This window comes from Megascapheus bottae, chromosome 18 (genome assembly GCF_031878675.1).
Source record: "Megascapheus bottae isolate mThoBot1 chromosome 18, mThoBot2.hap1, whole genome shotgun sequence".
Lineage (NCBI taxonomy): Eukaryota > Metazoa > Chordata > Mammalia > Rodentia > Geomyidae > Megascapheus > Megascapheus bottae.
Window position 1 is genome coordinate 27,420,225 of NC_143526.1, and position 71,676 is coordinate 27,491,900.

A 71,676-nucleotide genomic window follows, 5' to 3' on the forward strand; every position below is an offset into this window, starting at 1 on the left:
CCTATTTTCCCAGCAGTGCCTAATCTTCAAACTCTGGCAAATATAAACATCCTTTTTTTTTTTTTTTTTTTTGGCCAGTCCTGGGGCTGAACTCAGGTTTCCTTGGGCTTTCTCAAGGCCTAGTGCTCTACCACTTGAGCCACAGCACCACTCTGCCTTTTTCTATGTATGTGGTGCCAAGGAATGGAACCCGGATCTTCGTGCATGCTAGGCAAGTACTTTTATCACTAGGCCAAAGCCTGGCCCCTCATCCTCACTTTTACATAAATAGAAACTGAGTCTTCAAGCAGCAGAACCATTTGATGTGAATGCAGGCAGAACCTACATACAAAACCACTAGCTACAGGTGTCACTTAGGCACTGAGCCCAGAGTCAACATTAATGTAGGAGGGCAGTGAGGCCCTGCCATGGCAGGAGCCAGGAATGTAAGGGTTTTGGCATTATCCTTGGCCTTGCTGGCTCAGGGTAAGTGTTCACTGTGTTCTGACTACATCCAGGTCTGTGCCTAGGCCCTGCAGCAAGCTGGCCAGAAACCTGGAATGTGGTTATTAAATTCCTCTGACTCTGGTCTGCCCTCAAGGAACTGGTAGTCCAGGGAGAGACAATTATTGCAATAGGGAAGCAGTTATCATATTATGTGGAACAGGAGGGAGAGAATTGGGCCTGGAGAGCAGCAGTGGTGACCTGAAGTGGGCTCGAAAGGCACTGTTCCCGCAGCCCAGCAGCAGGGGACTGCAGCCCTTGGTGTCCGTATCACACTTAGCCCGGGACTTCTCAGAGCTTCGAGCACACACAGAGGCATGGAAGACAAACGTGAAAAACAGGAACTTGGAAGCCAGGAACAGGATGCTTTTCTGTGAGAATATTATGAGTAGATATATAGGAACAGTTGACTGCCTGCCAGGTCCTTTGATGAGAATTATATATGCACTGTCTCATGAATGTTCAGAAAAGTCTATAAAGTTCTCCTTGGCATTGTAGTGTCTGTGTGCTTGAACTCAGGGGCTAAGCACTGTCCCTGAGCTTTTTTTTGCACCCTTCTAGTGCTTTACTACTTGAGCCATGACTACTTGCAGCGGTTTTGTGGTTCACTAGAGATAAGAGTGTAGGGAAAATCCATCACTTCCACCTGTGATCCTCAGAGCTCAGCCTCCTTAAGCCATAAGCAGGAGATTACAGGTGTGAGCCACTGGTACACCTGGCTTTTGTCATTTTATAAATCATGAAACAGAAGTTCCAAGTTAAAACATCCCATGCCCAGAGACTGTAGGAAGTAGAAATGCTCATCTACACTCTGTGGCTCCCAGAATCAGTATACTACATGGCTAAGCCCTACAACAACAGCTTGCTGGGGCTGGGAGTTTGGCCTAATGGTAGAGTGCTTGCCTAGCATGCACAAAGACCCGGGTTCCAATACTCGGTACCACATGCATAGAAAAAAGCTGGAAGTGGTGCTGAGGCTCAAGTGGTAGAGCTCTAGCCTTGAGAAAGTCCAAGGACAGTGCTCAGGCCCTGAGCCCAAGCCCTGAACTGCTAAAAAAAACAAAAAACCGTCAGCAATGTCACTCAGCAAATCCAAGGAAATTAAACACTGAAATCTACATAAAAGTTTGTATATTGGTAGCAAATCATAACAGCCAAAAAGTAAAAAAGTGGGCCACCAATATACTAGAAATCCACTGCATTGTACACTTGTGGAAGGGTGATTTACCTCAATAATATTATTAACCCAAACTAAACTATATTGGTCATCTTCAAGCTTTAGCTCACTGGCCAGCTGGGCACAGAAATATCTTCTGCAGAAAGCCTTGTCCACAGCAGCCACAGGTCCCCAAGCCCTGGGTCTGGAATGTAGCTGTTCACTCCCAGAATGGGCAAGAAGCTGGATGCATCTTTTCCTCTAGTACATGCCAATGTCCTGACTCTTATTCTTTTTCCTGGGCTCACAAGTTTCTTTGGGAAAGGTCCGGAATGATGAGCTTCATTAAACCAGCATGATTCCAGTAGAACACAATCTCTTTGGGAAACGAGACTACAGGAACATTTACTGAAAGCCTGTAGGATACTGAGCTCACCCAGTCTAGTCTTCAGCCTCTTTGAAGGCATGACCACATCACACCTGGAGATGGAGGTGCTGTGAGGCTGTCCTCTGCATTCCAGAGGCAATGGCAGAAGTCCCTCTCCATCGAGTACTCCCTCAGCCATCCTGATTTCTCCAGACTTTCCTCTTATCAGCAAATGGGTGCACATCACACCACCAAGCTGTGTGCCGGAGCAGCGGAAAGTACCTGGCTCTGTGAATTCCAGCAGAACCTGGATTTCATTGGCTCAGCCACTATGCAGGGTAGAGCACTCTTTTATCTTTTCTGAACATGGGCACTGCCCTCCTCTCACACAGCCCAAGCTTCTCCCATTCCTGGCTCTGTTGCTGTGGTGGGCATCTCATTTCCAGTGTGGCCCATCCCCAGGCTCCTGAGAGGAGCACGGCAGGCTGTCGGCATCCAGGTTCCCAGGAATTCAGACCGCGCCCGGACCTTCTGGACTGGGAAGACCTATTGAGGGTCACAGGGCAAGTTTGTGCAGCATGGAAGCAGAGGCAGGGAGGGTCATTTCTCTCAGGTGACCCACCAAATGTAATGGTGATACTGTGTGCTCAGGCTGGCTTCTCACCCTCCCAAGCAGGTGCCAACAAAATCACAAAACACAGGTTTCCAATCACATATGGCTTCTTTGACCCCATCAAATAACTTTATTCACACAAACGTCCCTTAATTTACAAAGCCTCAGTCATTCATACATTAGGGGATCCACAGTGTTCAAGGAACTTAAATATAATGCATTATATCAACCCAAGTAAACCAAGTACAAAAAATATTCATATAAAGTTGTTCACACGTAGGTCCTAGATTACCAGCTTCTGTGCAAAAAAGAAAATAGAAAATAGATTAACTAGTATTTGAAACTAACCTGTGCCTGGCTTAAAACCTCCCTCACAACAAATCTGCCCTCACACAAGCCAGGAGGCCACTGAAATGCCCTCCCCAGCTGAGGATAAGCTCTAGGGGCACAAGATTTCTTTAAAATGCCCCCAAATCAGCTTCTTTCCTCCTGTGGTCTTGCCTGGGAAAAACAAGTTTCTGTGGGGGCGTGCAACTTTTGGTACCCTGTGCAACCCTAGGAGAGGGGGGTGGGGTCCTCAGGCAACTGAGGGCACGGGGTTCATACCTAAGTGTGTGGGGGGGAGGCTGTGGATCCTGCATTAACTTGCCCCCCCCCAACAGAAAAAGCCAGGGTGTGTAGGTCAGGGTCCGAGGCAGTAGCTCTGGGCCTCAGCCTCCCAAATCTGCTGGCCTGGAGAGCTGAATAATGAAGCTGACCGTCTTGAGGCTGCTGGGCCTCCCACTTCCAGCAGCTAAGTCTAGGACTAGCCACACAGATTTGGGGAGGTGAGGGGAAGAGATGGTCAGAGGGAGGAATAACCAAGAGATCCACCTAGAACAAGAGCTAGCCGCCCTGGAGGAGAGGAGAGGCTGGAGGTGCTCTTGGGGAAGAGGGCACGGGTAGTTAGGGTCCCCTCCTGAGCAGGCAGAGCCTGGCTCTTGCTTTTCAAGTTCCCTAAATACCCCAGAGGCTAAAACCCAGCTATCTATCCTTTTAAGTTGTCTTCTAAAAGAGTAAACAGTACTAACGAAGATCCCACACCACCAGCTCTTTTCCTTTTCTTAGAAATTCAAGCAAAAATGATCTTATTGCTCCAAACACTGGTTTTCTAGGATAGGAGACAAGTGATATGTTGAGTAGCTGAGAACCCTGGAAGGGAATGGTGGAGGTGGGAGAGGTCCTAGCACCACAGGGTAGGGAGCAGAGGGGATGAAGGGCCCCCACCTTCTCTGCCTACATTCACTCCGTGCCTACCACTGGCAGTGCCATAAAGGAGGCCAGGCCCAGTCCAGAGTGAAATCTCCCCCCTAGGGTGGGCGCATTTCTCCTCCAGCTGTAAACAGGGTTATTTCTTAAGTAAACATTTAACACACTCCCTCTGAAAGGCAGACATGGGAGCAAACCCCCAGAAGGGTGGGAGGATTCGAGTTTCCATTACCTGTCCCACTGCCTCTCGCTGGTGTGAGATGAGGCTAAGGACAGAACCTTAGTCCCCTTACCCAGAGTGGGGTGAGATGGAGCCAGTCTGGAAGAAGCAGATGTGACCTTCTGGCTAGAGGTAAGCGCAGGAAGGGACCTGCTGGGGTCACCAGACAGCATGCACCTGCGGGCAGCACCTCTCCTGTCCTGGGCTAACGCTACCCAGAGTGCCCTGGAGGCAGCTGGGCAATGCTGGGGTTGTAAGAGGGTTGGGGGTGAAGACCTTCTTTCCCCTCTGGCAATCCGCAGGTGAAAAAGTGTGAGTGCAAATGACAAGTAGACACAGGGGATTAGATGGCCATGTGCTGCTGGTTGAGGCAGGAGTCTGGCCAAGGACTACAAAGGAGTAAGGCACTAAGATCTGTCCTGCTGACTCCTCTCCCAGGAGGCTAAGGCCAGGACAGTCTCTCAACAGTCTACCCTTTTCACACATCCAGGAAGAGGACTACTGTTGTAAGGTGTCTAACAAACTTGGGGTGCTGAGATGATGTCCCATGGAGGCTGGCAGGCCTGAGACCCAGGTAGAGGCAGAAAGAATCAGCAGGTGGTGTGCAGTCGGGAAGGGCAGTTCTGGGAAGACTGAAGGAGCCACCCAGAGTAGACTCACTGACCATGACAGAGCAGGGCGGGGAGGGGAAGAGGCAGGGACAGGCACTTGGGACTCAAGAGCTGGTGCTCATTTGAGCTAGGGAAGGAGGTCCCACCAAGCCAGAGCTGACTCAAGTCCTGGAAGAAAAGGTGCAGGAAAATAGTCTGCCCCTGCCAGGCCACCCACCTGTGACCTCCAGTGACTACTGACATTTAGAGTCGAGAGCCTGGGCTGAGCAGAACAAAAGGACAAGCAGGTCACCTGGTGGCCCACATCTGCTCCATATTTGGGGACTGCTTTTCCCGCCTGTTCATACATGGAGAGATGACAGCTCCCAAGGAAGGCAGGAAGGCGGAGCAGAGGAGCATGCTCTAAAGTCAGAGGGGGCTGCTGCCACTCCCAATATACTCAGGAGCCTGCCTGAGAAAATCAGAGGAGAGGAAACAAGGGCCAGGCAATCACAACAGCCTGCAAAGGGAAGCAAAGAGCCTTGTTGCCTCCTGTAGCCCATGGGATTCCAATAACAGCAGCCAGCCTTCTGCTGAGAGGAAGAAGAAATGTCATGGTGCAGCCGATGGGCTCAGACAAGGCTGGAGGAATTGAACAGATGCATGGCGGGGCTGGGTGTGCTGTCATTTGGGCGCTGCAGGGCCATAAGGACCGCTGCTTATGGGGCAAGTCCCTCTTGGTCACACACCAACTGAAATGCCCTCCAATCAGCTCCCCATCGGTCCTAGTCTAGTGTGCGTGTGTGGGGGGGGGGAGGGGGAACAAAAATGAACACAAATGAGCCCTTTCCCCTTCCCTAGAAACCCTATATCCCATTTGGCCATAAATAATAGGTGAAAAACCTGGAAGAGCTTTGGAGCAGCCAAAGGCATCCAGCTAGAGAAAAGGGGAATGGCAGTGGGCTCCCAGCAGCAGCCTGGAAGGAGGGGCCTACCAGGAGTATGGGCACCCACTGAGTCAGTCCAAGGGATCAGGGAGATGGCGCTTGATGTGTCACTGGGATGTAACACAGTGGACCCTGGCAGCAGGGTACACCTTCACAGAGACAACCAAAGTGGCAGCCAGTACAGGACACTGTTACCATGGCAATCAATGGTCACCAGAGCTTAGGGTCCAGGCAGTCTGTGGCACACCTGGGAAGACGATGGTCTGGAGGCAGCTGGTGAGGGGTGCTGAGCTAACCATGTTGATGGCATCTGAGGACTCAGGAAGAGGCTTGGCACAACAGTCATAGCCAGACAGTAGGCTTACGGAACTAGCTGCTCACTGCAGCAGTGGGCATGGGTTGCCCTTAACCTCTGGGGCTCCCAGTTATAAAGGGCAGAGGAGGAACCCATGTCCTACCACCGAGTCCTGGTGTGGCCTGGACTCCCAACAGCTTAAAGAGAACCAAACCTGCAGGCTGGGCTCCTTTCTGGAGTCCTCCTGGCTGAGCCCTGGCCTTTGCCTTCCTTATCCAGGCAGCTCTTCACCTCTGTCCCGTGTGAGGTCTGAGGGCTGGCCAGAGTCCAGCAGGCCTGTGTCTGGGAGAAGGCTGGCCCAGAAGCCTCCCATGTCTTCACATCCTATTCCAAAAGAATCCCCAACACTCTCTGGGGAGATGATCTTCTCCAGGGAGTGAGATGCTACAAGCAGAACTGAGACGCACAGAGAAATCAGAAGGAAAATGACACAACTCAAATCGCTCCCTAACCTTTTACAGAAATGAACAGTAAAATTTACACGTGCTTTGTCCACATTGACTTTCTTTAAATGACGCCTGTCCACAGCGTAACTTTCTGCTGTTCTGAAATATCGATGACTTAAATGAAAAGAAAATAAAAGGACAGGAAAAAATAACAACAAAAACCCAAAATGCAACTAACAGGAGGGGAATCCCAAACAAAAGCTTCACATTGCTGGAGGTCCAAGCTGTTAGCCGATCACCACCAGCCAAGCCACCACCTAGACCTTCTGCTGTCCTGTCCACGGCATGAGACTGTGGGTCCCGAGGATCGACCTGGAAGACAGAAGGCAGGCACAGCTGAAATGTGATCAGAGCCTGGGGCACCAGCACCCAACCCAGAGTGGCTCTGAAGCTGTGTGTGCATGGAGGGGTGGGAGTGGCGCGTAGGTTCCTCTAAATACTTGAGTTACCTGGGCATCACAATTACACTGACAATACAGACATGTTCTCAGGTCACAACCAATGCAGGCACTAAAAGTAAACACAGAATCTAGCTCCAGCTATCACTCTGCTTCCTTCCAGCCATCTGGAAACAGAGCCCATACTTCACCCCCATGGCAGTACTGTGCCTTCCAATAACCCTCTGAAGCTTTCATTGACCTGTTTTAAACATGAGAAACTAAACTGAAGCTGCAGTCTCACCCAGCAAGGTCAGAGGTTAGATCAGAGCCACGTTTCTCACTGCTTGCTCTAATTCTGTCATGTTACTGGAGTTAAGGCTAGGGTATCTGGAGCCAGAACTGAGTTACGTAGGCTCTAACACTTGAACAAGAGTTAACTTAAATCCTCTGTTCCTACACTAAACATTTTTATAAAGATTACTGCACACAGTCATAGGAGGCCAGTATAATAACAGACATGGTTTAAACAAACTAAGAAGGCTAGATGTTAGCACACAGCCCACCACTGCCTGGAACATCATTATGTGGTCTGTGACTGACTGGGTATCTACAATTTAGAGAGAATACTTTTGCTGTTATTTACAAATTGCCTTTGTGTCAGGCTTCAGGAATAGGACAAGAAGTGGCCCTGCAGGGACATGGGAAAATGGAAACCTAAAACATAAAAGCCTATAGAAATTAGATGTGAGCCGTTCTCATACGCTGAGCCACCTAATCAGAGCTAAGTATAGCCTTGCCCTACTATCTAGGTGGTAATTCCCATCGCGCTTGTACTTGGAATTACCAAACTTTTTGAAGTGTCTGGCTGCACTCTGATTTCTGAGTTAGACACGTCTTCTGGCTGGGGACATCATGGGAAGGACCCTACCCATAGTACTGGAGGACCGTGACAATCTCTGGAAGAAGACTGGCAATGCGCTTTTCCATGTACTTGGACCTGGAGCCTAACAGCTCACACTCCCAGGAGATCAGCATCTCTGAAAGCCCCAAATATGGAAAAGACATGAAAAAGGATGTTTATTGTCCTAAATTATGAGGCAATAATAACTTACAAGGCCAAAATAAAGGATGACTGAGCGAATGATCCATCAACTCAATGATATACTCTGCGGAGGAAATGAGAGATGTGTGGCATCTGAACACTGATCAGAGCCCGCATGTGTGGGTCAAGTGGAAATAAGTTACAAAGCTATGTGCCAGAAGCACAGGAGCATAATCTCTCTCAGTTCTGGCTGCAGTTTAACCCATTATAAAGAATTTAGGGAGTGAAATCAATCTGACCAGTTGTGGCCCATGGCTGCTGACACCCAGTGAGGGGAGGAGGCAGGGGAAGGCAATGAGATCGGAAGTGATCATCAGGCAGCCTTGTAGGAAGCAAAGCTGACATTTTCCATCAGCTTTGGTGCTCTCTGGGTAGGATGGTGTCAGTCTGGCTCTTCCTGGGTAGACAGAGGAAGAGTTTGGACGGCTGTCCCCAAGACAGAACCTTGGTTTCCTGCTCCTCTTTCATCTGATCAGGAAGTATACACCATCCCCCCAGAGCAAAGTTTAGGGGCTGAGGAAAACATGCCTGTAATTCCACCTACTTAGGAGGCAATGGTATGGAAATTCTGACAAACATGAAATAAAAATCCAACAGTCAGCTTTGCCCGTTTTAATCGAGGCACTATTCACAACAGCCAAGCAGTGGAATCAGCCTAGGGGCCTACCAATAGTATGTATACATGATGAGTGGAGCTTTACTCAACCATTAAAAATGAAATTTTATTATTTCCTAGGAAATAGATATAAATGGAGAGCAAGAAGTTAAATAAAATTATCCAGTCTCAGCAAAGACAACCATTGCATCTCTTCTCTCGTTTGAGAGAGACAAGGCAAGAGTAATGGAGGGATGTACGTGGTAAGAGCACACTGTACCGATGAGATGCATTACTAAACACATACACAAGTGAACGGGATAGCTCTTCAGTCGCCCCCTGTATTCAATCCCCAGTACAGCAAAACAAAACAGGATGAAACAAAAACAAAACCTCATAGAAAAAGTTCCTTTCTACAGCCTGAAAAAGGAAGGAGCAGCCAGAACCACATGGGTGACGCACAGGTCTCTCTGACACTGGCTGGTGACAAAAATGGTGCTGGTCCTAGCCTTGGTGGGCCCTCCCAGGCTGTTCCATCCTAGTAAGATGCCATTATCAGGGCTCCTAGATGCCTGGACTGTGACCCGAGTCCCTGATTTCTACCCTCAGCCATGACTTGCTTGTCTCTCTTGGTAGATCCTCATCCCCACTGACCACACAGCCTTCCTAGAAGGCAAAAGCACAACTGCCAAACTTGCTGGAAGATGGTGCTAATCCGCAGTGTGAGGAGGGGTCTGGTCCTTCTCTTACAGAGAGGAAACTGAAGCTCAGGGTAAGACTGCCCAGGCAGTAAGTGGCAGAAGAATTTTAACCCAGGCCAGCCTCAGCCCTGCTCATACTTAACATGTAACTATGGAAGATAAAATCTCTTCCTAGAGACATGAGAGTTTAAACCCCATTTAATACATTTATAAATAGAACCACTCAGAAAAGGATTCAGGGCTTAGGTGCCTCTGAACAGGTCTGATACCCAAGACCCAAGGTGAGATGTAGTGAAACTAGACAGTGAGCAGCCTTCCAGAGAGTTCCTTGGCCACCTGAGGAACTGTCTGGTCTTCCCAAAGAGTCAGAGGAACCAAACTCTTCCTATTAAGCCATAAACAGCTTGGCACATAAGGCTAGAAAGAGCCAAGACGCAGGCAACGTAAGGATGGCGCCAGGGATAGCAGAGGCTCCTATCTATCTCCTGCCACATTACTCAACCTGCAAACAGAGAGCATCTCAGGAAATAAAGGACCATCCTTATTCTCAAGATATGCTCTGCCTCCCTTCATATCCAAGTGTCATTTCTTTGGCTAGACAAGTTCAGTAGGGATTGTTCCATCTCTGACCTCTGGGTTTACACTCTACCGTTGTACAGAATGTATCAAGTTTCTGGGAGTCACAACTACTTTGGGGATGCAGCATCCTCATTCTGGCCCTCGGAGGGCAAGAGCACAGGCTTGATGGCAGACAAAGGTTCAAATTCAGGTCCTAACTATTTATAATTTGAGTCTCCTCTTTCTAGAAAATGCAGACAGTGCCCTTTGACACTGAGTAAATTGCTTGTTTCAGAATTTTGCACAGAATGGCCCTCAATCAGAGCTCACTCACTCTAATCCTTGTCAGTGTTCATTCTGGCTCTGACAGTGTTAACAGACTGGACTGTCCTGAACTTATGCTGGGTCAAAGTTTAATTAAAAAACTATCCTACATTCCCTATGTGGTGGGGGAATAAAGGCAGGGTAGTTGGTGGAGGGCAGCCCTCTGGTCCTCACTGTGTGTGACAAGGATGTAAATGTCTGCTATCCATTACTGTAATGGCTTCAAGGGCAACCTGAAGGTAGAATATTCCCAGAGCCTTCTGACTGCTCACACCTGAGGACAGGTTTTTGAAGTCAACCAGAGTCCAGGACCTCAATGTCTGCACTTTTACAAGGAGGCAACGGCTGGTATTTGTCTGAAGGTGGCTTCAGTGTGGCGCAGCAGTCCCACCGACTGGCAAAAGACAGAGACACCAAGCACCTGGACACAGGTGTAGGCTCTAGCATGTACTCTATATGCATTTATCTGTGAAAGAAAATTCTCTTCACAGATGAGAAATTCCAGTCATGAGAGTGGTTAGCTTACATAGGCTGGCAAGTACATCAAGAGCAGAGTACATAGCTAGTAAATGGTTGTCTGGGACTTGAACCTGAAGCCTAGTTTCTACTCTGCCTCTCATTTAATCAGAAAGTCATTTGGTTGGCACCTCACAGATTAGGCACTGCATGGACACAGTGTGTAGTATTACCAAATGGGCAGTCAAAAATACACTTAAACACACCCCAGTCTTCAGAGGTATGCAGTGCTTCTTTTGTCTATTTAGGAATTATCTGTTTCACAGATGAGCAAACTGAGGCTGTGTTATTAAGTCAAAGCCTATCATTCTGCAGAACAAGCTGGCATAGGAGGCATGTGAAAGCCAAGTCACCTGTCAAGACAGAGGACAATCATCTCCTAAGTAGGAGACTGAATTGTTCATTAATGTAGTACGCAAACACTTGTGGCTGCTTGTAGTCAGACATCACACACTGGCACACCGGACTTCAGGAGTCCAGCACTATGGTCTGCTCTGATCAGCTAAGGGACTCAGGCCAGGGAGCCCAGTTCTCTGAAGCTCCATTACTGAGGCTGAGCCAGAGGCCATGGGTCTTCCAGGAGGGCAAAGCTGTGGATTACCATGCTAAAAGCAGCCCATGGTACAACCTGTGGGTCTCTTGTGGTCAGCATGGGAGAATGCTGTCTTCAAGAAGAGAAATGGTGTCAGGACAGAGGGGAGGGGGAAATCAGCAATCACAAACATGCGCAGATTCAAGTCCACAGCAGTTTACAACAATCTGAAAGACCTGACCAGGATGCCAGAGCAAGGCAGCTGCACCACACCTGACTGGTCCATAAGGGAAAGGCTAGTGAAAGAATGGCAAAAGGTGAGTTGTCAAGAATATGGGCAAAATTTACATTACAGTCCTTCCACCTACTAGCTCTGACCTTTCCAAGAATCTATTGAGCATCCGTCTTCTCAACTTATGTGAGAAAATGCCTACTCTTCCAGGTATGAAGCATTGGCAGCATCTGTAACAAACAGGTGTCACGTAGCAAGCAGGACTAAAGAGAGATGGCAGCTTTAAATCTAATTCAAAAAGCACGCGAGACCCACAGACACCTCACAGTAAGTCCTTTACATGGCGAAGGCACAAATTCCAACCCTCTTGAGATAATAGCCTTCTTTCTGCTTTGGGCCTCAGCTCCTGCTAGTCTGGTTATTACCCAGGCTTTCCACCCAGAGACACTCAGCTTTCCTGGCCCCTCATCCCCTCATCCCCATGTCTCCTCCCAATAAGCCAAGCACAGAGAAGCCATGCAGGGACAGGACAGTGTGCTGCAGCTCTGAAGCAGCTTGGGTTACCTAACAGCATTGGTTGTTAGAGAGCTCAAATGCCAAGGGATTGGTAGAAACTGAGTACCTGGCAATACAACAAAGTTAATTTGTGAAATTCTCAGCATCACTTATTCAACGTAACAGCATTTTAATATAAAAAAAATGATTAGAATGCTTCTTGTCTCAGGTTGAGATCCCCCTTCATGGCCAAGTGTTCTGCCCACATCCACCCTGAACATCCCAGCAGCCACTGTTGTGGAGGGAGGCCAGGCCCACTTCCCCTGGCCCCCTGCTGGAAGGGACAGAGCTGGACCAGGGTCCAGTCCTGAGGCCATGCTAATACTGTGCCATGCCCCCTCATGCTCAGGGTCGGATGGCAGCGATGGCAGCAACGTGACATGGAGGACCACAGATTTCCTCTGACACCAGATAGCCAATCTGTTATAGAACCATGAGGCTTCTTGGCTCAACTCCAGCTCTTTCCACTGTTTCTTCCCAGCGTTACAGGAAGCCTTCTCTCTCTGAGAAGGTCCTACCTACTGTGTGCAAACACATTCTGTTTATGTGGAGAGGGCCCCCGGAATCTAATTGCGGCTGAGACTGGCTTAGCTTCTGACCATGGCTCTTGAGTCTAAGTCAGCTACATAAAGAGCAGTGAAGATGGAAATCTGGCTTTGGCCTAAATTTCTGTGGACTCCTCAGATCTCTGTGCAGTCAGGGGTTTCCCCTTGCCTGCAATACCCCCACCCTCATCTTCCAGATCCTGTGCACTGACTTGAGTGTCTAGCGGGAGCTGACCCTAGATGTCTTTGAAAGGCAGACTGCCACCTGAGCTGCGGAGGCATGACTACAACCCTAAGCAAAGGTTCCCAGGGGGGCAAGAAGCAGAATTGTGGTCCCAGGGCTCCTTCCCTGCTCCTCTGTGGATACTTCATTTCCTCATGTGTCAAAAGAAGATGGATCTGCAGAGGGGCACTAACCCCAGGAACATGGCTTTGGGGCCACAGCTTCAGCAACATCTTGAAAAGCTGTGAAATGTCACAACATGAAATCCCATGAATTCAGTCTGAAAAGGGTCTATAACACAAAGAATACAGAGATCAAGAGGGCCTCTGCAGGCTCTTAACCTATGTGGTTCTGTAGAAGCCAGCCACAGAGCCGTACAGAAGTGGCAAGGAGGGCTTCCCACGGCTCTAAGCCCAGAACAACAGTACAACCTATGTGGCCAAGGCAGGGAGAATCAGGTCAGTGGGCATGCATTTAGGGCCAACTTAAGCCCACACCCTAGAGTCCATCTCACTCTAACAAGGGCAGTGAGGACCCTCTCCCTGAAGGCTTCCTGCAGAGCCTCTTTAAAAGAGACCAATACTACCAAGAGGGGGTAGACTCTGCTACTGCAGATAATGCTCCATCTGCGCATTACTTACTACACTGATGACACAGCCCTCAGGGCAGCAGGGTATGCCATAATGAAAGGGTCCAAGTAGAGCTGAAAGCAAAGACAGAATGCCACCCAAACAGATGTCAGCTTTCTCTCAAGACAGAGTTGGAAGGTTCAGTCTGGGCAGTTGAGTCCAAGCTCTCACAGAGAGCCACTCTCGTTGCTGCAGTGCTCCTGTTGTCTGCATTGCTGACTTATTTTAAACCTCCTGATTCCTCAGCATGTGCGGCTCCATATCCTAGCATTAAAAATGCTTGCCCATTGCCCAAAAAGAAGAACCACTGGGCGGGACACAAGATACTGGATTTGGAAGGCCCTGTGGTAGCCAGCAGTAAGCCAGGCTGCTGACAGAGTCATCTCTTGTCTGAGACTGCAATTCAGGACGCATCAAAACCAGGAGTCCTTTGGGCACTGGGGCTGGTGGCTTCCCATAAGTACCTTAACTAGTAAACAGGTACTGGGTGGAATTTAAAACCAACCAAGGTGAACTTTTAGTCTCTAGAAACAGCCTTGGTAATTGGCAGTTAGCTATATGGATACCCTAACGAATTCTCTTCTTCAACTTATTAAATATGAGGTTGAAATAAAAGCTGCCAACTGCCTCAATTGGTCCCCACAGAGTCAGGTTCAGCTGAGCTCTGTGATTAGCAGAGGGAAAGGCTCAGGGGAAAGGCTGGGATTGCCAAGTTCTCTGAAGGACCCTTTGCCAGGAGGAAGACATCTAAATCCCAGTTACTAAAGAAGAGGTCACTCTTCCATATGGCGAAAGACAATTTGTGGTTACAGAAAGACTCAAGTGAGGTGGTGCCCAGAGTGGCCTGGGCAAAAGGAAGACCATATGGCTTTCTTGTTACAGCAACCAGTCCAAAACCCAGTAGGCCTAGGGAAATCACCCCAGCACTTGCTAAGGGGCTTGGAGCTCTCTTAGGGGAAAAGAGGCTTCCACAAATTGTTGTGATTACACCTATAAGGATTTGGCAAAAACAAAGCAGCAGGATGAGGGTAATACATCATGCTACCCTGTGAATTCCTGCACGTACATGCTGGGGCAGTGCTCATCACAGGACAGTCACTGCCTTCCTGAACATCACACAAGGAGATGGGACCCAGAGAAGGCAAACGTTGTGGCCAAAGCCACATAGCCAACAAGGAGAAAACCACAGTTTAACCTTAGGTTCAACAGCAAGCCCCCAAATATCCAAAATGTCCTGACACCACTATGGAAGCACAGAACTTCTACCTGTCGTATGTACTGCCCTTGTTGTACATTCTCACTCCTGGAAATGAGCACAGCACTGCCAGGTGTGATATCTCATCTCTGGGAGGGGGGGAGGGTATGAAGAGGAGGGCACAGTTCTCTCCCTAACTCCTAAGACCCAGCCACCAGTCCCGCCATGCCTACAGGTTCCTACTCCTTAGACCAACATGCAAGGCTCCTGACAAATGAAGCTTTCAGTTCCCCAGCTAGGGCCTGTGTGTGAGCCATCCAGTGCTCTTTGCCTGTAATCGTGCCAAGGGCTCTGCTCAGGTTGCTCTCCCCTGTGCTCCTTTCTTCAAGACCCATCTGATCTCACATATTGCTGTCACTTACTCTGGTGGCCCAAAAGATGGTACAGGCCAGGCCCACTCCAGACTTGCCCAGGTAGCCTCTAGGGGAGTTAGGTACAGGAGAGCCTGGGCTGGAGCTCTGGCCCTTGAGCTGGCACACACCACACAGCTAAGGACAAATCACCTTTCTCTGGAACTGGGGAGCAGTACCCAGGACACAGGTGAGGAATTAACTCTAAGAGAGTAGGGAGAAATTAACGGGTGCTTGAAAGTCCATGTAGAGGTGAAAAATAGGCTTACCCATCCCACACAAAGATTCAAGCTGCCCTGGGATAAAGACTCTGATTTGTCCTATGCAAAAACAAATGTCTGGGGCAAACCCCAGGAATGACTGTGAAGCCCTCCCCTACATGTAGCTGTAGGTCAAGTTAAGACTATGACGGTACCTCTGCTCTTGGTATTACCCTCAGAAGTCCGAAGTCCAGAGGTTTTCCCATCCTTCTCCCCTTCACTTCTTTCCTTAACCTCAAGTAGAAAGTATTTCCCAATTTGTAAATTTAAGTGACTTTCAAAATCAATTTTATAGCTGGCAAATGTCACAAAAGTAGGAGATTCAAGTGTTAGGAGTCCATAAGGTTGTCCATATGTATGTGACAGGACCTCTTTCCCACGGATTTTCAGCTTTGGAAAACAACAACAACAAAAACAACAACACTATGTTCTCAAGACATAATTACAGCAAAGAACAGATGTAAATGAAGACTAGAGAGAGCCAGACACATCAGTCACCTAGTAAGAAGCTGATTGCAGAAGAAAGCACAAAATCCAGAAAGATGCAGTCACCAAAAATGTCACGGGCACAGCCCTGGGTACCATCCCTGTATGACTGAAGCAAGCCTGAGAACAATGCGGAAGAATAATAGAACAACTTTAATCATGCCCAGGCTCTCACAGCAACCTCTGAGCCATCTCTTCCTCATCTCTAAGTGCTCCCACATGGTGCTCACTTTGGTGGAACATGTTAAAATTTAGAATGAGATAGAAGACTAACAGACTAGCAAGTCCCTTCCACAAGGACGACACAAATCATGTCACCTCTGCCATCTCCATACCCACTTTCCTCAACCTGTGTTGATATGGCTTCTAAGTGGGCTCCCAGCTTCTACCACACTTGTCTCTGTACACAATTCTACTGGTCACACAACATATCCTTACCCAACAGCTAAAGCCCTCATCTATCCCAGCCTCCTGGAACTCAGGAAGGATGATGATGATCACCACGGTCAAGCCCAACCTGGGCTACTGAGAAAAACTATCTGAAAACAGGAAAAACACAAAAAACAACCAAGAAACAACTGCTCAGTCCAGGCTCCTCCTTGCCTCTCTCCTCGGAGCTCACCTCCCTTCTGCCAGCTCCTGCCCCTCTGATGGAGAAAGATTCTATCCGGCCTGTTTCAGTATCATCCCTGTAGAGAATCTCATTCTGGGGAAGATCACTTTTCTGCCATTTTCTCCATCCATACATAACTAACATTGCATCTGCAGTGGTGACCATGTCTGATTTATTTATTTATTTATTTTTGCCAGTCCTGGGCTTAAGCTCAGGGCCTAAGGACTGTCCTTGGATTTTTCTCAAGGCCAGAACTCTACCATTTGAGCCTCAGCACCACTTCTGGCTTTTTCTAAGTATGTGGTACCAAGGAATCGAACCCCGGTCTTTGTGCATGCTAGGCAAGCACTCTACCACTAGGCCAAACTCCCGGCCCCATGTCTGATTTTTTGCCCTACCCCATAAGACCTATCATCCTGCTTAGGACACAAAATACCATGGACCCCATTTGGGGTCTTTCTTAATGAGGAAAGCAGAGGAACCTGCACATGTTCCCAGATGCTAATTCTAGACCCACCACGAACTTGGTCAAAAACAGGCACAAAAAGGCTCTAGGCCTCAAAACCTATAATGTGCTCAAGGTTTGCCTGGCAACCCTCTAACCTCACAGTTTCATCCCACAGTAAGTGCAGGTATCAATGAAGCTTCTACTGCCCAGAGATGCCAGGTAGGAGAGGACTGAGGTCAAAACTATACTGGCACTGCATGCGCAATACATGCCCATGCCTATGGGATAAATACATGTAGCTTTGCTAATCAAAACTCCAGAGCCATGTTGAGCAAACAACAGTGTTTCACATTCCACAGGCCCCTCTGCATTTCCTTTCCCCTCTTGAGCTGATCATCTCCCTATCCACAGGTCTGCAGAGATCCTATTACCACCCTGCAGGCACTCACCTGGGTCACCCTGAGACTTCCACCCTTTCAGCATGCTTGCTGTTCTACTTCCCCAGGGCCAGGGAAGCCCAGGCAGTTAAATCCCTTCTCAGAGGTAAATTACTTCTCACAAGGCTTCACCTTATTCTAAAGAGGAACACTACAGGATGAAGTTGCAGTACCAGGTATGCAGAGAAACACAGGCAGAATTACTTAAGTTGTGATTAGAACTTGGCAGTCTCCTGCTCCTGATTTGTAGGCAGGGATCCCAGCATTTTGCAAGGAGAGGGGTAAAAGCTGAAGATGGTGGCATGGTAAAGATGGCAGGTTATGCCCTCATCCAGGAGGACACTTCTCCACTGTGTGCCTTAGCACCATTGGAAGGCTGTACAGTGGCCCTCACCAGCTTCCCACAATGAGCTTGCAGGGCAGTTAAATCCCCACCGGTGCTGAAGAACCACTGGCAAAGGGCCTTTCTGATGATCCACACGCACGGAGGAGTGGAACCCTGGGTGGGAGGTCCCAGAAGAATGCACAATGGTCATAGCACATTGATGATACTGTTTTATTTACTGTCAGTGGTAGGGCTCGGTGTTATCCCCTAGCTTTTTTACTCAAGGCTGGTACTCTACTACTTGAGTCACAGCTCAACTTGCACCTTTGCTAGTTATTGGAGATCAGTTTCACCACTTTTCTGCCTAGGCTGCCTTCGATCCACTATTCTCAGATCTCAGTGTTGACAGTAGCAGGATTACAGGCATGGGCAATAGGCACCCAGCTTCTTTGGTTTTGACACTACTTAAGATATCGAGTTAGAACTGTGATCTATTACTTAGTAGGGAACTCTTCACTCAGTGATGGTAGCTTCCAGAAACCACTGTAACAGAAGCAGTACTTCTATCATGTTTACTTTGAATCAGGGTCAAGGAAAGGTCCCTAAAGCCTCTCATCTAATCTGCCCTCAGCACCAGCCCAAGCTTCCAGGGACAGGGCAATGGTAAGAGTGAGACTGAGCTCTGCTCCCCAGGACCATACCAGGTGACTAGGCCTTCAGATGCCCCACACAGGGGAGGCAAGAGCAAGTCTGGACAGTGTCAGCAGTAACATCTGGATCTGAATTTCAGTGAAGCCACTTGGCCCTAACCCCAGAGCAAGTTTTAGTAACAGTAAATGTCACCCTGTTGTCTGTGTGTGGGGTGTGGTACACTCACACACATTTCTGCTACCCCATGCAAACCCAGGGTTCCTTCCAAACATTCCCTAGATCCAAGTATGCATTCTGGTTACTAACAACAACTGAGCCTCACTTGTGATTGCCAGTTCTCCCTGTCTGGTACAGGGATTGGGCAATGCTGGGAAAGCCTGAGTACTGCCAAAATCCACAAGCACCACACTTCTACCCCAAGCCTTCTACTTGCCCTGTGGACTCAAGCTCTCTAGAAGGGCATGTCTAAGGCATGTCCACCAAAAGGAGACAGGGAAAAACAAAGGGTGTCACCCGGCTGTTCCCTTTCCACTCAGATGGAAGAAGATGCACAATGAGTTGGCTAGCTTATGTGGTCTTGGTAAATTTCCCATTGGAGAAATGATCAATACTAAACCCCAATGTTACACCAAAGCCAGCCTGCTTCCTGGTGCTGCTGTAGTGCTATGCCTGGCCATCAGAAAAATAGCCACTGTTCTAAAGACTCCTTCCCCAGCCCCATAATGCCATACCAAGCACCGTTCTGCTGCATTCCCATCTTCCTCTGTATGCCTTATAGGTGCCAGGGTGACTCTCAAGGCCCGAGGCAGCACTTTCTTTAACAAAGAAACAAAATTCAGATTTTTTTCCCCTGACCTATGTATGATGCAGGTTGAGTTATAGTTTTCCCTTGGCACCTCTTACTGAAAGTGAAATTCCTTTAAAGTTGGAAAATTCATTGCCGTGTTTTAAGGTATTGATTTATTTTCAACTTGGTCGGCAGTTTTCAAGACCTGCCAGGCTGGAGTTCTAGAAATACTGGAGATCTGCATTTCCTCTGATCCTGTAATGCCACGGAGGACCCACTGGTGGAGATGGAGAGGGGCTGGGAGTAGTCTGTCTGCTCTGCTCTAGTTTATCAAAACAAACTTCAGGCCCTCTCTGGAGGCCTGGACCCATTTAAGGAGCTTGGAAATTTCACTACTAGAACCGCCCCTTCCCTAACAAAGCCTGAGTTCACACCCAGAGATGTGAGCACCCCGTCTCACATGGCAGTTCCAAGCAGCCCCAAGACACTGGTTGGTGGCTCATGCCTGCAATACTTGATACTCAGGAGGCTGAGACCTGGAGGATCACAGTTCAAAGCCAGCACAGGTAGAAAAGTATGTGAGCCTCCATCTCAACCAGCAAAAAGGCCAAACTGGAGCCATGGCTCAAGCAGTAGAGTTCCAGGTGTGAGTAAGAAAGCCAATCAAGAGTGGTAGGCTCTGAGTTCAAGTCCAATACATTTTTTAAAAAAGACAGCCTCAAATTCATTTAGCCTTCCCTTGTTCTCCAGCCTTCCTACAATTGTCTGAGACCTTTCCCCATTATGAAAACCTAAGCTCTGATAGTAGTCCAAATGACAAATACCATGCTTGGGCAAGTGCCGCCAGATGCAGGGAAGGCAAGGAGGGCTTATTCACTAAATCCTACTGGCCCCAGAATTTTCCAACAGAGCTATAGGCAACTACACCAATCAGAGAGCAAGTAAGGATGGAAGGAGGTGGATGCCTACAATTTGCTTTGAGTCCTCATCAAACAAATATCTAGACCAAATTGCAGGGAATGGGCTTCTGCTGAGGGAATCAGGGCCCAGAGAGGATGCCGTATGTCCCCATCTTGGGTGTGCTCTGGCTCTCCCACTTTCCAACCTTTCGGCCCATCAGCCTCCTCTGCTGCCAGACCCTTGGTTATGTAAACACCGTACCAACTTACCATCCCCAGACTTGTCAGTCTGCCTGCCTGTGTCTGGGGTTGTGTCAGGGTGACCCCAGAGAAATCTACACGTAGGCTGACCTCACCTGAGGAGCAGCTAGTGACCCGGCGGCAACATACCTGGCCAACATCAGCTGTCCCACTCTAGAGAGCACCACAGCAGCCCTGTACACTGACCCACAAGAGAAATCAGTGTAGTCCTTTCTGGAGAGGGAATTCATTCTCTACCTCCAAGTATAAACCTACCAACAGTTATAGGAGACAGAAGGAACAGTGAACCCTTCTCTCATATATACCTGACCTGCCAAGTCAGGACTCCGGAGATCTCAGGAAAGTGAGCTTCCTTTGCTGCTGAGAGCCAGTTAGGTCATCAGCTCAGCATATAATTACAGTATGGGCGGTGCTTATTCAGAACAAAGGTGAACAAAGGGGAAGAACAGCAGGGCCTTTGCATGTAACAAGCCAGGGGCCTCTCTCAGCAGGTTGTTATTGTCAGTGGGAGGGCCTATGTATCAAGCGGCCTTCAGGCAGCTTTGCTCACAGGATGATCAGCAGAGCCCCAAAGACTTGCCCCAATGGATGCTGCCTTGGCTGGAGTAGCCAAGGATGCCAGGTGCAAACAGCACCTGGGTTTTGCTGCCCTCCACAGCCCCAGGGCAGACTTGTCCTTTCCCAGATGCTCCAGTATCCTGCAACCTTTCAGGGACAGATGATCCCTGGAGGCCAGAGGCCCATTACATAACAGACAGCTTCCTCTGGCTGAAGCAGCAGGGACAATTGAGAGATGGCAGCAGCCAGCCACCAGAGAGCAGCCAGAACCACCTCACTAGGGAAGAACTCCAAAACAGCAGTAGACAAGAGACCCTAAGGGATACGTTGGTACTTACTCAAGAGACACTGGGTCTTTACAGTCGAAGGCTGGCTTCATTTTCCTGGAGCCAAGAGAGAACCAAACACTGCCTCTTCCCCCACAGTCCCTCTTTTCTGGCACAGCCTGTGCAATACTAGTTAGAAATAAGGCATGGCCACAGAGACAGAAACTGTCCAGATGAGAGACACAAAAGAGGTGGGGGAAGTAAAGGTTCATTGTTTTAGACAAACCTGCATCAAAAAAACTGATCAACTGAGTACCAGTGCCTCACATTTATTAATTCCAGCTACTTAGGAAGCAGAGCTCTGAGGATCAAGGTTAGAAGATAGTTGCCCAAAAAATTATGTTTAATTAACCAGCATAATGCTGGACTGGGTGTGTGGCTCAAGTTGTAGGGCCCAGTCATGATTAAAACAACAACAACAAAAAAGGCTGAGCAAGCATGTGAGGTTGAAAGGTCAAATCCCCGTAGCAGCTAAAAGATACAACAGAAATCAGTTTATATACAGCTTTCTCCCCACAATAATCTACTTTAAATTGAGCCTTTATTCTAAAGGATTTAATAATCCCTCCTCCTACTGCCCTACACGTAACTCACAGCTCTATCAGAGATTAAGCTGAGACCAGTTTTGGGGGCATAGAATCCTCCTTGCCCTTGACTGCTCTGCCTTCCTGTAAAGCTTGTTGTATGTTTTTGAGGGGACTATTTGCCCACCAGTATACTCTTGACTTTGCCAGAATAGAAGAAACTACCTCCCATGAGAAGGCTATCACATGTCTCAAGGACCTATCATTCAAAGTGCCCAGAGCTGGGTGGGCAGGAAATTCAACCTAGTGGAGACTCAGTTATTTGTTGAGTTCCATTATGTAGATTATCTGGAATTCACAAATGATTTATAGATGACTCAAAGCATGAGAGTTCAAATATGTAATGTGCTCAAATCTTCAAGAAGAAACCAAGCCTACTTTCTTTCTGTGGATTAGGCCACTACCAACATCTCAGATGGAGCAAAGACTTTTCTATGACTCCTCAGATCACATCAACATCTGATTTCCTTCGGAGGCCTTAGCTGTCCACTCCAAATGCACGTCATTCAAGGGCTTGGCTCCAAAAGGCCCTAGTAACCAAGGTTTGTGTACTGGGCGGCAGACTTGGCCATGAATGTGCCTCCCTGAGGGCGGTGGCACCTGGCACATCAGTTTGACTAGTTTCCTGTGTGGGGTAAGGCTTGGGACTGGCTGGTAGGACCCATTAGAAGGGATTAAATATCTCCCCAAATTAACAAATAAGGGAGAGATAGGGACTTTTTCTGAAAGAAGCAGTGGGACACATGGCCTTGAATACAGCTTTGTTGAAAAAGAAAATCTTTCTGGCAATCCTCTGAAGCCACGCCACAGAGGGTCACCATCTTCAGAGGGGCGAAAGGCCTCCCTTTCAGGCCACACTGGGTCACATAGCACTTCACTTCAGGCACGGCCTCCTGAGATCCTCCTTCCCCTCCACAAGACAAGTATGACCGAGTCCATTCTACAGGTTGCCTGTGGTCACACAGCCAGTAAGCCACAGAAATGCAACTTAGTCCAGTCACCAGACAGCAAGCAATCCTTCCAGAGGAATATCAACTTCCAGCCCCAAGTATGTTTTCTTTCATTCTGGAGGGAAAAAAGCTTCAACTAAATGATACTCTGAAATTTACTATCTTACATGACAAAGAGAAGTCTTCATGTCATTACTGTGGTTGGATGTGCTCCTTTACTATGTGCTGCTAGCTTGGGCCATGACAAGTTTAACCAGAAAGTAGCTGGGGATCCAGGATGAAAACGTTCTATCCTTTTCCTGGGGACCTAACATAACCTTCTTCTCTAGGTTTTAGCCACCATCCTACTTTTTGGCTCCTCTATATTGGCAAAATTCCTCAGAAAGAGCCATGTGTGTGCATGGCTCTCAACATACAGTCTTGGAAGATAAACATTCACAATGACAACGGCACCTGACTGGGCTTTTTAAAAACTTGATTTTCTCCCTTTGTGTACAATGGTGTTTTCCAGGTTAACCTATGAGTGACACAGCACTAGATAATAATGCACAGCTGATAAGAACCCAGATGACTACTAATGAAGCCCAAAAAGTACATAAAGAAGGCAGAGCTTGTTAAATGAGACATGCTATATATACATCTGTATCCATAGCTGTCAATGTTTATATAGCAGTGGTACTAAGGTTTCAAGTCAGGGCCTTGTACTTGCTAAGAGGATCCTCTGAGTAGATGAGATTACAGACAGCAGCCACTGCATCCAAACTAAATATAGTATTTATAATAACATGTAATTAGCATATTCTTCAGTTGTTGGAAACATTAAAACATGTTTTAACTTTAAATATTTGCAAATACTCCCAATTACCACAAAACAAAAAATCTCTGAAGTCTTCCATTTCAACAATTGTAAGGGGGTTTTCATACCCAAATCTTTTGAAGAATCAACGGGCCTATTCTCTGGCAGTCTTTATCTCCTCCTCATTCCTTCTCAAATTCACTCTAGTTAGTGATTCACCATTACTCCAACAAAAATTGCTGGAGTATGAAGACTTCTCAGTCTGGTAAATCCAGTGACTATGTGCAGCCCAGGCTGTCCTCCCATCTCTTTGGCAATCCACAGCTGTATATCTAGGCTATAATGTAGAAACTCCAGACTCGGCCAAGTACCCACTCTTCTCCACACACTTGTACTCATTCTCTACAGGGGTGCCAACGTTTCAACCACATCCACTCCTCCCAATGTCCTCCCCCCATCTCCTTTAATCGCTGTTGCCAACTGCTTAGGCCAAAACCTTGGAGTCATCCTTAAATTCCTTCTATCTCATACCCAATCCACTAGAACCCTGGGCTCCCACTCTAGAATGCACCCACAGTCTGGCAGTTATTTCCTTGCTCCACCATTTCAAGCCAATCTCATCATCTTACCCTTCACTTGCTCCCTTTCCGCTACTCTGAGCACAGTAGATACAGAGATCCTTCCAAAGGGCCAGATTATCACAGAATTCAAAATATTCCAGTGGCTTTCCATTTTGCCACAAAATTAAAAGCCAAAATCTTTGCAACAGGTTATAAGGCCTACCCTACCAAAGAACCCTCCCAACCACTCCACATTCACTTCTCTTCTGCTCTACAGATCCCACCCTCACTCAGCCTTTAGTCATTCCTAGTGGATGCCATGTGTTCACTGTGTTCAATACAGTGTGAGCTGCACACTGTAAACACATTTTTTGTTCACTAATGTACAATATGTGCCTACCTACAAGGGTACCTGGCAATTAGTTTCCCAATAAACATGCTGAATGAATATGTGGAATTAACTTCTTGCCATCTATAAACTTGGGCAGGGAAAAGAGGTCCTAGTCTCAATGTTCTTACCAACACAACCTTGATTCTCTAATGGACTAGCTCTGGCTAGACTGAAAATCAAACCTTTTCTCTCCCCGGCCACCTTCATTTCTTTCCCCCAGTGTCACCTATTTCTCCTAGGCAAGGAATCGCTCAGTTACCCAAAACTTTGTTCAGTAAAGCAGTGCAAATCTCAAGTGTGGATGTCCAAATGGGAGCCAAATGATCTTAATTGTGACAACCCCATAATCATAACCCAAATTCAGGTCCCTCTTCCAATGACAACTTTCCTCCTATACTGGGACAAACTTGAATTCTGGAAATCTTATAAAAGCAGAAAAGACTGAAAACAGAAAGTGACAGCATGAAACCCTTTACCCTCAAGCTGGCTTTGGGAACTGTCATTCTCTTAACGGGTGGTGGACAAATGGGTCTGGCACCTGGAAGGTATTCATGAATGGTTGTGGAATGACAGAATTAAGTCTAGTGACACACCCAGAAATACAGATGCTGTAAACACTACAGATGCAACCTGTTCAACTTGGTATGAACCAACTCCACCCAGCAATCTAAGAGTGACAAGGGGAAGGGGAGGAAAAATAAACTCAGGTGACAGAGGCTCTGTACCTGTTGGTTCCTTCCTACAAACTGTGTAGACCAGCACTTCTACCTTACTTCAAGACTTCAGCTGAATCTAAGAGCTTATTCTACCTTGCCTTACTGGCATTAAGAAAAAAAAAAAGCGCAGGTACAAGGTTAAGACATAGCTGCCCATAATTTAATATGATCTTGGGTAGGACACTTATGGTACATGTAAAAATATGCGGATCAATGTCTGATCTGTCTGGTCTATAGCTTGGATTCTTGTCCAGTATACAAGAATCGCCACCTTGTTAAAGGCATACACATCTGGATTTTCTAATCTCTGACCACACTGCTCTGTCCTGATCCTCTATCTCCTCACTAATCTAGGTCTAGTCTAACCACTGTGTCAAGTTCTCCCTGGCGCCAGCTCCTCTGTAGATCCTGGGATCCTCCCCACTTCCCCTAAATCCCCACTTTTGCCTTGGAGTACCACCTGAGAGGATAACTTCCCTTTTCACAATGATAAATATTGAAAATGCTTTTCTCTCTAATTAGGCCACAGAATTCACAAGGACAAGAAAAAGGCTGATTTGGCTTATCAAGTTACCCCAAAGCCTAGCAGCACACTTGACAAAAAAGCCACAATAACTCTTAAACAGCAAAGGTTTCCACAAGACTATTACTATTCTTCGTAAGTATCTACAATGTAGTGACAGCTTGTAGTTCAATGGGAGGCCATTTCATCACCGAAAGCTATCCTTTCCAAATATGACAGGTGTTCAAATCTGTATTCAGTAAAAAGACCAGAAAACACTCTCCCTAGCTACAAAAAGAGCTAACCCATGTAACATGTCTGAATATGGAGAGCAATGATTACCCTGAAAAGCTGTACCTCTTCTGCACATTTGCTACAGTGAGCATTTCTTACCTGACAGTGAGAAAAAGCATTTCCTAGGCATTGAGACTGAGCCAACAAACTCCTCTAAAAAAACTAGCTTTCCCAACTTGTACTCAATCTTATCTAACCTATCTCTTCAGCAAGACTTTGGCAGAGACATCATGGTGGTGTATAGTTATGTGTGTGTATGTATGTGGAAGGGGGAGAGGGGGGAGGATCATTTAAAGAATAAAAATCTACCTTCTCATCACCCCTGTACTTTTCCCTGACTCCACCATGTCTGCAAGAGGAAGGAGGACACAGAACTCAGTTTAGTGAGTGGGCATACAGGACAGAAAGAGAGCACTCACCTACTTTAAAAAACATCCAAGACGGTCAGGCCTGAATTTAAGCAGCACATGTGACCTGGTCCATTCTGGTTTCAAGTTCAAAGGCATCAGGCCGGTCCTGTGGGTTAGCAGCCAACATATCTTTCAAGAGCTGCTTGATCCCCTCAGACATGGAAGTCCTACGTTTCTGGGGAATATGCAACTCCATCTTTGGGTTTTCTAGCAGCGCCTCACCAACAGGGACGATCTCAGTCCCCTGTTTAATGTAGGTCCCCAGGAGCTCCTTCTTGGTCTCAGAGTCAATGAAAGTGATTCTTTCTATCATTGCCCAGATGATAATGCCCAGAGCAAAGATGTCCGCCTTGGCTGTGTAGTGTCCTTCCCAGACTTCAGGAGCCATGTAGAAGTCTGAGCCGCAGGCTGACGACAGCCAGTATTTGTTCACATTCACATTTTTGTTGTCTTGATTGCCCTCTTTGCCTCGAGGTGTCAGACCAGCACAGACCTTACTCAGTCCGAAGTCTGCCACCTTGAGAATGGGGGTGCCAGACCGCTCAGTGATGAGGATGTTGTCTGGCTTTAGGTCCCTGTGCACGATGTGGTTTTTGTGCAGGAAGGCAATGGCACTCGTGAGCTGTAGCATGAAACTTTTGTTGGTGGCTGGGTCTGGCCTCCGGGACAGGACATACTGATTGAGGTCTCCACCTTCACAGAATTCCATGACAAACCAGAGATAGCAGGGCTCCTCAGCATAGCCCAGGATCCTTTCTCCTAAGTCAAAGGAGGACAGGAAAAAGCTTCAGTGACATGGATATATTCACATTACTTTTCAACCAAAGGGATAAGCTGTATTAAGGTGACAAATAATTGCTTCAAGAGGACCTACACAAATGGCACTACACCAACTCTACACAGACAGGCCTATTTCAATCCACATAGGACAGGCCAACGAGCGACAGCACCAGGGATGAGTGAAGCGTCTGGCACTGAAAATGAAGAGGCCTCAGTAGAAACACAGAGTTTCACAGATCTGTTTTTGTTTCTTTAGTATCTTTGACTAGGAGCCATCATTCTACCCAATGCCTAGTACTGCATCCTGGGGAGAGGAAAGAGGTCCAAGTGTGCTTCTACTATCACTGTTGGCTCCATACCAGACAAATGACCTTCCCTCTCCTTTCCTGAATTGTAGTAGGATTCTTATTAAGACATGCAGAATGGCACTGTAAGTTTGTTCTACCTTAACATACTTCTGGCTCTATAAAGTTTAGCTTTGCATGCACCATGAATAGTACTGGGGCAGCAAGGTCAACTCCTACCACACAGAACCAATGCAAACAAGTCAGAAGAGGCAAGACCCAACCCAAGATACCCTTGAAGGATACAGATTAGCAAGAAGATGCAAGACAGCAACTCTGGGCTAAGATGGAGCAGGAAATAATGGACCACAGGGACAAATAAGCCAGCTAAATGTAAAGTCTAATGGGAACAGTGGAATCTGAACTAGAGGCATATGCAGATTCCTTTAGCTGTGTGGCGCTTGAAAGTAGAAAGATGGCAAGTGTCTTCTCTATGCCAACCCTGATGTACTTTTCATTTAGAACTCTGAAAGTCTTACTGAGCCCACAGAGAAGGAATTCACCCAGGGTAGACATAAGGGACAATTTTACCCAAGTCACACCTTGAAATATGTCCTCTGGTTCCCAGTATGATATAACCATACAACAAAGACAAGGGCTGCACTTCCCCCGACAGCCACAGCTGTGATCTCAATGATTTCTGCCACTCCAATGGCCTTGATGTTCCCAAGGCCCTGCCTCACAAAGGTCTGTGAGATCCAGGTTGAGCCAAGATTAACCTGACCACAATCAGACAGACTTCCCTTCTACTGCAATTATATAATTTATTTGTTTATATTATCCACAAAGTAATACAGGTAGAACCAGTTCAGGACAGATGGCTTCCCCCCACCCCAGATCAGTTGTTTCCCCCTCTCATAATCCTCTTTCTAGGTCACTGGCAAGCTACTGAGGCTTTCTACCTAAAAACACTACAAAATGCAACTGTAATCTCAAGCCTAAACCCATCTAGAGAGTCAGAAAAAGGAAAACAAGAAATGATCCCTGGTGGTACAGCCAGAAAGAAAAAGTTTAAAAAGCCATCAAACTCCTTCCTAAAAGGCCACATCAGATAACAGTGGGATTTCCGGTGGAAGAATGAAGGGTGGAGAATGATGATCATTTTATACACAAAGCTGGTAACTATAGCGACTGAGTGGAACTAAGAAAACAAGACTGCCAAACAGGCTGTAGTGCAGGACTAGATCATGAGTATTCAGACAAAAAAAAGGGTTACAAGTCAGCGCCTAGACAGGGCAAACGGGCTCCTGTGCAGGAGCTAGGTCTGTCTTGTTTGGCCTCTCTAGTACTTCTTACCAGACTGGAGGAAGAGATAGTACCTAGCACTTGGTATTTCTGGAGAAGCAAACCAGGCTGGAGAAACAAGACCATGTTGGGCACAGACCAGAGAAAAGGGGGTCTGGATACATACCCTGATTCTAGGCACTGGCTTACTGTATTGATCCTTACATTCAGTGGAAGACATGCACAAGGCAAGGTATGATGAAAGACAATGAAAACTTTTATAAACAAAACCCTAAACCTCTGAGCCTCAGTCTTATCAAATTTGAGAATTACCCCTTAATTACAGGATTACTGAAATACCTTTCGGCGGTAAGATACTGGGGAGGAAAACCCCACCGACCCATCACTAACATCCGACCCATCACTAACATCCTCATCACCCCAGACCCCAACTAGGTCCTTCAAAGTCACATTTCAATAACCGCAATACTATAGGCTGCAATGAAGTGTTACACATTAAAAGAATGCATTTGGTGATCAGAAAAACCAGAGAATTATACGCCATGGAGAACATCACATCTTTTAGGTTAAAACAACTAAAACCTACATTCCAGGTACACCAGGACACTCTTTCTTGGGACAGTCTCTACCTTAAAAGCATCCTCCACATCTCTGCCAAATGATCATTATGATCCTCAAGGAAACCTTCACAGCCATGTCCATAATATGCAACTGAATGAATACTGCAAGGCCAGCTTGAAAGGCAATCTACTTTATGCCAGCCTGGTTGCCCAAGTAGCTTCCCTCTTCAACAGCCAAGGCCATGGTCTTAACATTTTATTCAAGTTTTATAAGTAATACCAAACATTCTGGTTAGCAACTCATGCTAAACTCCTTAATCCAAAGAAATGCTAGCACACCTTGCAACTGTTGAGGCAGCAGGAGTTAGATTTCTTACTTGTGATTTCCTCCCGCCCCTGTCTGGGATTGTTTGTCACTGGAACAGTGACCTTAACTCCTAAGACCCTGAAAGTCACGGTGGTCCACCACAGTAGTGGCTGATGGAGGTCAGCTGATTAATTTCAGCCCAGCCCCCCACAGAAGACTCCCTACCACATTCTTGGTTATGTCCCCACTTTCAATATGTATAACATAATTAGAATAGATGTATGTGGTCTCCAATAATCAGCAAAAAACAACTGGGCTACAGGTGTGGCTCAGGTTGGAAGAGTGCCAGCCATGAGCACGTAAGCAAGGATGTTGGGCTCCAAGTTCAATCTCTGGTACCAGAACACATAAACAATCAAGACTTATAGTGAGAATTAAAAACTTTTTTTTTTCTTTCCAGAGAGGTGCAAAAGGAGGACGTTATTTAGAAGAGGCGAAGAGAATATGAGAGTTCACTGGTTTTCAGGCACTACTATAAAAGTTCATTACATCCCATTTTACAGGTGAGGAAAGTGAGGATGAAAGAGGTTAAGGAAGTTAAGTAACCTGCTCAGAAGGAACAGCCATAGGTCACAAGTAGTTAGGTGGGACCTAAGCTTCCACAGCCAAGTTTTTCAAACAGACCAGTCTTTCAGCTGACAGAGCGCTGATTGATTCAAGAGGCAGGTTTACCTTTGGACCGTTTTACTACCTTTCCCTCAAGTCTGAAATAAATTCTACATTTCCAAGCATTTCCCTTGTTGCAGTTTGCAGAGAGACAGATACTGAACAATACCCCAAAACCAGACGCTATGAGCATTATCATTACTCATGGAAATACATAGTAACGTCTTCCATTAAAACGTGGGCCACTGAAGGGTGTGGTGATACATGCCCTAAGCCTTGACAGGGAGACAGAAACAGGCAAATTACAAGGTCAATTCCACCCTAGACAACACAGAGATCTGTGTGAAAATAAAAATGGCTGGAGACATAGCTCACTTGTAAAGCACTTGCCCAACATACAGAAGACCTGGGGCTTAATCCCTATTACTTTAAAAACAAACAAAAAAACCCAGCTTGCTTTATGAAGAAAAAAGGCCAGCAGGCCCCACCCGACAACAGTAAACAGTATGAGCAGTATGAGCTCTGGAAAAGCAGACATCTTCTGACAAGACACACAAAACACCCTGGATTTTATAAACCTATGATTCCCACGCCTCTTTCAGAAGTTAGCTATCCAGCTTCCAGTTAACTCCAATTCCAATCAAGCCTCATGGGCTCAGAAACCAAGCAACCTCGGACCAGGCAGCCCAGGAGAATCACAGAGGAGGTATGCCTGCAAGTGGGCAGTGACCAATAGAAATAAATTAGAAGTCCTCCATCTACTTACTATACATTATCTAAGGAGGCATCAATCTAAAACCTATCTTTTTTATGTGCTGACAGACTATAGATGACCTGGGTCTACCACTAGTCTCAGACACATGTGAAATCAGGATTAGGTCTAAGGACACTGGGTGGGTCAAGTTCCCTCTGGAGGCTGATGGGCTAGAAGAGCAACTGAGAACTTTACAGAAGTTCTGCAGCTAGAAGCGACCAAAAAATGAGGCAAATAGCAACCAAAGGTTTGGTGGCTTAGGATCAATAGAATTTAGTAACTTTACATACAAGAGTATGATATAAAGGAAAAATTATCGGACCCAATCTCCTCCAAACTCCTATCCTGACCATTACACACCCCCTTTAAGGAAGAAGGCAGAGGCTTCAAGGAAATGACACAACTAGCTGGGAGCAGGACCCAGACTCCATGGCCTAGGTACTCACCACGGTCATCTTGGTGCCAGCAGCCATTTCTCCTTGGATATTCCATTTCCCTCTCTGGTAAAAGCTTCTTATAAGTAGATTGAACATTGAACTCCTTTGTGTACATAAATAACAAAGTCCCTGGGGGCCACTGTCCAGCCACACAGACTTTTCTCAATAGAGGACTTTGATTTTAATTTCAATTGCTAAGATGACAGCAATTCAACATTTTATCTCCCAAGTCTTAAATATGCTTGGTTCAAGCCAGGTAACTGGTGGCTCATGCCTATAATCCTCGGTACTCAGGAGACTGAGATCAGAGTCTGTCAGTTGAGTCTAAGATACTCCTATCTCCCATTGACCACCAAAAACCCAGAAATGGAGCTGTGGCTTAGGTAACAGAGCACCCACTTTGAGCACAAAAGCTCAGGGACAAGTGCCCAGGCTGCAAGTTCAAGCTGTAAGACCAGCACCAAAAGAAGAAAAAAAAACAGTGCATTTGACACAGCAGTCCCACCTCCAGAAACTTATTCTAAATGCCCTCAAAAGACAAAACAAAAAATGCTACTAATGAAAGAAACACTGAACATTCCAAATCGTTCTTCCTACAGCACAGATAAAAGGAAAAGCCTGGAAAGAATGCAACCCTCTATGGATATTAACATTTTGTCGTGATATTGCCACTTGGTTAAATGTTTTAAAGAGCCATGTTATAGTTTTAAACAAAAACCTAGTTTAAAAGCCAACAGAAGGTCATGTAATCCATCATAAGCAAAGTTTAATGTGAAAAGGGAAAACAATGGAGAAAACTCAAAATTATATTTAAGAAATAGGATTAGAGACACCATAAAAATGAAGTGTGAATAAGACTATTCCTGTTTTTGTTTAGCACTTGAAGACTTGTCTACAAAATCAGTCCTAACAGATTGAAGACAAGGACCCACAGGACAATATGCCTTCCTAAGAAAAAGGAGTATACATACTAACCTATCTTACCACTCAAAGATTTAGAGTTGTATCTTTACAATAACATGTCCACAGCACTAGATGCGTCCAAAGTGTCGAACGTGCCTCAAAAGTGCCTCTTAAGATTAGTTAAACAGGCCTGTTAGAATGGCTGCCAGTAAGATAGGGTGTCCTCCAGAGGCCAAGAATAACCAGAGGCCCAAAAGAAACAAGGAGGACTTTGTATCAACATTCTCCTACCACTTACACAGCTATGACCCAAGACCCTAAGAACCTGTTTCATTCTCCATAAGAAGAGAAGAAACATCTGCATCACTGAGTTTGACTGTGTCAGCTATAACATTTACATGTGTAGCACCTGGACACCATAACTGCTCATATCTCTGCACAGCATCCATTAGGACGAATGGTCCTAATGAATGCCAAGAATACAGAAGCTTGGTGATGGGAGTGTAGCCTAAAGGTAGAGCGTTTGCCTAGCAGGCACAAAGGCCTGGGTTCGATTCCTTGGTACCACATCACAGAAAAGGCTGGAAGTGGTATCGTGGCTCAAGTGGTAGAGTGCTAGTCTTGAGAAAGCAAAGGTTAGTGCCCAAGCCCTGAGTTCAAGCTCCAGAACTGGCAAAATACACACACACACACACACACACACACACACACACACACACACACACGAAGCTGCAAAGTACATCTAAAATCTAAAGCTCCATCCTTCCATCAGGACAACATACTTGACCTGATTCTTCTCTTCTGTAACATCAAGTTATAAAACCACTGGCTTCTCAGCAGAAAGGATTACCTGAGAGAATGAACATGAAACACTGAGATCCTAACTGCTACTACTACTCCTTGGAATATTCCAACAGTTTAAAACATGGGTTAAAACATGGGTTTTACCAGCCAAGGGAGCAGAGCCTGGGTCAACCACAACATGCAGTGGGCCTGATCAAACACCTAAGCCTCAGCTTTGGCCATAATCACGCCTGACTCATCAATCCATCCTTTCTTATGAGTCCACATTCTTGGCAGCTGCTTCCCTACAGCATCTTTCACAGGCTGTACTGAAGTCAATCTCCTTACCACAATCATCATCTCCACTAGCCTGGGTACTTGTGGTAAAACAGAGTCTCAGGGTTCCCCACTGTAGACAATGAGTGTGAGTGTTCAGTAATAGACAAAATAAAAATCATGAGCTAGAGAGGATTAAAAAAGGAAATAAAGTTTGAGCACCAAAACTAGATCTCTGCCTGACTCCCTGGTTAATCTCACCTGACCCTGGTGTTTCGCAATAATTAAGTATGAAGATTTCTTTCATTTCCTAGTCTAGTGATCTGCAAGGGAGGCTCAGGGCAGCTCCCCTTTAGCCTGTCCATTACACAATATGACCTGTATTTGGGCAAACTAATTAGTGACAAGAATAGTCACAGGAAATAATGATCTTAACTCTAAGGCTTCGCAAAACTGAAAATTGCCTCAGAACTAGATCAAGCCCAGCTAAGCATCATCTGGCCACAAACCTCCACCAGTCTGTGACCATTATTTCTCCTCTATACAAGCCACCTAAGTCAGCTTCCTGGGAAGATGGTTGGGATGCCGGTCCTCCATCTTCCGGGCACTAATATAATTTCTGTAACAGAAGTTTTCTCTACGCTACCTTGTCTCTTGACTTCAATTCTGTGGTGCAGAAGAAGCCTGTGTGTACTAACAAAAAAGCATGCATAATATGTAAATTAGAGACAAGTAGGTCAGGATCTAGAATGTGTGTGTGTTTTTGTGGGGGGGGGGGAAGGGGTGTTTCTACCCCCAAAGATACCATCAAAGGCCAAATTCAAGGTGAACTGAAGTTCTACTAGAAAGCTAAGCACTCCCTTGGAGTTTACACTATAAGAAGCCTTACCCAGTGCAACCCCCAATTAACCAACACTCTCAATTAAGTCAGGGTTGTTTGTATCTACTGGGGCTGATATCTTAAAAGTCCCAATGCACAAAAAACAAGGAAAGAAGTCAGCCAGAGAGTAATCCGGAACAGTTGCCTCAAGACATGTAAGAGCAGAGTAAAAAGCAGGAACAGAGATCCTGCAGCTGGGATTCAAGGACAGCACCAACAGAAATTGATCTATGCCACAATACAGCTTAACAGTCATTAGTTTGAGTAATGTACTAAGAAAAAAAGAAACCTAAAATTAAAGCCACCTCTCCCAAATATACCTATAGTGTTAAGCTGGGAGATTTGAGTTAGAATACCTATGCTTGAATCCTGGTTACCTGCTCACAAATTTTACCCTAAGCAATTTCATAATCTTAGCAGCCTCACTTACAAAGATAACTGTAGGTCTTACTTCAAAAGATACTAGCAAGGGCTGAGTTACAGTTACAAAGTCTTTCAAGTAGCACCTTGCAAATAATATTCAAAAAGTTTTGATTCTCGACTGGGTAAAACTTATACTAATACCTTCCAATTCCAAATCTTGTGCTGTAGTGTATCTCACTAGTATGCCCCCACCCCACCCCCTTCTATCTTTGATGCCAAAAGATCACTACCCAACTATCTACCTGAGGGGGGGTCTCTAAACTCTGGGCTCCCAGCTGTAGTTGAGTTCAGGGTTGTGTTCTAGGTGCCCGGGTAGGGGGTGGCAGCCTACAAATGAGCCCAGAGCAGCCTGGGAGAGGTTGCAGGCTGACAACCAATCCAATGCCAGAACTCTGATCTACCCCTCTCCTAGTTCAGATCTCAAGTTACTTGTTCAGTTTATCCTTGGCCCCAATTGAGTTGTAGCTGATCCTAGGCAGATGTATGCATGGCTCCCAGAGCAGTGCCTTCCACTACAGTAGTGTGCTCACAGTGGTCACTCAGCAATGGTGAACAGTCAAGGACCTAAACTCTCACCCATCCCAAACCACCAGAGGCATTCTGAGCGCAGTATACAAACTGGTAAAGCAGAAGCAGTCTTACCAACTAGAGGCTAAGGTTTTCTAAACCTGGTTTTTATGAGCCTTGAGTAGCCAGATTTTTTTGGGGGGGGGTTGAGGGAAAGGAAATGGGGGTCCCGTGTCTATGTTTGCCCGAAAGGATTAAGAGCAACAGAACTTCTGAAGTCTGAAAATGAGTCAAGCTTATCTGGTGTCTTCTTGACTTAGCACTTTGTTTTAAGTGTGTACTCAAGACAGGGTCTTTTCAGGAATGGAAAACAAGCAGACAAAAAAGCAAAGGGTTGATGGCCTTTTCCCCCACCAAGGTGTTAAGCACTATGTGAAAGACACTTCAAAGTTACAATTTACAAATCATTTATCTGTTTTAGCATAGCCTTGAAGCTTGTTTGAGTTGCGTGTCTAACTTATTTGGGATAAGACCTGTCCCTTTTCTGGACTTTTGTTTCCTCCATGGAAAAGCACCCAGATCAGATAAATAACACCTGTCTGTGTTGTGCTTTGGAGCTATGCTCATACAAGATGCAATGCATAGAAATGTATTAAAGTAGTAGAAAACAACAGTCTTAAGATTTTATATATATTAAAAATATATATAAAAAATAATTTCTGGAGATTATAGAAATATATTCTGTGTTCTCACTAGGGGAGTTGAAATGTAACAAGGAGAAAACTATCCTGTTGGTCCAACAGTGAAATGAATGCCACTTTGTTAGTTCTCTGCCAATTTGCACTCGGCACATGTTTCTTCCCCATCTACCTTATCTGCCACAGCCTGACTCTCTTTCCTCTTAATTCTGCACAAAGGCTAAAGAGATCCTGTTAGTGAGTGTTAGTAACCCACCATTTAAGTCTGCTACAGTGTTCAAATCTGTCAGAGGCAAAAAGTGAGGGTGTTTTTGGTTTTTACCAAATACTACCTTAGGGACAGTACGAAGTGTATGCAGGACACTTCAAGGCATATTTGGAGTATTCCAAAATCATTCTAAATCCAGGAGATGAGAAAAAAAGTGGCTGCAAAAACTTTCGTTTTGTAAAAATAGAGCTAGGTTATCCCCCAAATTTTGTCAAGCTTAGACCTAACTGCATGCTATAAAGTTTGCAGCAAATCAAATCCCTTGATGGATGGGATCAAGACTGTTATACCTTGGAAACTACAATCAGAAATATTTAATTTGGGTCTGATCTTCACTTAAATGTTAGCAAGCAAATTTGCTACTTGTTAACATCAGACAGGTTAAGTCTGAATAGTGACTGACTAGTACTTTCATAAGCACAGAACACATACATTTCTTTTGTAGTAGCTCAGAGAATATACAGAGGCTTAAAAATTGTGAAGACTTCAGTGTTCTCAAAGAACACATTACTTAAGAGTGTCTAAAAGTTTTCATTTCTCCCTTTTTACTTTCGAAAGGGAGACTGAGAATACAGTGTTGTCATCAACGTGCTACTGCCGACAATGCAGGAAACAGGATATGTTTTTCCACCTTCCAACAAAGTTTGAAACTGAAATTCAACCTGAACTGAAATTTCAAAGAGTAGAAGAGGATTCTGAATGGAGAGGCAGTGATTTCCTCCTTATCCAGAGCATTACTGATATTCTTCATGCGCACAGCAAACCTATGACTCAGGTACTCCTATCTTCCCATCTTCCAATAAAACTGTATGCTCTTCACAGGTTTTAACCTTACCTTACCCCACCCCACCCCACCCCACCCCCTGTCACTCAGTTCAGGACAGGCCAGGACTGAGAGTACATTGCTAAGTCCATAGTCTTAACCACCACACTATGCTGCCACTGTTTACTGGGAATTTTCCCTGAGGACAATGAATATGTAAATTCCTACATTGGGAGAGTAAGCAAGGCCTGTAAACTGCACTGAAATTTCAATACTGGCATAGATGAAATGAGCCTACAAGTGTTTGGCTAAGCAAATTCATACTTCCCAAGGCAATCACAAATAAGAAGCCCAGACCCTTAACAGGAGATGGGCAAGAACAAATGGACTAGGAAGTAAATGATAAATGCCTAGAAAACTCAAGGTATAAGAATCTCTTTGGGATGTCTTCAACCCAGTGAGGATGTTGGGTTTGTCTAGTATGGGCATAAAGATGTCTACTCTGAAAAAGGACCAAAGGTGATACAGATGGAACTATCTAATCTATTGTCAAACAATTGAAACTTTAGATAGGTTTGTGGGACCTTACAATAAAGTTGGGAAATGGTCCCAGACTCACACTAGCCAGTTCAAACCTAACTCTTTACCCATTCCCATTTTCATTGTATGATAGGGAGAGAAGCATTACTGTGAGAGGATCCAGACTTGAAGAAAGCCTGATCTGGGTTCTCATCACTTAAGCTAAGAGATGTACCTCAAGAATTAAGAGTCTGGCTTTAAGCTGATTAACCTTCAGGATATACTGGTTCACCTCAAAGCCTTAAGTTTCTCTAATTATAGGAAAAAAAGTTATCAAAGAGCAATTCAGCACTCAGATCAAAGCCAGGACACAGAATCATTCTCCTTTTTGATTCTCTAGCCTATCACTTACTTTTTATAGCCCACTCTAAACAGATTCTTGGCTACTTATCTCAGGACTTCAAACCCCTTGGGCCGCAAGAAGCACTAATTTCTTCGTTAAGTAAAATCATTTCTCTACCAGCCCCAGAAGTTTAAAAGGAAAAAAAAAAAAAGAAAGAAAAGGTTTCGAATGTGAAAAGGCCGGAAAAGAAGTTAAATGTGTTATTCCTAGGATAACTTTAGTCCCACTTGTAGAGGACTCACCCCAGAGGCCTAAACTAGAAAACTAACCGGTTCACCAGAGGGCTCTAGAGATGCCATCCTCAGAGGGTATCCCAGACTGGAACGCACGTGTGTTGTTGTTGTTGTTGTTTGGGGGAGGGGGGGAGGTGGAGATGGAGGGTGTGCCAGGAAAACTCGGAGCCAGGAAAACTCGGAGCCAGAAGGGGAGAATGTGCCCTGTGTGTGGGTAAAGTTTCTGTGTGCGGGAGAGAGAGGAGACCCATGTCAGCCACCTCAACAGTCCACCTGTGCCACTTGCCCCACATCCTGGGCGTTTGATACAGGCTCTGTATCCTTCTGCCGGGGGAGCCCGGGGGAGCCCGGGGGGGCCCGGGGGGAGCCGGGGCGCCTACCTTTGAGCGAGGTCTCCACCAGGCGCAGGTAGAGCTGGGAGTTCTTGTTGCCGTGGCTCATGCGCTGGGCCAGCCCGTTGCGCTGCAGGACGCACTCCTCGAACTGCACGACGTTCTGGTGGCGTCTCTTGAGGCTGGTCAGGGCCCAGAACTCGGCCAGGGCCAACTCCACGTTCTCCGGGGCATCGCAGCGGATCTTCTTGACCGCCACCCGGGCCCCGCTGCGTCCCGCCACCGCCTCGTAAACCACGCCGTAGCTGCCGCGCCCGATTTCGGCCAACAGGCTGTAGCGCGGTCGCGTCGACCCGCCGCCCACGCCGCCGCCGCCCTCCGGCCGCCGTCGTTCCGGGAAGGCCTCGCCCGGGGCCTCCACCGCCACCGGATCCATGGCCTGGGCCTGGGCCTGGGCCGCCGCCGCCGCCGGCCTCAGCTTCGCGCTGGGCGCCCGCGGCACTGGGCTTCGCCTTTTCCGCTCGGGGCTTTGTGTACCTCTGCGGGCGCCGTCCTCCTTCCCCGTTTCCATGGCTTCGGACGGCGAGGGGAGCCGCAACGGCGCAGCCTGGGCCTCCCCTGCCTCATTCCTCCGTCCGGCCCCGGGACGTGAAGGAAAGGGACCTTGGAGGGTGACCTGTGGGTGAAAAGTGTCCGTTAAACCTCCAGGCCGAGGCGGGGAGGCCGGGCGCGCAGGCCGCGGAGCGTCCCCACCCCCCCACCCCTCCTCCCGCCGCCGCCGCCGCCGCCGCGGCCCCTTTAAGACGGAAGCCCCCGCCGCGGGTGCCAGGCCGGAGGGGCGGGGCGAGCGGGGCGGACGGCACCATCGGGCCGCGGCCCGCGGGGGGAACCGGAAAGGAGCGCCCAAGGCGGGCGGCGCGCTCTCCCGAGCTCCTCCGGCCGGTACCGCCCACCCAAGGACCCCGACGAGAACCACACGCCTTCCGAATGGGTCCAGACCGGCGCCCGGGAGAGAAGGCAGCGGTTCCGATGGCGGCCCCGGCCGGAGCGGCCCCCGGACCCCCCCCCCGCCCCGCGCCCACCTGGTGTCCTCCCGGGTGTAAACAGTCCTCGGAATCGAGTCGTAGCGGAGCCCAACGGACCGGCCTGAGTCCCCGCGGGCGGCAGAGACGGGTCGCCGGCCCCCGCGCCACCCCCCGGGCCCCCGAGGCCGGCTCCCCGAGCGCCACCCCAGCTCCCGCCTTCAACTCACCTGGCGGGCCCGGCGGCAGTCTCCGACGGCCCGTCGCCTGCCCCTCGGAGGCCGCGCCGGGGGCTGCTTGGCTCCGGGCCGGGGCCTTCTCAGCGAGCGGGTCACGGGAGGCTCGGAGGCGGCGGCGGCGGCGGCGGTGGCGGCCCGAGTGCGGTGGGCGACCGCGGCGCCGTTGGCGGCGGCCCCGGCGTCCGGGTTCCCGTGGCCCTCCACGTGTTGGCGCCAGCTGAACCCTTTACATAACGTCTTTATATAAGCGGCGCCCCGGGCCGCCGCTCGGGTCAGCGGGGACTCCTGGTGGCCCATCACCACCACCCCCGCGCCCCCCCCCCTCCCCGTGAGGAGGCCCCCACCGAGCGACCGGCCGGGGTCGACGGAACCGCCGCGCCCCGGGCGCACCGCGCCGCCCAGCCCCCGGACGGACGCCGCGCCGGGCGAGATCCAATCACGGACGAGGATTCTCCACTCACAAAAATTACGCGCCAAAACGCGGCGATTTCCACCCCCCCCCCCCCGACACACACAGCGCACACACACACGCCCGGCCGCCTCCCACGTCCGCCGAGCCCCGCCTGCTCCGCCTGACCGGCCGGTGAACTAACCGCCCCCCAGCCGGCGCCTCCTAAACACCGGCCGGGAGACGCCGATTGGCCGATTCCCGGGATTGCTCGTTGGTGGCCGGGAGCCTCGCTCCCGAACCACCCACCCCGTGATCCGCCCTTAATCTTGTTTCCTCCCCAGGCGGAACTGTGTGGGGGTGGGGGGGTCATTGGGCCAAAAAATGAGCTAAATTGGGTGTGAGCTGACGGCGCAGTGCCCTTCGAGGCATGGCATTTTCTTTTTTTTTTTTTTTTAAATCCTATTTGCTGTTTGGTTCCTCACAGGGCTCTAGTAGGTGCCCGTCACGTGTGAGTCAACTACAAGATATTGATTGAAGGCCCCAACGGTTTTAAAGACACGGCAGGCTCTGCCTCGATCGAGGTTCTTGGCCACCGAGAGAGACAAGTCGGTATTAGAAACCTTAGGCAAGTTAAATCAATCCCCCCCAAGTCTCACTTCCCAGGGAGGTAACATGGTTACTGCACTTGGAACAGGGTGGGCTTTGCACGCAGTAGACAGGAGAGGGTGTTGCCGAATAGATGCTCGGAAGGCTTTTCAGCCGTCGAGGAAAAGAATTGAGGAGTTTATAAGCCTAGGCCCTTGGTGGTTCACACCTGTAACCCTACCTACTCTGGAGGCTGAGATCTGAGGATCACGGTTCCAAGCCAGCCCATGAGCTTCATCTCCAATAAATGACCTCCAAGAAAGCAAGAAGCGGAGCTGTGGTTCAAGTGGTGGAGTGTTAGCCTTGAGCAAAAGAGCTCAGAAAATCCCCAGGCCATTTCAAGCCCCAGAAGTGAACTGTGTGTGTGTGTAGGGAATGGGGAGACACTAGTCCTGAGGCTTGAACTCAGGGTCTAGGTGCTATCCTTTACATTTTATCACTTAAGGCTAGCACTATACCACCTGAGGCACAACTCTTCCAGCTTTTAGGTGGTTAATTAGAGATCAGCATCTTTCAGACTTTCCTGCCTAGACTGACTTTTTGAATAATGATCCTCCAATTTTATCTTCTTGAGTAGCTATGATTACAGGCATGAACTATGAACTACCGGCACAGGTTCTATATTTATCAATCAGAATAACAAATTAATACATTGTGTTAAATTTGTATATTCTCTGCTCTGCATATATGCATATAGGTAGTATTTTCTATATATCCTTTTTATGTCATTTTAGAATTTCAGACATACCCATTTTATGCCTTTATATTCACATTATATACTGCTTAAGAACAAGGACAGTTTTTAACAATGGCATCATTTAATATGACATCCACTTTTCAGGTGTGCTAATTGTCCCTATTATGTCCTGCATAACTATTTTCATTTAGTATTTAGTCCTCTGGGCTCTTTAGTTTCCTTCTATCTGTGAAGGCCAGTCCTTCAGCCTTCTTTTGTCTTTCGTGACCTTGACATTTTTGGAGAGTACTTGCAAGTTGTTTTGTAGAATGTCACTAGCATTGAATTTGTCTGATATTTTCTCCTCATTAGATTCAGAGCATTCCTTTCTGATCAGAATGCTACTGGGAGAAGTTAGATCCTTGGTGCTTCACATCAGGGAGCATGTGACATGGCTTTTAACCTTGGTCATTGAGGTGATGTCTCCTAGGGCACTGGGCTAATAAAGGTATGGTTCCACCTCCCCCCCCCTTTTTTTTATTTTACTATTGTCTTGTAAGAGGATATTTTGAGGTTAATACCCTGTTCTTTACTGGATTCTCCACACACTAGTTTTTTTTTTTTTTTTTAACAAATATGCATTAATATGTCCTGTTTAAGTCTTAGGATAATGGCTGGGAACTGATATCCGGAAGATCACATTAGTGCTAGGGCCACTGTACCTGAGAAATCCAGGTCCCAGATGTAGAAAGGTTTAGCTTATCCTAAAGCCTCTTTCCGTGGATTGCAAACAGCTGCTTACTTGCTTTCTCTCTCTTCTTTCCTTCCTTCCCTTCTTCCTATCTCCCGCACCCTTCTCCTCTCTTCTCCTCTCCTTTGCTTCTTTTTCTTATTTTTTTTTTCTTTTGTGATTTTTGAACTCAGAGCCTGGGCTTAACTTTTTTTTTTTTTGCCAGTCCTGGGCTTGAGCTCAGGGCCTAAGCACTGTTCTTGGGCTTTTCTCAAGGCTAGCACTCTGCCACTTGAGCCACAGCACCACTTCCAGCCTTTTTTTATGTATGTGGTACCGAGGAATTGAACCTGGGTCTTCGTGCATGCTAGGCAGGCACTCTACCACTAGGCCAAACTCCCTGCCCTGTAGCTTAACTTTTTTAGCTCAAGGTTGACACTCTACTAGAGCTACAGCTCCACTTTCAGCTTTTTGTTTTGGAGGGGAGAGGAGTAATAATTAAATGGAGATAAAAGTCTCCTAGACTTTCCTGTCCTGGCTGGCTTTGAACCACAATCCTCAAACTCCTGAGTAGTTAGGATTACAGGTGTGAGCCACCAGAACCCAGCCACGGTGGCTTTTCTTACAAAAGTTCCAGACTGTGAGACACAGCCATGTTCACCAAAAGTGAGTGGAGAGCTGGGCATGGTGGCTCACACCTGAAATCCTAGCTACTCAGGCTGAGATCTGAGGATGTCAGGGCACTAAAGACCTAGAGACTCTTATCTCCAATGAACCACTAAAAATCAGGAAGTGACACTGTGGCTCAAGGAGTAGGGTGGTAGCCTTGAGCTGAAGAGCTTAAGGACAGTGCCCAGGTCTAGAGTTCAAGTCCCACAACAGACAACTAAAAAAAAAAGTGAGTGGAAAAATTGTGGGACTTTCATATAATTAAAAAAAAAAAGGAATGAACTGTTGATATTTAACAGCATGGGTGAATCAAAAGGTTTATGCTGAGTGAACAAAGCCAAACACAATAGAACACTGGGTGATTCTAGATTCTTGGACATGTAGGCATTTATAGTAACAAAGTAGATCAGTCCAGGGGTGGGGAGAGGGCCATGGAAATCAGTTTTGAGGGGGATTGTTAAAACACCTCAAACTGTATCCTTTCATAGTTTTAGTTTAGGTACAACTTTACCTCAATAAAGCTATAAAAGGGAGGGAAAAGATCCACACTCTTTGTTCCCATGAAAATAAACATCTAGAGAAAACAGCATTTGGTGGCAGAAACCATCCCCGTGTCTTCTAGGGAGGGAATTGACTGTTAAAAACCACAAAGAGCCGGGCGGTGGCTCACACCTGTAATCCTAGCTACTCAGGAGGCTGAGATCTGAGGATCAAGGTTCAAAGCCAGCCCAGGCACAAAAGGACCTGAGCCTCTTATCTCCAATTAACCTCTAGAAAAAATGGTAAGTGGGACTTGGCTCAAGGGTAGGGCGGTAGCCTTGAGCTGAAGAGCCCAGGGGTAGGGTGCTACCAGGCTGAGTTCAAGCCCCATGACCCACAAAAAAAAAAGAAAAAAAAAACCACAAGGAAATTTTGTGGATGAAGGAATTTCATTATATGTGCTATCACAAACTTGTGTCTTTGTTTAGAAGCTGAGCAGCCTAGCCCCACTTTTGCCAGCCCTCGCTCCTTAGGTTAAAGGAGACTAGGAGTATCTCTCTCGCCAATTTTTCTCACTTGATTTTTTTTTCTTTCTTCCACTACTGGAATTTGAACTCAGGACCTCACATTTGCTAGGGTGGCACTCTACCACGTGAACCATGCCACCAGTCCTGCTTTTTGTTGGTTACTTTGGAGATAGTATACAGGACTTTTCTGCCCATACTGGCTTCAAAATGTGATCCTCAGGATCTCAACCTCCTCAGTAGCTGGGATTACGTGTATGAGCCTCCAGGACCTGACTGATCTAGGCAGTTTTGGAGCTGATAAAATGGCCATCTTTTGAGTCTGTGCTAACAGTGGAATTCTATGATGCCACATAACATTTGCCCATGAATGTCAGTAAGGCTTGAGCAGAGGCTGGATTTCAGTATAGCCAAATTTCAGAATAATCAAATGCTGCCAGTAAACCTGGCTATCTGGAGGCTGAGATCATGGTTTGAAGCCAGCCCTGGCAAGGAAAGTCCAGAGACTCATTTCCATTAATCATAAAAGAAGCCGGAAGTGGTGCTGTAGTTCAAGTGGTAGAATTCTAGCATTGAACAAAAGAAAAACACAGGGACCCAAAAACCCAAGCCTTGAACCCAGGGTTCAAGAACCAAGGCTGGCCAAGAAAAAAAAAAAAAGCCAAATGCTCACCTACTGAAAGAGCAAGGTCCCTGAGGTGGGTGGAAACATGGAAACCTGCAAGGAGCCAATGGGGCTGGACCTCAGTGGAAGGTGGAAGGGAAGAGCCAGGAATGACAGGGGGAGGGGCATGGTTATTTCCACTTTGCCCTTACCAATGCCCAGGTAAATGGTGGAGGAACAGGACATATTGCTCCCTTCGCAAACGGCAGAGCTGAGGTTCTGTTTAACTAGTATGAACTGCTCAGAATGAGAGCTAGGGTGAGGATATGGACTGACAATCCAGCCTCCTCCTCCTCACAGTAAGACTGAAAACACTGGGGCAGCCAGCCCTGGGGAGGGTTTCCTGAGAAGAGGGAGGTGGGAGGGAGGGCTCTGGTCTGAGAGGGAAAGGCTGGGGAATGTGGAAGCCTTGGGAAGAGCTGAGATTGAAGTGCTGACTCAGATGTTAGAAAAGGGAGGAAGGGGATGGAGGAGGGGTTCAGGATCAAGCACACAGTTTAAACCCTGCTTCAGGTTGTTGCTGGCCTTGGAGGGGGAGGGGATTAAGGTGGAGCCCAGAGCCTGGGGCAGGGGCTGCAGATGATTGTGTCTCCTAGCTGCCTCAGCCTTGTAAATTGCTACTTGGCTGGAGTGGAACACCTGGAACCTGAACTCGGGTGGGCTTAAGTTTGGTATCTTTACCTGGAGGGCCCGGTAAACCCAGATGGCTGTCCTCTTCCCCCTCCGCACACAGAGCCACTCACTCCCTAATCTGAGGTTAAAGCTGATAATTGGTATTCCTAGTAAGGCCTAGGAAAACTGCTACCCCTTCTCCTCCCCCAACCCCCCCCACACACACTTTAACTAGCCCATCCCTAGACTCAGTGTAGAGCAGAGTGGATTATTTGGGGTTGGAGTTCAGGCAAAGGACTGTGGAAGGAATCAGGAAACTAAGCAAATAAGACATGAGATGATCATTAAAGAAATGAAAACAATTTACATAAAAAGCATTGTAATCACCATCACAACTCCAGTGCAAATAAATAATCTGACAGTATATCATTTAATAGAAAATTATAATTATTTGGAAGAAAATTGGAGAGGGGAAAAATGGAACTGGGTAGAGATCTTTATTTTTACACAGGAGACTTTATTTTTTTTAAGTATAAAAAATTAATGATTAAGAAAAGATACAGGCTTCTTAGCTGAAGTCTGAGAAGAAAAATCCATGAGTCTCTCATCTCCAATTGGGGTGGGAGGGGAAGGAGGGGAAAGTAGATGTGTAGATGTGTGGCTCAAGTGATAGAGTGCCAACATTGAGCAGAAAAGGCCAAATGAGAGCTCAAGGCCCTGAGTTCAAGCCTTAGTACTAACCCAAAGAGAAAAACACTAGCCAGTCAGGTGCTCGTGTAATCTCAGTAGGAGGATTGTGTGTTCAAGACCAACCTGACCCTGTCTCAAAAAAAGGGGGGGGGGCTATGTCATAATCAGGTATGGAATGATCGATCACAGAATTAAAGTTACTGACTCTGAGATGAGAGTGAGGTGGCACAAGAGGGTTTTGTTATAAACTTTGCAGTATCTAACTCTTAAACGTTGCATTAGTTTTTTTGTGTGTTTTTGTTTGTTTGTTTGTTTGTTTTTGCCAGTCCTGGGCTTGAGCTCAGGGCCTGAGCACTGTCCTTGGACTTTCTCAAGGCTAGAGCTCTACTACTTGAGCCTCAGCACCACTTCTGGCTTTTTTGTATGTATGTGGTATTGAGGAATTGAACCCAGGTCTTCATGCATGCTAGGCAAGCACTCTACCACTAGGCCAAACTCCCAGCCTGCATTAGTTTTTTGAATCAAATTTGGTAGTAAAAAACCAAAGTACAGGTCTGGGATGTAACTCAGTGGCAAAGTACTTGCCTAGCAAGTACAATGCCCTGGGTTCCATCCCCACTACCCCCCCCCCCAAAAAAAAAGACAAAACCAAGCAAAACCAAAGTACAAACCAGACACTGGTGAGTTACGCTTGTAATCCTAAATATTTGGAAGTCTGAGATCTGAAGATCCTACTTCAAAGCCAGTCTAGGCAGAAAAGTCTGTGAGCCTCTTATCTCCAATTACACCCACCAAAAAGCTTGAAGTGGAGCTGTGGGTCAAGTGGTAGAGCACCAGCCTTGTGTGGAAAAGCTAAGGGTATCCTCACCTTGAGTTCAAGGCCCAGTACTGGCATGCATGTCCACATATACCACACACACACACACACACACACACACACACACACATGTCCACATATAACACACACACACACACACACACACACACACACACACACACACACACACGCCAGATTTTAGCTGTCAGTGAAGCAGCCTGGCAGCTTGGTGGCGCTGTTCAGCTTCTGGGAAGCCTACCTCTAGTCCTACGGGCCTACCTGAGTCTGGAGAGTACCTAGAACTACCACTCCACCAAAGGTGGGGACCTGGATGAAAGGCTTTGTACTCAGTGAGATTCAAACAAAAACAGCTTCTTGCCCTGGTCTTGGGCCACAGAAATTTAGTAGATGATTCTCATTTTAAATGTTCTACTCTGTTGGCCATGGCTGGAGTGGGGATGGGGAGAAATTCCAACATTTCTTCCTTTCCCTTCTGGGAATGACATAAAGATCCCTTGTCAAGCCATGTATCTGGATATTTGCTGCACAAAATTGGTTGCTAAGTTCTTGGGAATTGTTTATGATCTTGGGGAATGATAAAGAACTGCAATGCAGAGCCAGGAGGGTGAAGTGCTTAATTCTATAACTACTGGGACATTTGAAATAAATTATTGGGGAGTCTGGTTGAACAAATGTACAGAAACATAGAGCAAGGAAAAAAATGCTCATTGATCAAAGTATAAAGGAATGCAATCTTTTTAGAGATGCAATTCAACAAGTTATTTATTCAAATATTTAAAATTTTTATACACTTGGCTCTAGCAATTTCATTTCTAGGAATTTATCCAATAGGAATACTTATCCAAATGTGAAAAAATATATGTGCGACAAGGGTTTCTTTTATTGTGGCTCTTTACAGTAATAAAATATTAGGAACACAAGCAGTAGAGGGCTGGTTACATACATCTATGTGTTGATACACTATAGCCATCAGACAGAAGGGATTGTCTCTGTGTGTACTACCACAGAACTGTGGTAACTCACATTTTTTTTACAGAGAAAAGCAAATAGAAACAAGGATGGACAATAGAACCTCATTTAAATATGTATACAGAATTGTTAACCTTCTGAGTTATGTCTTTGTATTTGAGACTATCCTCAGGTCTCCTGTGTGGCAACTAATTTATTACCACAATAAGTCTTAGGGTAGGTTTTATTATCTGTTTTCCACAGAAATGAAGGTAACAGAGGAATTTCTTCAAGGCCATACCTCTAAAAATTGATATGACTGAATTCAAATTCAAGCATGTCTAATTTCAAAGCTCATGACCTTGAACAATTATATAATATGTAGATCTCGAACTATTACACAATCTATAGCCTTTGCTTATAGTTAGTTTTATATGTGGATAAATGTTTGTGGAGGATTCTTTCTAGGTTCCGGGACTAAGGCTTGAACTTGGGTCCTGGATGCTGTCTCTGAGCTTTTGCACTCAGGGCTTGTGCTCTACCAGTTGAGCCACACTTTCACTTATGGAACCTTGATGGTTATTTGAAGATAAAAGTCTCGTGGATTTTTCCTGCCTTGTTCCTGGCTTCTCAATGCCATCCTCAGATCTCAGCCTCCTGAATAGCTAGGATTATAGGTGTGAGCCACCAAATCCAGCTTTTTAGGTGATTCTTTTCATTCACCATAATGTTGAGTGATTTGATCTTTTTAGGTGTGTTTTAATTTTTAAATGCCTTTTGTAGGTATGAAAAGCAATAGAATTCAGTTAAAAGCAAATATATGTAGTTATAAGGTGGTATGTTCCATCTCTCATATGTCCTGCAAGTATTTATTCAGCTGCTATTGCTTGCCATTGTGGAGACTGAGGTGATGTAAATCCTGTCCTCTCATGGAAGAACTCATGCTGACTCTGGTTTGGCTTCAGATTTTTATGCCCCAGTGAGAGAGGTGGAGCCTCAGGGTGTCAACAGTGTTGGTGCTTCCAACAGATAGAGCTAGGGGGCATGGCTAGGTTCTGAACATTCTACACTAGCTTTCTCTAGAGAAGACTTTTGTAGTCAGGAACTGGTTAGTGGCTCACCCCTGAAGTCCCAGCTCCTCAAGATCCTGAGTCAAAGCCAGCTTGGGCAGAAAAGTTCATGAGACTTTTACCTCCAGTTAACCAGAAAAAAAACCTGGAAGTTATGGTGTAAGTGGTAGAGTGCCATCCTTGAGAAAAACAGCTAAAACAGTGTAAAGTCCTGAGTTCAAGCCCCAGTACTGGCATACACACCACACACACACACACACACACGAAAGTAAGAAAGAGAGAGAAAGGAAGGAAGGACGAAAGAAAAAAAGAAAGACACTTTGATCCAAAACTCTCCGAAATGGTCCTAGGTATGATTTAGGGATCCTGGAAGGACTAAGACAGTGTCTCTGCTCATGATGGGAAAAATAGATGTGCTTACAAATTGTTTGAGCTTGCCTTTGGCGTTCCTTCCAATGTTCCAGGGCACGAAAGGATAACTGTGGCTAATGCCAGTTAATTGAATATTTCAAAATCACGAATAAAGAGGATTTTGAATTTTGTCAACACAGATAACTGCTAACATTCATCATTTATTACCATACATTATATGCATATTCTACAATGTCACGCTGCAACCTATAAGTATGTACAATTTCTACATGTCAATTTAAGAATTTCTATGTATGTACACTAGGGATTGAATCTAGGTCCTCACACATACTAAATATGCACTCTACCCGTGTACTATACTCCTAACCAAAATAATAGTATAGCATTAAAACTAGCTGGTTGTTGGTGGCTCCCATCTGAAATTGTAGCTACTCAGAAGGTTGAGATCTAAGGATTATGGCTCAAAGTCAGCCTGAGCAAAAACAAAAATGAAACAAAACAAAACAAAAACCCCAACTCTTTGAGACTCTACTGTTCAATTAACCACCAAAAAAAACTGAAACTGGGCTGAGGTTCAAGTGGAGAGTATCATCCTTGGGGGAAAAAAAAAGACAAATTAGTGGACAGCGCCAGACCCTGAGTTCAAGTCCCAATACTGGCATACACACACACACACACACACACACACACACACACACACACACACACACACTGGTTGCTTTTAATTCTTTAACCATTTTTTCCCTATGGGACTTCTTCCATACATTGGTTGCTTTTAATTCTTTAACCATTTTTTTCCCATGGGACTTCTTCCATACATTGGCCTTCTCAAGAATAAAAAATGCTGTTGTTGAGATTGAGATCATTGGAAGATGTTGGGACTAGGAATGGTGTCGGGGAGAGACAGGTAAGATTCACCTGATAACTTCATGTACTAATCATGGCAAACCTGCTGGGCCAGTTGTCTGTGGCCGCACTATACCCATTAACACATGAACCAGTTGAAACACAAAACATGAATGGACTGTTCAGGGTGTCTAGCAAGTGAGAGTGCTGAGGAGTAACTACATCCGAGACTGTCAGCTTCTCTTGCTCCCCTCCCCCACCACACACACACCCCATTCATTCACTGAAAAAGTTCTAAGCCATCTCTCCCTAATTGAGATGGCTGAATCTCCCTAAGTATGCAGAGCTGTGTTGACAGAATGCTAACACTGATTAATTTATTATTCTTTTATTGCCTTATGGTTGTGTAGCTGGGTGCAGTATTTCATAAAGAAAATGGAAAGGCAATTTGCAAATATAAGGCACAGATGCTTCATTTTAATTTCTGGATTTTGGTTTCAACTCTACCGAAGTAAACCAATGCCCCAGTGTTTATGTATACATAAAGAATCCTGGAAACTGGATGCCAATGGCTCACACCTATCATCTTAGCATATTTACACCATGGAGACTCATGTAATTTCAAATTATTCTAAATGGGTGCACATAGACCTAAGTTTAAAAAAATGTATTTTTTATTATCTTTAAGTAGTTGTACAAAGAAGTTGCGTTCCAACAAAGCAGTTTGTAAGTACAGTGAGTCTCGATCAATTTTACCCCTTTCAACATCTCATCCATCCCTCCCAACCCACTTATTCCCTCACTTTGCTTAATTTTGTAAGATATGAATTGCATTGTTTATTGCACTCTTTCCCTTCTCTATTCTCTTCATTGGCCTACTTTCTCCCCTTGACCCCAACCCTTTCAAGTACTTATTTCCTGGTGTTTATTTTGTTGACCTTTGATTTAGCCTAAGGAATTCCATAGTTTTAATTCTCTTCTGAATCTATACTATTTCAGTTAATGCATTTATATACACATATTTATACACATATATTTATTATATGTTTATAAGAAAATCCTAGCTTCCACATATGAGAGAAAAATATGTATCTTTTGTGTCTCTGGCCCAGACTTCACTTTTTTCCATTTCTTTCCAAAGATACAATATCATTCTTTCTAATGAATGAGTTAGGAGTATTGTATTTATATACCCATCTTCTTGATCAGTTCATCCACTGAGGAGCATCTGGGCTGATTCCAGATCTTTGCTGTGGTGAATTGTGATGCAGTGAACATAGTTGTGCTGGTAGCTTTACTGTATCCTAGCAATCTGTTCCATAAATTCCCCAGAGTGGGATTTCTGGATCATAGGCTAGTTCTGTTAGGTGTTTTCAGGAACCTCCATATTGCTTTCTAGAGAGGTTCTACGTTATTTTTATTTTTTTTTTTGCCAGTCTGGGGCTTGAACTCAGGGCCTGGGCACTGTCCTTGGGCTTTCTCAAGGCTAGCACTCTACCACTTGAGCAACAGCACCACTTCCAGTTTTTTTCTGTGTAAGTGATACTGAGGAATTGAACCCAAGGCTTCGTGCATACCAGGAAAGCACTCTACCGTTAGGCCACACTCCCGGCACCATCATTTGTTGAACCAGCACTCTGCAGATGACATTCTTATTATTTCCTGTCTCTCTGGATGGCACAAATAAAGTGGACATTATGATCATCTCAATCTTGAATGCCTCCCTTAGGCTCAGTCTTGATCTCCCAACAGGGCTGCTGGGAGGTTGTGGAAGTCCAGGAAGGTGAGCAGTTTTCTCTGCTACACCCTCCAACCATGATAGGCTGCCTGGCTAGAGTCTCAGACTATGGGTCCTTCAATTTAGATTGGAATCTCTGAAACAGTGAACCCAAACAATCTCTTTCTCTTCATAACCTTAATGATCTCCTTACATAGACATAGACAAACCTTGTATTTTGTATATACGTAAGCATAAAGTTTCCACGTACTCCATTCTTGAGCCTGGAACTATTAAATCAGAGGATGTGGTCATTTAAATTCTGGTTTAATCCCTTTCTGGGGCTTTGCCAAGTTATTTTCCAACTGAAGGTTGTTTAAGACTCCTACCTCAGGGTTTTGTCCTGGCTGGTACCCTCTCCCAATAATCCCTGGCATCTTGGACTATAATACCCATCATTACCATTGATGGAGAAACCCAGATCTAGGCGTTTGCACATAGAAAACAAAGAGATAAGTCCAGGTAGAAGCTGGCACTGCCAGTCCTTGCCAGAAAGTGGAGAGAGACTCATGGGCACTGATATCCTATGACCTCGATTTGCAGGCTTTTTAAACCAACCCTGTTTTATTTTTTTGTTTTTTTTTCCTTGAGTGCAGAGCCACATGAAGATCAAGAGGGCGTGGACATGGGAGCGTTCTGAGAAGTTCAGTATGTTACATTCTCTAGTGCTGTCAAGAGCTGTCTGCAGCACCACTTTCTCCGAGTTCCTGGACCTGACACCAGCAGCATCTGGGAACTGGTTAGATTCAGGCACTCTGAGGGTAGGCCCAGCAATCTGGGGTGTGTGTGTGTGTGTGTGTGTTTACTAGAATTGAACTCAGAGCCGGGGCCAGAGTTCTGGCCCTTAGCTTTTTTGTTCAAAGATGGTTCACCCTTGAGCCACAACTCTACGTCCAGCTTTTTGTCCATTTATTGGGGATTTTTCTGTCCAGGATGGCTTGTAGTGATGATTCTCATATCTCAGCTTTCTGAGTAGCAAGGATTCACTGGTGTGAGCCCACAGTGTCCCATACCATCTGGTTGTTAACAGGTCAGGCCATCTTGAAGATGTGTCTGATTTGAGAAGCAACTAACTTCCAGAACAAAGTCTAAAACTTTGGTATTTGTGACCCGCTTTCACTATGACGGGGAGGGAGAGCAATGAACCCTTCCCACAATGTTACCTTTTTAGTCTTACCACCTCTGAACTCATACCTAGTGCCTGGTTTCTAAAACTCGCCTCACCTATGGGTTTAAGGGCAGCAGTCAGATCCCTCAGTTTCTCCTAGAGCAATAGAAGCCTGCATTCTAAGATTGCATTTCTCAGCCTTCCTGGCAACTGTGTGTGATCTGTGGAGCTTGAGAAGAACTGAAGAGTGCAGCCTCTGGATTTCTTCCAGAAGAAAAAAGCCTGAACGCTCACCCTTCCCTACTCCTACTTGCTGGAATATGCATGGACACCGTGGTTTTGGATGAGGTCAATGAACACAGGTGGGCAGGGCCTCAGATGTAACAGCATAGGACAGGAAGAAATCTGGGTTCCTGATGCTTTCGGAACACCATGAAAGCTATGGAATGGGTAAGTCTGAGCCATAACAAAAGAAAGACTTTTTTGGGCTTTTTTTTTTTTGCCAGTCCTGGGGTCTGGACACTGTTCTTGAGCTTTCAAGAAATAGTGCTCTACCATTTGAGCCACAATGCCACTTCTGGCTTTTTCTATGTATGTGGACTTTGTGCATGCTAGGCGAGCACTCTACCACTAGGCCAAACTCCTAGCCCTCTAGTTCTTTTCTTTTACTTTACATCCTTGTTAGGACAATGGACTTTACACCTTTACACATGCTGTTCTCCATTTATGTGGTAGTGCCCCTTTCTTCCTTTCATAGACTGAATCAAATGCAGCCCTATTCCTGGGTCCTAGGAGAGTTGACTTCTCTCAAGGATCATCCTTTTTATTTTTTATTTTATTTTTTTTAGATACTTTTTTTTTTTTTGCCAGTCCTGGGCTTGAGCTCAGGGTCTGAGCACTGTCCTTGGACTTTTTCAAGGCTAGTGCTCTACCACTTGAGCCTCAGCACCACTTCCGGCTTTTTTCTATGTATGTGGTACCAAGGAATCGAACCCGGGTCTTTGTGCATGCTAGGCAAGCACTTTAACCACTAGGCCAAACTCCCGGCCCTAGGATCATCCGTTTTAGTATCGCTGGCCCTGGCCAGCACAGAGCTGAGTCATTTTCTGGGAGAATGGGGGTGGGGCGAGCATGCTGAGGCAGGGGCTATCTTTGGTCATTTTGAAATCTTTCCCTAGGTCTGACTCTCTGTCTGACACATATTAGGTGCCAGCAAACATTTTTTTCCCATGAAAAGTTGAAGCCAACACCTTCATTTTTCTCTACTCCCAGCCAAATTCTGCTTTAATAGATAATTGTGGATGAGAACGGAGGACCAATTCATTATCAGAAATGGTGTCTTGCAATTCATTTTGTCTTCCCAGAGCAGCTGTGGATCAAGTGGACTGAGCCTGGCCACTAATGGGTACTTTGGGGACAGCCTAGGGAACTAGGAGTATAAGGAAGGTAATAAATCAGGAGAAAACAATTTATTATGACTATGCAACCTGGTAGGCCCCTTTCTCTCCATGCTTAGTTCTAATGGAGTGCCGAGGCCTCAAGGGCAAGACTTTAAAAAATTGTGACACAAGGAGACCTTTCTCAAAAGGGCACTCAGTCACTGCATGCCCAGGTGTCATGCCCCAGGAGCCCATTGGTTTCTCAGAACAATGTTTGTTCTTTGGACCAGGCAAGATCAGAACATTCTGACCTTTATTCTGACTCACAGATTGCTCTGCAGCAATCTGCTGTCATCCAGACTGGCACCTTGTCTCACTGTGGCCCTATCTCTCCTCTTTCTCCGCTCTCCTCCGCTATTCCTCTGTCTTGGCAAAACAACTCATGAATATCTCCTTGGTTTGTCCAATATTTATTGGGGCTCAGCTTTGTGTCCGGCACTGTATAAGACATGGGAAATGCAAAGGTGAAAGCATAGATTCTTCCTCCTCTAACTCACAGGGAAAGAACGTATAGTGGAAACAATACAGGAGTTTTCAAAGTGTCATGTGGCAATATCTGGTGTCCCTGACATTCTTTGAGAAGAGCTATTAAGTGGAAACTGATTTCATAATAATATTGAGATATTATTTACCCTTCTCTCTACTCTAGGATTATGTATTCCACATGTATACCTCCAGATAATCCCTTCCCTCTCCCCTTCCCATTTTTCTGTTCCCCCCTTCTTCCTCTCTTCTTCCTTCTCCCTTTCTTCTTCCCTGCTGCCCCTCCCTCTTTCTTTTTTCCTTCTTCCTCCTCCTTCCTCCTCTCCCTCTGTCCTCCTCCTCCACCCCTATATGTCTCCCTATTCTTCTTCTCCTCTCTCTCTCTCCACTAGTCTCCACAATGTAAGGTCTTCCTCCTCTCCACCAAATCCTCCTCACCACGAGAAACTGAGACTCCTGAAAGTGTGAGCGAACACAAAGCCTCCCTGAAGTTGGTTGGCTCAGGTATTTTGTCACAGTAATGAAAACTGACTGGTACAACTACACAGAGAGGCTCCACTTTAAATTCTTCTTGTAATAGTCTCAGAAAATTGTGTTGAGCCGAGCACGGTGGCTCACACCTGTAATCCTAGCTATTGAGGAGGCTGAGATCTGAGGATCATGGTTCAAAGCCAGCCCGAGCACTAAAGTCCTTGAAACTCTTATTTCCAATCAACTACTAGGAAAACCAGAAGTGGCACTGTGGCTCAAGGGATAGGGTAGTAGCCTTGAGCTGAAGAGCTCAGGGACAAAGCCCAGGCCCAGAGTTCAAGCCCCATGACTGACAAAACAAACAACCCCAAAAAATTACGTCGAGGTAATTAGAGTATCCAATTTCTCTGTATAAACAGATTTAAAAGGAGATGGTTTATTGTGTTTGTTTTTTTCAAGATTCACAGAGACTTAGAGGAAAAACTTTCTGGTTATAGAGTGTTGAGTTTGTTTAATTACCCTGTGTTTAATTGTAGCCAAAAAAAAAAGACATCACATGAAATTTACCCTCCTCGTCATTTTTAAGTAGAGTTCAATAGTGTTGAGTGTGCTCAAAGATGATTCTCATTAAATCCATTTCAAACCGTGAGAGCACAGGCAGCAAAGAATACCTTCTCTATCTCTGGTGAAGCAGTAGGCACTGCTAAGTCTTAAACACTGTAAATGGAGATAGGAGCTAGGCTGGGAAATGGCAGAGTAGGAGTAGGCCATCACTGTTGCCTTAGAAGGGGGATGGGTTAAAGGATAGGCAGTTCACCCCAGAATGTGGGAAAGGCTCGGGAATTAGCAGAACCAAATAGGGAGGAGAAGGAGGGAAAGCAAGACAGCCTAGACCATGGTTTCTAGGTCTGTCTGAAAATCTTTTGTCATGAGTCCTCTTGATTTCAGAAAGTCAGACATTTCTACTCCTAGAAACCATTGCTGTCTCTTGGGTATCTCATATTGTTACAGTATCTCACTTTGTTATCTGATATATTGAATTTATTTGTATTTGGTTATTTGAAATTTGATAGGGAAGGGGGGAAAACCAAGATGGGGGGGTGGGTGGTGGGTGGGGGGGAGGGTGATGGGTACCAAGACATGTGAAAGGGTATCAATGTATGTGAATTAATGCACCTTCTATCTGGCAAATATCATGTAACCCTTTTATTAATTACAATAAAAAATTATTAAAAAAATAAAAAAAAAGAAACCATTGTGGGTTTGGGTTCCAGGAACTCGGAACCAGAATTTCTAGCCTTAGTGGCCACAGACACTCCAAACATAGGGGTAAGGCGGGAAAGCTGAGCTATACACATGAATTAATTTAAAAATCCTGTTTCTAGGAGCTGGGAGTTTGGCCTGGTGGGAGAGGGCTTGCCTAGCATGCACGAAGACCCGGGTTCAATTCCTCTGTACCACATACATAGAAAAAAGCCGGAAGTGGTGCTGAGGTCTAGCCTTGAAAAAGTCCAAGGACAGTGCTCAGGCCCTGATCTCAAGCCCAGGACTGGCAAAAAAAAAAAAAAAAATCCTGTTTCTAGCCTAAACATTCCCATCTGTGTTATTAGTATCACAAATATCTGAAGAGATAGGGGAAGATAGTCATCTTGTCTCATTGTTTGAGAGATTTCAGTGTATAGTTGGTTCTCTCCATTGCTGTGAGCCTGTAGTGAAGCAGTGCATCATGGTAGCAACAGCATGTGGTAAACCATAGGCTCACCTAATGGCAGCCAGGAAGCTGCTTCAAGTTTGTTTGTATACCTGCAAATGGAAGACTGACTTACACAATGGGTTTTTCACAATGGGTTCTTCTTTCCCACAGTTTTCAGCACTGGGGTCCTGTGTCTGTGATGTGTGACATGGGTTCAGTTCTGTGGAAGAACACATCAGATGCTCCAGAAGGATCTGAGCTCCACTAAGAAGGGAGGGACCATGATTGACTGGGTCTTTATACTCTCTCCATGAGGTACTTGAGTTTCTTTCACCTCTGCGTTGTTGCACACACAGGTACTTTGAGGGGAGAACATTTTTTTTTTCTTTTTGTGTGGAGTTAATTTCTGCTTTCCTTCTAGACTCATCAGGATATTGGATTTTACAAGAAGTTTATCCTGACTCCCAATCGCTCATCTGGGCTAAGTGATCCTTTAGTGTTTCCCCAGCTCCCTGTATACTTTATGTGTCTCCTTTAGTGGTAAATACCTTCTGCCTCTACAAGGAAAACACTGTCTTTTCCCAATAGCTTAGCTAATAACCTCTAATAATAATAATAACCTCTTAAACAGCACCTGCCCTCCTGTCTCGGATTGAAGCTCTTGTTAATTGGGCTGAGAGCTGGATGGACAGGAGCAGATCAGCTTAGCCCTTTGAATTACACTTCAGAGCTCAGGAGAAGGCAGAGCAAGCTGACTGAAAAGTAGAGCTAGTAAGACAGGTAATTATTACAACTCTTGGTGTGTCTTTTCTTAGGTTACCTAGCAGGGCTGGGCTTGCTGAGGCTCTTCTGACTACTATAAGAGTGAACTTGGAACTTGGTAAAGGTAAGTCAAGGTCAAGAAAATACTTTTACCTTCTGATTCCATACTTGATGATTCATCTAGTGTAAAGTATTCAGGTCATATGATATGTGGAGTAGACTTTTTTTTTAATTTGGGGGATACTCTTGCTTCTGCACTCCTTTGCTATATGTATAGTATGAATCTTGATGAGTGTAGAAACACCACTTGAGATTTTGGAAGTCTCAAAGGTGTGTTCAGTTTTCCTGCCTCCCTTGCAGCTATAGGTTGGACAAATAACCTAGGCTCAGCCAGTTAAGTACACTTACCTACACTTTGGAGGGGGAGAAAGCAAGTAAACTTAAGGAAAGGAAGATGGTGAGGAAGGCTTGCACAAAGGGGCAGCAGTCAAAGGAAATTCATATGCCGGCAGCAGGGGAGGCCAGGTAGCTGAGACAGCTCTCTCGCAGGAAGACTCAGTGGGACTGCCTGCCATGTTTAGTGTTTCCCTAGATCAGAGAAGCCCTACCAGGCTAGTCTTTTACTTTGGCTTTTATCATGGTTTCTTGCTTCAAAATCTGTTTCCTTTTAGGGATATTCTCAGTTTGAGGTGATTTGTTCAGCAGGGGACCCCAGGAAGTATGTATGTGAAAAAAGAGAACAATAGAGGGAAGGAGGGAAAGTCTACAAAGAGCACATTGTCCAGGAACCTCCTAACGCAAATGGAGGCTTAACTTTTTCCTCAGACCCTGGAGAGGCAATAAGGACATTAAATACTTAGTCACTAGGATCCTCCCTTATTCCAGGGCCTCCGGGGAGAATAATTTCTGTACACTTTTGCACACAGGCCAAATAGTCTTCCTGAGGATTCTCAAAAACCTCAAGGCAGATAAGCACCAATGGAGCAGGCCTATGGGCTAGGACATGACCAGCTGTGGCCAAGCAGTTGTAATATGAGGCATATGAAACTTCAGTTCACCTGTAACCTGTCCTTTAGTTCTCCTGACAGTATCATTTAAGTTTACTTCTCTTCTGCTTATAACAATCAGAGTCAGTTATCAGTGGCTTGCCATCAGATTGCCTCATGGGACTGATAGAGGCATGGCAGTTTGGGTGAATCACCCTGCATACCCCTCTTGCTACCCTGATCATACCTGTAGGCCTAAGCTGGTAGGTTTTTCTCCCTCAGTCTTTCATCCCAGCTACTGCCTAGGTTCTGGTTCTCATCATTTCTTACCTAGATAACCTGCTCAGGTTGCTGGCTTGTTCTGTGACACTATTCTTCTCCTACATTGTAATCCAAGCCAAAAAAAAAAAACCCAAAACAAAAATCAACCCAAAGAGGATTTTGGGTTAAGGCATGAAAAATTCTTGAAGTCACTTCTGTATCATAACTTTGCCCTTTAGGCTTGGTGAATCAAGGCCAATTCTCAGATTTCTGAAATCCTATTCAGGTCAATTTCTATAGAGAGAGTTTCATTCAAAGAAGGTGCAGCCAACCTAGTAATAGAGTCACCCCATAAGGTTGTTGTGAAGAATAAATTATATAGATTTAGTGCCTGGCATGCAGTAAATGCTAACTTCTTTGTCCTTAGATTTCTGTGTAGTAGACTTTATTATTTTTTAAAGCACTTTTACTTTCAGAGTAAAATTGAGCAGAAAGTACAGAAATTTCTGATCTACATTATGTTCTTATATACAGCTAGCAACATCTCATAGAAGAGTGGTGCATTTATTAGAATCAATGAATTTATGTGGCCATAACATTATCCCTCAGAGTCTGTAGTTTACCTTAGATCTACTCACTTTTGATGTTGGCCTTCATATGGGCTTGAACAAATATATATCATATATTTGTAAATGTGGGAAAACATGCATTTACCACTCTCTATCTTCCTGTGCATTCTTTCTGCCTTCAACAGTAAGCTCTAGCACCCACTAGTCCTTTTAGTGTCTCCATATTTGTGCTTTCTGGAATATCATAGGGCTGGAATTATACAGAATGTATCTTCTCCCATGAGCTTCTTTCACTTAGTAATATACGTTATTTTTTTTTTTTGCCAGTCCTAGGGCTTGAACTCAGGGCCTGGGCATTGTCCTTGAGCTTCTTTTGTTCGAGGCTAGCACTCTATCACTTGAGCCACAGCACCACTTTCAGCGTTTTTCTGTTCATGTGGTACTGGGGAATTGAACCCAGGGAAAGCACTCGACCACTAAGCCATATTCCCAGCCCAGTAACATATATTTAAGACTTCTATATGACATGGATGAAAATGGAGCCAATTGTTGAAAGTGGTTTAGGAATGTGGGGAGGAAGAGTGAAGGAGAGTGATGGGGTAAATCTGATTAAGTACGTTGTAATGCACATAGACATGTCAAAACCAACCTTCCCTTATAACTAATTGTTGCTGTAAAAATGTGGTTAAAAAACTTCTGTGTGGCTGGGTGCCAGTGGTTCATGCCTATGCTCTTAGCTAGTTAAGAGGCTAAGATCTGAGGATTGCAGTTAGATGCCACCCCAGACAGAACAGTCCCTGTGAGAATCTTATCTCCAGTAAACTACTCAAAAAGCCAGAAGTGACACTGTGGTAGAGTGCTAGCCTTGAGCACAAATTTCTGTATGTGTTTTCATGTTTTGAAAGCTCATTTTTTTCTTAGCATTGAGTTAGTGTTTGGATATGCTAGAGTTAATTGCCAAATTGTTTACTGATGGGTATATTGGTTACTTCCAATGCTTTTATAATATGGTAAGAGAATGAATGTTGAATTTTATAAGAAGCTGTCAAACTTTCTTCCAATAGGGATATGCTATTTTTTGTTCCTAACACAATGAATGGAGCTTCTGTTGCTCACCACAGCATTTGTGTTGTCAGTGTCTTTTATTTTGACCATCTATGTAGATGTGTATTGGGTAGCTTGTTTTGATTTGCCACAGTGGTAAACTATGTAGAGCATCCATCCATGTGTTTCTCTAGTGAAGTGCATGTGTTCAGGCCTTCTGCCCAGTTGGTTTTTTTTTTTTTTTGTGCCAGTCCTGGGCCTTGAGCTCAGGGCCTGAGCACTCTTCTTGGGGTTTCTCAAGGCTAGAGCTCTACCATTTGAGCCACAGCACCACTTCTGGCTTTTTCTATGTATGTGGTACTGAGGAATTGAACCCAGGTCTTCGCACATGCTGGGCAAGCACTGTGCCACTAGGCCAAACTCCTGGCCCTGTCTTCTGCCCAGTTTTAAATCAGGTTCTTTTCATATTGTTGAATTTTAATAGGTCTTTGTGTGTTTTGCGTACTAGTTATTTGTCACATGTGTTTTTGAAAATGCTCCATTTAGTCAGTACCTTTTCATTTTCAATCTCTTGATACCATCTTTTGTACAGCAGAGCTTCTCATTTTTAATAAAGCTCAGCTTACCAATTTTTTTCTTTACATATTTATTTTTTAATATAATTTTATTGCTATTATTAAGGTGTTGGTACAGAGTGGCTGCCATTCTATATATCAGATAATTTAGGATGTGCGTGTGTGTGTGTGTGTGTGTGTGTGTGTGTATGCTAGTTCTAGGGTTTAAACTCTGGGTCTGGCCACTGTCCCTGAGCTTTTGTGTTCAAGGTTAATACTCTACCACTTGAACCACAGCTGCATTTCTGCCGTTTTTGGTAGCTAATTGGAGATAAGAGCTTTACTACTCAGGCTGGCATTCAAGCTGTGAGCCTCAAGTCTCAGCCTCCAGAGTAGCTAAAATATACAAAAATGTGCCACTGGCACTCTTCTCATTTCCCCAGTTTCTGTCTCCATCCCTGCCCACTAATTGTGTAAGTCATTTTCCATATAGTATATACTGAATAGCATGATCACATTTGTTCACCCTCCTCCCTTCCTATGACCCCCCTCTCCCCAAGCCTTTGTGTGTGGGGGGGTTATGGGGCTTGAACTTGGCCTGGGCACTGTCCCTGAGCTCTTCAGCTCAAGGCTATCTCCCTACCCTTGAGCCAAGCCCCACTTCCCGCTTTCTAGAGGTTAATTGGAGATAAGAGGCTCAGGTCCTTTTGTGCCTGAGCTGACTTTGAACCTTGATCCTCATATCTCAGCCTTCTGAGTAGCTAAGATTATAGGCATGAGGCCTTTTTTTTTTTAGTGTCGCTTTTATTAGTTATATGGGGAAGGAGATATTGTTACCTTCCACACATATTGGCAATGTATTGCTTTTTGTTGTTGTTGGTGGTGGTGGAGGTGGTGGTGGTGGTGGTTGGGGGGGGGGCTTGAACTCAGAATGGTGGTGCTGTCCCTGAGATTTTTCTCTCAAAGGTAGTGTTTTACCACTTCTGGTTTTCCAGTGGTTAATTTGAGATAAGAGACTCATAGACTTTCCTGCCTGGCTGGCTCTGAACCGTGATCCTCAGATCTCAGCGTCCTGAGTAGCTAGGAGGGCAGGGGTGAGCCACTAATACCTGGCTTGCATTGTATTTCTGTAACTCTGACCCCCTTTGTCATTCTGTCCACTTCCCATCACTTCCTAATAGCTTATGGATGCTTCCTCTCGTGGTTCCCTAGAACCTTGGAAGTTGAGGTTTATAAAGTCATCACTATACTCATCTAGATTTTTTTCTGTGTTCTTTTTTACTTATTTTTTAAAATTTCTTTAATTTTGTTGATCCCATGCCTTGACCTCTGGGCCTGGGCACTGACCCTAAGCTCTGTTTGCCCAAGGCTAACATTCTACCACTTAGGCCACAGAGACACTTCCAGCTTTTTCTGTTTATGTGGTACTGAGGAATCAAGGCTTCATGTGTGCTAGGCAAGCATTATACCAGTAAACCACATTCCCAGCCGCTTCTTTAGCTTTTTAAATCAGTTTTGAAGTTCTCTTATATATGTAAGATGCATGTCTCTCTCTCTCGCTCTCTCTGTGTATTATATGTAAGATACAGGTATCTTCACATATCTATATCTATGTAATATATTTATACCTTACATATATTTTGGTAGAGCTGTACCTCAGTGTCTTATTTTGCATGTTCATGTAATAGTAATGCATTCTTATTTTCAGATCCCCATTTGTTCATTGTCTGTATTATATAGGGAAGCATTTAAGAGGCCTTATAATGAAGAAGAGAATCGCTCTGGTATATTTTGTACTTACCCCACCCCGTGTAGAAATCATGAGGGTACTTTTCTCTGGTCATCACTGTGGGAACATGTAGAGCTCCTTGAGTTAATACTCACAGAAGTACTCTTCTCCCGTTCCCCTCCTCCCCCATGACCTCTATCCTCATAAGAAGTTCCTTTGCAGAGTTTGACTTTCAGCTGTTCTACACTGAGCCCTCAGGTTCTCCTGCCCTGGCACTTGTTCAAGTGTGTTGTGGATCTTTGCATTCGTCTGTCAAGGTCCACTTGGGAGGTAGATAGCTGGTTGTCTTATGATCTTACTTTTCTAATAGATCTAAGAAGAGTTGATTTTTTCAGTCCAGCTGGTTTACTAACCAGTTGGACTATTGTGACGATTTCTAGCTCCTTATATGCTGGATCAGAAGTCTGGGGGGAGGTTCTTTGTTTATCTTTTGTTTTATTTGTTTGTTTTTTAGAAGAACTCTTGCCACCTTATGATCCTGCCATATCCATCTCTGAAGTGCGGGGATGACAGATGTATACCACTATACCTGGCTAGAAAAGTGATTTCATTAAAAAATTATGTTAAATATATAACATAAAACAATTTTTAACCATCTCTAAAAGTCTAACTCAGTGGTGTTGGGGACATTTACACTATTGTACAAGCCCCCAAACATGCATCTCCAGAACTTTTTATCCTCCTAGACTGAAAATTAAACATTGAACACTGCTTTCGCATTAAACAGTACTGGTGTTTATATTACTGTAGATGCAATTTGCTGTTGTTAAGTTTTAAATACTGCAACTGTCCTAATGAGATGCTCGACATCATTCTCAAGAGCGTGTTTGGGGTGGGACATTATGAGATGATTTTGAGAAGGGGACTAATGAGATCAGAGAGTCTGTGACAGAGAGAAGGTCCACTAATGGAGAGAAACTGTGCAAGGAGCTCAGCAATGCTCCTTTAACTCAGAGCTGAGCAAACTGCCCTGAAAGTTGGTCTTAAATGGCAACATTTGTCAAGGTAAATGCCCTGTATCCACATTGACTTTGTCTCACTGGTTTTTGTTTTATTGTCTCATCTGCCCAGCAGTAGAACCTTGAAACACCCAGAGAGATGAATGAGAAGATTCTATGTGCTAATCTCATTTCCAAATGTAATTGGTGTCTGAATTATGAAGCTCTCTGCTTCTAAAGGCTACGTGAACAGAGACATTCATCCTCCTTTCCCTCGAAGTGGGCCTTGCATTGCTGTGATCCATGCTCATGGTTTCAGTAAGAGAGAAGTAGGAGCATGGGTACATGCTTTCCAGAGAGCAATTTGGCAACCCATATAGTAAAAGAAAAAGGTTTTATTTGTAGAACCTACAGCCTGTCAATTTTATTAGGGTTTAATTTACACCAAAGAAATAATTGAATGAATGGTTAAGGACGTTTGTGTAAAGGTGTTTGATGCAGCCTTATAATTTGTGAAAAACTGGAAACATTCTAAATGCCCAATAATGGTGGTCAGGACATATGCATCATCTCTACCATGGCATGCTTACTATACAAGTGTGGGTCAAAAAAGACTCCCACAGTATTCAGGTGTATCCTGAAGCGTTTTCTCTGGCTTATGTTTTCCCAGAATTATTCTTAGTGTAAAACCCCAAACTGATAATGTATATTTGTATAAAAATATCTGTACATTGATATGTATGTGCATATGTACAGAAATGTATATACAAATACATATGTGTATATGCGTCCATACACGGATATGTATATATTATGCCACATTCTCTGCTGTGTGAATATCTGAATAACAACACCTTTCTTTGGCAAATGTTTATATAGGATAACACTTTTATGTATATCCCTAAAACTTGATAGAATATCTTAAAATTATCTTGGGGGGAGAAAGTTTCTCACTTTATTCCAAATAAACTTGACAGGAAATCAGAATGAGGTGTAGAAGTATAGAAAAAGTAACTATGTGTGACACACAGCCTTCCGTTCCAAGAGACTCTGCTAATGACGTTCAGTGGAAGTCAGTGGAAGAGAATCCAGGGGCCGGACACAGAAGGCCACCTCCTGTGTTCTTGGAGCCCATTCCTCTTTCTTTCTGCTTAGAACATGGATATGTTGGGCTGGGAGTTTGGCCTAGTGGTTAAAGTGCTTGCCTAGCATGCATGAAGACCCGGGTTCGATTCCTCAGTACCACATATAGAAAAAAAGCCGGAAGTGGTGCTGAGGCTCAAGTGATAGAACTCTAGCCTTGAGAAAGTCCAAGGACAGTGCTCAGGCCCTGAGCTCAAGCCCAGGACTGGCAAAAAAAAAAAAAGAACATGGATATGTTGCCGCAATGTGCGGCCAACACCAGAACACCTCTCCCAGAACCACAGAGGTCTTCTGGCTGTGGTAAGAAGACCAAAGAAAAGAAGAAGCATGCTCAGGACACGCTTTATAATTACAAATGCCATTTTTGTCATTTCATATATTTCTAAACATAGTCGTAATACAATATGTCACCTATTAATAAACAATACCCAAATAAAACAAAGATTTGAAAAATATGACAGGTGATTGTGAGCTACACGTGCATCAGGTTTACATCATGAGTAAAGAGTGTCATATGAGGGAGATAGGAGGGTGGTCTGTCAAACCAACAAATGGTGCTGCAGCCTTACCAACACCTCTGCAGTCAGAGACTCACCAATCACTCCAGCCAATCATTGGAGGACAACCAATCTCTCCAGTGCAGAAGTAGATGTCCAAGGGCTCTGAACTGGTAGAGGGCTTCACCAGAACCTGGGTTCTAGACACAGTGGACTTCATTTGGACGCAGCTTTTTAGTTGCCTGCTCAACTAACAAATTGACTTTATTCTGGAGTAGCCTTCCGTATGTTTCTGAATCCTCTGACATCATCAACCAAAGTGTGTGGAACCTATGCCGTGGTGAGATCTCATCGACATGTATAAAGGAGATGATTTCCACTGCCTCCGGTTCCCATTAGTCTGGGATATATAGGTGTGCAGAATGGCCAATACGCATGAAGAGAAGCCAAGACCTGTTCCCAAACCCCCCAGTCATAGAGCAACTAGAAGAGCAGGTTATATCCATGTCAGTATGAACCTCAGTGGCAGCCAGATCAGAATACAAGTGTCAGCAAATATGGTCAGAATAACAGAGCTATTTCTGCATGAAGACCTGAAGACATTCTATATAGGCAGAGAACTGTGGTTCTTGGTGCCACTTCCTGAAGAGCAGTTGGAAGTCTGGCGAAAACTATGGTTGCTCATGGACTTTCTGAGCCCTAGGATCAGTGTTCACTGGTGTGAAACACAGAAAGATTGAGGGCAGCAGCAAGAGAGAACTCGCTTATGTTCTCCAGGTGACCACAGTTATGTGATGGAAGCCAGGAAAGGTGACTTGTAAAACAATGTACCCATTCAGCTAGATCTGGTCTCATCCTTTCCCCAACCCAACTGGACAGGGCTGTTGGGGAAGGGGCTGCAGGAGCAGCTTTCAGTAAGATTCCACTCACTCTGCCTGCATCACAAGATTCTCGCCACACCCCCTATTTTTCATTTGTGTCTCTGACCAATGAGATACAAGAATTGGGGCCATGTCCACATTCCATGCTGCCTGGAAGCTCTGGTATTCCTTCTGTTGGCTTAAACCACTACCAGCAGTTGAAGGAGGTAGAAGTGGTGAGTGTCGATTGCAAGAATTGAGGTGATTTTTGAGATAGAGTAGGAAATAGTTACAGCTGCTGGTGAATAGAGGTGAATTCAAAAATCCTGGGAATGTCCCCTCCCCCTCCCCCCCCCCCCCCCGCACCTTCCATGTCCAAGCACTAGAATGTCTGAACAAACAAGACAAGAAAAATTAGCTGCAGGAATACAGGCAGAGGAATGGTCCAGACAGACATGCAGAATCCAAGAAAAAAGTGGAAAACTGAAAAGGGAGGGAGCCCCAAGACAAACACCACTGGGGACTGTAGTTCAATTGAGGGTGCAGCCCAAGATCATGCTGACCCTGAGCCTTGGCCATCTTTGGGCATAGTCAGGGTCAAGATGCTCACAGGTCTCAGTAACATCCAGCATCTGGAGAGGCGCTGCCAACACCCGGTGCTGGCCCTGGCCTCCAGCAGAGCACAAAACCAGCAGCCCTGCAGTGAGGTGGAACAACTGAAGCAGGAAAAGAAAGACCTGCAGGATCCACAGGGGAAAAACATGAGAAGATGGCAGAGGACCTGAGGGTGGAGAGCTCCAGGTGGAATGAGAAGGTCCAGCAGCTGTTGGAGCAGCTGAGCCAACTGAGAGAGGAGAAAGAGCAAGAGCTGAGACAGGTGCCGGACCTAGAGACCAACCTGGTCTCTGGAACTGAGAAAGCAGCTGTCAGAGCTGCCACCCCTGCAGCCCCCTGCAGGACAACCTCAGGCTGAGCAGCAGCTGCAGGCCCAGGCCTTCCAGATGCAGAAGGAACTCAAGAACCTGGAGGAACAACTTCACATCCAGATACAGGAAAACCAGAGCCTCAAATCTCCAGAACCTGGAGCAGCAGCAGCGGCTGTGGATACTGGAGAACAAGACCAAGGAAAGAGGTCAGCACGCTGAAGATGGGCACAAGAACCGCAAGACACTGGAAAAGGAACATGAGACCATGAGGTGCACAATGGTGCCGAACCCAGAGCCGAGAGATGAGCTGGCTCAGCTGCAGGATGCCTTCCACAGGCTGAGTGTTGAGAAGGAGGAGCTCGCCAGCGACCTGCACCAGAGCAGCAGGTGAAGAAACATCTGCAGAAGAAGCTGGTGCAGCGAGAGAAGATAGAAGAGTGGAAAGAGGTGGCTGAGATAAAGAGCCAAGCAGCTCAGAACCTGCAGGGGCTGCACGACCAGTCCCTGGCCCAGCTGCAGGAGATCAGAGCCATTTGTGAAGAGCACACAACCTCCAGTCAGCAGCTGAGCCCAGAGAAGGAGGCTCTGCAGTAGCACCTGCTGAGGCAGACCCAGCTGCTGGAGCAGCTGAAGCAGGGCCAGGTGCAGAGCAAGTTGGGGGATCTAACTGCCCCTCAAAAGTCACAGGACACACAGAAGTTCCTGGAATGAACAAGACAACAGAAGGAGCAACTGCAGCCCACCTGCGCTTCTTGGTTTTCCCTAGGGAAGGTGAAGAGGCAAAGAAGAAGGAAAGGGTGCGGAGGCGACTTCCCCTGACGACTGTCCCAGAGGATGCAGACAACCCACAAACCACGTGGGAGTTTTACCTTGTCTTGCTATCAGTGGCTGAATCAAAGAAGATGAAGCTCAGCCAGCAGCCACAGGAGCAGCTGGTGCCTGGCCAGCCTGGAAGCCCAGCGCCAGAGAAAGCTGGAGTGCCAGGGCCTCTTCCCCAAGAGCTAGAGCCATGGTGTGTCTGTGGACAGGCAGCAGAACACACACAGGTTCATCCACGACCACCAAGGTGGACTACCAGAGTCCAGTGGATGAAGTCCAGCCTTGCTGCAGCCAGCTGTCAGAACACAGCGGCGCCATGGAAGAGTCCATCGGTTTCTATAAAGAACAGATGGAAGTCCCGGGTGAGCCGTATCAGGAGAAAGATGAACGTGTCACCCAGCTGACCCTAGAGAAGAGGGAGAAGAAGAGGGACATGCAGGAGCTGCTGCTGCACCGTGTGGGTGAGGACACCGAGTGGCAGGACAAGATGCTGGGGGCCCCCAGGCTCCTGCCGCTGAGGCCCCCTCACACCTGTCAGGCCCCATGAAGGTGGACGATGCCGAGGGGCAGCAAGGTTTTGAAGAGGGGCAACTCAAAGACCACATGAAGCCTGTCCAGGAAGAGGTGGGGGTGCCTGGGTCCCCGGAGACCCCACCACAGAGCAGATCGTGCTGCCGCTGCCTGGTGTCCAGCGACCCTTTCTATTCCAGACTTTTGCAAATGATGAGTTTCAAATAATTATGATCTAAAATCCTGGCAGCCACCGCCTCGAGAAGCAGATGCCTGTCTTTTTGTATGTACTGTGGGACAAGGCGGCTGGGTAGTATTCTTTCAGGCCCTGTTATAATGAGGGATGGGATTGTAGGTCAAACAGGGCAGGAACTCTGAGAGATGGCCCCATATCTAATAGTCGATTGAAAGGAGCCCACCTGATGTTATTGCAAAGAGCAAATTCCTCACAAGGGAAGATAGGGCGTGATGGCATAGTTTTCTCTTAGCATATTGTATAAGTGGTGTTAGCTTACAAATGATTTCTATATCACCATACTGATAATAGTTTCCGATATAATCATGCTGAGTTATGGAGTCGATTTCATAATATTTTAGAATATGGAGTCAATTTCATAATATTTTATTCTTTAAGGAAAAATTTATATCCTTTCCTCAAATGAGGGATTTCATTATTTAGCATTACATGTTGATAATGCTAATTTTGATAATGTTGGTTTAGCATTACATGTATTTTTAATATTCTGTATCCACAACATGGTTTTCTTGTTTGTATTTTAATATACTACTATGGTAGTACGCGGAGGTGAAAAATAGCATAAACTGTGAAAAAAAGAAAAAGTTATTAAACCCGACGGTTTGGAAAAATGAAATAATATTAATAGAACAAATGGAGATGTCCCCTAGTAGAAAAACATATAGCAAAGAAGCTCAGAAATGTACTGCAGAATAATATAAGACATAAAACAGAAGGTCGATAGAATATTGAGCATTTCACTTAGGAATTGTTGAAGTGATAAATGTGGCATATTGCTCATGGAATCAAATAAAAATTTAAAAGTCATTTATTCTAAAAAAAAAACACCAAAATATGACAAGGAAGTGGTCATGCAATGGACCAATTATTGCCAGCCCTCAGGGTCACGTGCTGTTCACAAAGGTGCATGCACAACTCTCCTAAACATTAGTAGCCTGAAGGTGAAGGCATTGACTAGCCTAATTTAATAGGCTTTATTTCATTTTGTTTATAATTGTGTGTGTCTGAGAATGTACCGTGCATGTCTGTGTGTGTGTGTGCGTGTGTGTGCGTGTGTGTGTGTACATGTGTGTGCAGGTATTAGGATGAATTTAGGGCCTTATGATCACCCTTAGCTTTTTCACTCGAGGCTGCTGCTTTATCACTTGAATCATGCCTCCATTTCCTCAGCTTTGCTGGGTAACTGGAGAGGAGTCTCTTGGATTTGTGTGCCTGGGCTAACTTTGAACCTTGGCCCTCAGATTTCAGCCTCCTGAATAGCTAGGATTAATTCTTTTAGTCTTTTTGGGTTCACACATATACACACAAATGAAGTAATAGCTATAAAGATTTCCATACATGGAGACTTTCACATATACATCCCATGTCCCTACACATGCACAGCCTCCTCCTTTGGCAGCACCCCACCCAGAGGGATATATTTATTGTAACTCTGAACCTCCACTGATATGTTATAACACCCACAATTCATAGTCAACAGGACAGTTCACTCTTGGCGTTGCACATTGCATGGGTTTGGATCCGTGTATAATGACAGCACTATAGTATCATATCATACAGAGCAGGTTCACACCCCTGAAGTTCCTCTTGTGTCTTATACACAAGTTTTTAAACACATATGGGCATATTACTAAGTCTTAGCAAAGTTTTAAGAACTTGGCTGGATTTTTGACTGATGCGTAATGCATTATAATTTTTCCTATTTAATATAATGACTTTCCTATTTAATATAATAGGTTCCCTCCTGACATTTTCACCAAGAACATGGGTTTTTTTTTAGAAACACTTTAGTGACATTAAGTGGGAGACACTTGAACTAAGTTAAAAAGCATGTCACAAACAACTCTTATGCTGTACTTGTTACAAAGCTTTTGGCTGTGTGTAGCTCAGTTGGTGAATACATAAATGAAATCTTACTTCACTCAGGAATCTCAGAACTAGCGTGTTTCCAGAATTGGCTGATTCACCCCCACAATACTTTATCAAGGAGACAAGTTCATCCTGTATTTCTGCTCTGCCATTCCCAGGTCATTGGCCCATTCTTTTTTTTTTTTTAGCTGCCATTGTACCACCACCACCAATCTATAAAAGTAGAGAAAACCTTAACCTCTCCCTTTGTGTATGTGTGTGGGGGTGGGTGAGAGGGGGCTGAACTCAGGGCCTAGGTACTGTCACTTAGCTTTTATGCTCAAGGCTGGTGTTCTACCACTTGAGCCACAACTCCACGTTTAGCTTTTTGCTAGGTAATTGGAGATCAGGATTCACAAAATTTCCTGCATTGCTTGGCTTTGACTCTCAATCTTCAGATATCAGTCTCTTGAGTAGCTAGGATTTATAGGCATGAACCACAGTGCCCATCTACCCTCATTCTTTTTTTGAGATTAAGGGACACTTCCCCAGCACCTCCATCAGATTCTCCCCTCATCATTCACCTTCAGGGCAAGACCATGTGTTCAGTTCTTCAACCAATCAGTGGTAAGAAACATAAGGGTTTCGCAAAGAGCTGAGACCAGTAGATCTCAGCCCCAGCTGTGTTCTTGCATTATCTGGAATTCACTTCTGAGTCCAAAACAGGCAGACATTCTATGCTGTCACATCAGCCCCATGGATCCCAGCTGTTGGCGTCACACTGTCCTAGTTGACACTCTGTGGAGCAGAAGGACAGGCACTGTTCCCAGTCAGCCTTACACAGGAGGTTAATAGGCAAAATAAATGTTGGTGTGTTTAAGACATTCATCACCCAGAGACAATATGAGGTTGCTACACTCCAGCTCCAGTATAGTTGGGTGTAATGTGGGTTCTGCCTCTACTCCCTTTGTAATAGTTGACAACTTGTTCCAATCCTGGTCCTTAATTTATCTGTAAAATGGGAACTTTGGCTTAAAATCTCATGAAATCTGGACACTGGTAGCTCACACCTGTAATCCTCACTTCTCAGGAGGCTGAGATCTGAGGATCATTGTTTGAAGCCAGCCTGGGCAGACTTCCATCGGATTCATCTCCAATAAACTACCACAAAAGCTAGAAGTGAAGGTATGTCCTAAGAGACACACCTATGTACTAGACTTGAGGGGGAAAAGCTCAGGGACAGGCCCTGAGTTCAAGCCCCAGGGCCAGC

General features: G+C 45.6%; 1 protein-coding gene and 2 long non-coding RNA genes across 4 annotated transcripts; 2 read left to right on the forward strand and 1 right to left on the reverse strand.

Annotated features, from left to right (window-relative positions):
• Positions 1-6,419: 6,419 nt before the first annotated feature.
• Positions 6,420-39,815, reverse strand: Stk35 (serine/threonine kinase 35). Of its 2 annotated transcripts, none has more exons than XM_090352090.1 (4): positions 39,510-39,815; positions 38,306-38,933; positions 26,190-26,935; positions 6,420-6,737 (listed from the first exon to the last, which is right to left on the reverse strand). In XM_090352090.1, the coding sequence occupies exons 1-3, from the start codon at positions 39,813-39,815 to the stop codon at positions 26,223-26,225; spliced, it is 1,647 nt and encodes a 548-aa protein (XP_090208216.1). In that variant the 3' UTR covers positions 6,420-6,737; positions 26,190-26,222. The 2 variants fall into 2 exon arrangements, with proteins under 2 accessions (XP_090208216.1, XP_090208215.1); XM_090352089.1 differs by having other exon boundaries at positions 26,186-26,935.
• LOC150050294 (uncharacterized) lies at positions 30,627-36,782 on the forward strand. Its single transcript, XR_016538604.1, has 2 exons — positions 30,627-30,784; positions 36,566-36,782. It is a non-coding gene; the product is annotated as an uncharacterized LOC150050294 (long non-coding RNA).
• Positions 39,816-41,631: 1,816 nt separating the features above from the next.
• On the forward strand, positions 41,632-52,155 carry LOC150050295 (uncharacterized). Its single transcript, XR_016538721.1, has 3 exons — positions 41,632-41,738; positions 49,661-49,734; positions 52,047-52,155. It is a non-coding gene; the product is annotated as an uncharacterized LOC150050295 (long non-coding RNA).
• Positions 52,156-71,676: the final 19,521 nt, after the last annotated feature.

Coding starts and splice junctions, on each gene's coding strand:
- Stk35 (XM_090352090.1), bottom strand. CDS start 39,815: ATGGGCCACCAGGAGTCCCCGCTGACCCGAGCGGCGGCCCGGGGCGCC. Junction 38,934..39,509: donor ACTGCCGCCGGGCCCGCCAG/GTGAGTTGAAGG, acceptor TTTCACCCACAG/GTCACCCTCCAAGGTCCCTT. Junction 26,936..38,305: donor GGTGGAGACCTCGCTCAAAG/GTAGGCGCCCCG, acceptor CCTTTGACTTAG/GAGAAAGGATCCTGGGCTAT.